Source organism: Phaseolus vulgaris, chromosome 10 (assembly GCF_051622355.1).
Source record: "Phaseolus vulgaris cultivar YP4 chromosome 10, ASM5162235v1, whole genome shotgun sequence".
Lineage (NCBI taxonomy): Eukaryota > Viridiplantae > Streptophyta > Magnoliopsida > Fabales > Fabaceae > Phaseolus > Phaseolus vulgaris.
Window position 1 is genome coordinate 11,629,037 of NC_143507.1, and position 65,953 is coordinate 11,694,989.

General features: G+C 34.8%; 4 protein-coding genes and 1 pseudogene across 4 annotated transcripts; 1 reads left to right on the plus strand and 4 right to left on the minus strand.

Annotated features, from left to right (window-relative positions):
* The first annotated feature begins 23,379 nt into the window (after positions 1-23,379).
* On the plus strand, positions 23,380-27,459 carry LOC137819479 (putative zinc transporter At3g08650). Its single transcript, XM_068623342.2, has 5 exons — positions 23,380-24,188; positions 24,667-24,951; positions 25,575-25,703; positions 25,792-25,889; positions 26,292-27,459. The coding sequence occupies exons 1-5, from the start codon at positions 23,745-23,747 to the stop codon at positions 27,103-27,105; spliced, it is 1,770 nt and encodes a 589-aa protein (XP_068479443.1). The 5' UTR covers positions 23,380-23,744; the 3' UTR covers positions 27,106-27,459.
* An 807-nt stretch (positions 27,460-28,266) lies between these two features.
* LOC137819481 (protein RETICULATA-RELATED 3, chloroplastic) lies at positions 28,267-29,725 on the minus strand. The gene has a single exon (XM_068623345.2). It carries the CDS (start codon positions 29,300-29,302, stop codon positions 28,382-28,384), a length of 921 nt encoding a protein of 306 aa, XP_068479446.1. The 5' UTR covers positions 29,303-29,725; the 3' UTR covers positions 28,267-28,381.
* Positions 29,726-29,731: 6 nt separating this feature from the next.
* LOC137819482 (KH domain-containing protein At2g38610) lies at positions 29,732-36,527 on the minus strand. Its single transcript, XM_068623346.1, has 7 exons — positions 35,919-36,527; positions 35,736-35,824; positions 34,135-34,286; positions 31,833-31,949; positions 31,624-31,740; positions 31,349-31,492; positions 29,732-30,487 (listed from the first exon to the last, which is right to left on the minus strand). The coding sequence occupies exons 1-7, from the start codon at positions 35,996-35,998 to the stop codon at positions 30,341-30,343; spliced, it is 846 nt and encodes a 281-aa protein (XP_068479447.1). The 5' UTR covers positions 35,999-36,527; the 3' UTR covers positions 29,732-30,340.
* A 2,671-nt stretch (positions 36,528-39,198) lies between these two features.
* Positions 39,199-41,331, minus strand: LOC137819480 (uncharacterized). Its single transcript, XM_068623343.2, has one exon. The coding sequence runs from the start codon at positions 40,501-40,503 to the stop codon at positions 39,517-39,519; it is 987 nt and encodes a 328-aa protein (XP_068479444.1). The 5' UTR covers positions 40,504-41,331; the 3' UTR covers positions 39,199-39,516.
* Positions 41,332-54,477: 13,146 nt separating this feature from the next.
* On the minus strand, positions 54,478-60,600 carry LOC137814083 (uncharacterized; annotated as a pseudogene).
* Between the last annotated feature and the right edge of the window lie 5,353 nt (positions 60,601-65,953).

Sequence of the window (65,953 nt, forward strand, 5' to 3'; positions counted from 1 at the left end):
TGGCAAGAAGACAAAATTTGAAGGTAACTCCAAGAAGCTTTCAAAAAAGAGACTTGACTTGGCGAATGCGTAGCGACGCCCGAAAAAAGGAAGGCAAATTCTCAAGCAATTAGGAATGACCTTTTCGCATTTCAGACACAGCGGTCGGCGGAGCCTATTATCTAGAATTTCTATCTGGAAAATTTGTACTAAGAACATGGAATGCCACGCATCTCAAATTCTATTATAGTTGACAAATTTGTTTTATCCCTAAGGAAGGTTTCTGATTGAGAAGGTTTTAACGAGGCACTTTAAAATTATATATTCTTGCATATTTTACACATTGTTGAACAGGTATTACTCAGTAACGACAGTTGCTCATATACTAGCGACCCCTACCGATCGCAAGGTTACCACCACCCGACCAACTACCACTCGATAACAGCAGTTGTTTAACTACTAGCAACCCTTATCGATCAATTGCTCGGTCGAGGCAACTGCTTAACTACTAGCGACCCTTATCGATCAACCGCTCCATCAAGGAAACCGCTTAACTACTATCGACCCTCACCGACCAAACTACTATCTCGATAACGGTAGTCGCTTAACTATTAGAGACCGTTATCAATCAACCGCTCAGTTGAGGCAGTCGCTTAACTACTAGCGACTCTCACCGATCGAACAACTATCTCGATAATGACAACTGCTTAACTATTAATGGACATTACCGACCGAACGCTTACTAACCGATGATGGCAGTTGCTTAATTACTAGCAATCCATATCGGACGATGTGTACTTGATTAATCTGCAACGATGTAGTTCGAACCAACATATTAATCGCAAGTACGCCTTTTTTCAAGGTATCATTTTTTACCACATAAATAAAGTTTTGCATGTAGCCCTGTGAGGCACATAAAGCCTACTTAATTCGCCATACAAGCAGTAAGTCATTCATGACTCATCAGGCCGATTTTTTACTTCGATTGATTTATTACAACTCATCGGTCGGATGGAATTCTTACATGAATTATGGCCTCGTTCGAGTTATCAAGACCAACACATCAAATTCTCCTACTTTTATTAATGCTCGGCCATTTATTCTATTTTTTACGATAACAAGTTATTGATATCCCTAAGTCAATATCAAAGGAAATTATTCCATTATACTTGGTAAAGATCATACCATTTATTTCGATTATTAACAAGCATCGTTAAAGCCCTATCTACAAACTATTAAAGACACGATCAATATTGCAAAAGGCTCAGTCAACCGAGTTCAAGATATTATGGCAAAGAAATCAAAGAAAGATTCAAACATCGAAGTTATATCGTTCGGTAAAGATTAAATATTACGGATATTTAAAATTGTTCAAGCATAAAGTAAAAAAATGGAATTAAAACTGTTCAATGCTCATATCCCGGGTTCGGGATTTTAATCATGATGGGGTTATTTTTTTTGCTTTTTACCAAAATGGGGTCCATTTAAAAAAAAATTACAAATTTAGGCAAGTCGTGTCAATTCGGCACGACTTCATATGCACAAATTGATGGCATTCCTTTGAGCTCTTCTTTGATTTTGATGATGATGGGTGCGGAAGCTTAGTGGAGGAGAGTGGAACAAGGCCTTCCTAGGAAGTGTGGGTGCCCTGAAGGTGCATGAGGAGTAGTGAGGGTTGGAGTGGTTCGGCCATCTCCATTTGAGGGTGAAGATTGAAGACTAACAACCTAATTCTAGAGAGAATTTGGCAAGGGAGTAATTTGAATGGCACTTGGGCAGCATTTCATTACTCAAAATAGTCTTGCAAATACATGAGTCAAGCCCTCTTATCTATAGTGTTTAGAGGGCTGGAAATTCAAAAGAAAGTGGAGGGAAATTCAAATGAGAAGCATTTGAATTTGGAGCCAATTCCTAGTCACAAGGAAAGTGTGACTTGGTTTCTTTTTTTTGGCACCTCCTAAATCTACACCTACACCTTCTTTTTATGTCTCATGGAAGGTGTGGCTTAGCTTTATACATTTGCACCTCTTATATTTATATCTACGCCTCCCTTTATGTTCTACTAAAAATACTCAAAAGTAATTACAAAAGAAAGACATTCAATGATGTTTAGTTGGCCCATATCTTCTATTTGTTGGGCTTAAGCTGAAGCTTGAACTTGTATTTGGGCTTGGGCTTGGGCTTTTTCTATCATGGGCTTGGGCCTCTTCCATCATCCCCTCCTTCTTGAGAGGATCTGTCCTCAGATCTACAAGTTTGATCTCGAACAACAGCCTTATTCTTATTTTGAAAACTAGGTTCGTCCTCCAGGATCAAATGTCCATCTCTGTGAGTCATCAAACAAATCAAATGAGTTAGTTGGAGCAATTGTATAAAAATCATCTTTAGGAAGTTGCCATTCCTTTCGTTTTTCTTTTGTTTTTGGCAACTTCTCATAATATTTCTCTATTTGTTGTTGTACTTGTTCTTGAATCCTCTCATGCATTTTTTTATCAAATTCTGCTTTTGTAACTCCTTCCTTATGCACAAAGGTATGTGTATTAGGAATGGGCAATAAATCTAAAGGAATAAGAGGATCAAACTCATATACAACTTCAAATGAAGAAATGTTAGTAGTCTTGTGAACTACTTTATAATTATCCCTAGAGTTGTGATTGTCTCTCATGATTACTCTAAGCATAGTAGAAAGAATGATAATTTCAACTTCATTTTGGCCATTTGTTTGAGGATGATAAGAAATTGAAAAGTTCAACTTAGTTCCAAGTTTTTCCAAAAGAATCCTCAAAAAATGGTTTTCACATTTTGGTTCTTTATCTAACACTATGCTTGGAGATAAACCATAAAGTCTTATCACTTCTCTAAAGAAGAGCTTACCCATAACCATAAAATTAGATTCAAACCCTTTTGTTGTCCTATGAAGCTCTAATATAAAATCTAGGCTTATATCTTCCCATGGAACATTTGCAAAAGGTGAAGGATTATAGAGTTCATGAGACATTGCCTTAATTTTAGTTTTAAAACAAGAAATGCATCTAGGGTAATGTCTTTGAACATCGTTTCTCATGGGTGACCAAAAGAATTTTCTTTTCAAAAGCTCTAGAATGTTATCAACTCTAAATTGGCCCATGAGTTCTCCTTCATGAAAAATTTCTCTTTTATTTGTGAAGGTAGTCTCGTTGGTACAACCATTGATCATGGAAATTTTAACACTTTGCAATGGTTGTCTCAATAAGACATAACAAGTTTCTTTAGGCACTACCTCACATAAAAATTTATCTTTGTAGATGCCTATAGATAACTTGACCTTCAGTTGTTGGTGATATCTTAGTACATATTCAAAATAATTTACTACCTTTTTGTCTAGGCAAGGGCAGCAACAAACACATACTAAATACATCACACACATTGGAAGGCCCAACAAAGAAGAGACAACAAAGGAAGTGCAAATAGAAAATCAACAAAGGGAGTTCCATCTAATTTCTTTGCAACTTAGCTCTTGTTAATTACTTGTTAATTACGCAATTAGACGGTGAGTGTATCTTCAAGGGCTCCAAGTGTCCAAGAAGCCTCACCTAGGGCCAACTAGTTTAAAACTATCTTGCTTAGCTTTTGTTAATTGTTTTAATTACATCAATTGCCTTAGTTAGCTACGCTTGTTTTGCTTTGCTTTTGTATTGTTTAAGCTTTGCTAATTTTGCTTGGGTTGTAGATAACTTGCATTGTTTCTTGCATTAAAAATTTGATTTCTCCAACTTCATTGTGTTTTAAGTGGTTTACCAAGAGAAAGATTTGTGTGAAGATCTTGAGGGATAGTTTTTGGCTAAGGCAAGACTTCGTATTTAAGTAATCCATTGTGACTCACCTCTCTTACCTGGAAAACTACCTTCTTTAACTTCCCTCATTTTTCTCAAAGTAAAACATTTCTAGACACAAAGTTCTAGTCATGTCTTCTCATTCTTCAAAGTCTATGGAAAGTGATGTGAAATCCATCAAATCCCTTTTGAAACAACTTGCCAAGGATGTTCAATTAATTTGCTATAGACAATTGGAGAACGAGTCTAAAATCAATGAACTAACTAGAGCAAAGGAAGAGAAATCACAAAATTCCAAAAAAACTCATACTCATGCATCACATTCCAAAGATAATGAGTCTCTAGGGGAGGAAAGCCTTAGAATCAATGATTACTACCAACCACCCCCTAGAAAATATAGGCAAAAGGAGCAAGAGGGCCCAAGGGAGGTTAGGGTAGACCTACCTCATTTCCATGGTAAGGAAAACGTAGAAATTTACCTAGATTGGGAAATGAAAGTAGAGCAACTCTTTGCTTGCCATAGGGTGAGTGAAGAACGCAAGGTACCCTTAGCCACCCTTAGCTTCCAAAGGAATGCCATGTATTGGTGGACCTCTTTCGAAAGAGAAAGATGTCTTCATAGGGAACCTCCCATTGAGTATTGGAATGACCTTAGGGGGGCCCTAAGACGTTGACACATACCCTCATACTACCATAGGGAGTTAATGGACAAGCTCCAAAGACTCCAACAAAAGAATATGAGTGTAGAGGAGTATAGGCAGAAAATGGAGCTTTATATGATGAGAGCATCTATTAGAGAATAGGAGGACACCACCATAGCAAGATTCCTTAGTGGCCTCTCTCTTGAGATAAGAGATAGGGTAGAACTCTTTCCCTACCAAGACTTGAATGACTTGGTTCAACTTTGCATTGAAGTTGAACAACAAAATTTGCGCAAAACTTCAAGTCAAAGGGTGGGTTCATACTCTAGCTTTTATCCCAAGAAAGACTATAAGAGGGAGGGTAGCACATCTAGAGAAAAACCAAAGGAAACTACCAAGCCCTTAGCAAAAGATGCCTCCACCCCACCCATCCGAACTAGGGACGTTAAGTGCTTTAAGTGCTATGGAAGAGGGCATGTGCAAGCACAATGCCCAAACCAAAGGACTTTGTTTTTAAAAGGTGTAGACGAATACACTAGTGGTGAGGATGAGCCAAATGAGAGAGAGGAAGGGGGAGAGGATGAGAAGGTAGCTCCATTAGAGGGAGAATTGTTAATGATTAGGAGAACCCTCAACAATCAACCTAGCACATCCATGGAAACACAAAGGGAGAACATCTTTCATACAAGATGTAATGTTTTAGAAAATATATGTTCCCTCCTTGTGGATAGTGGATCTAGTTGCAATTGTTGTAGTGCTAGAATGGTTGATAAGCTTAATCTACAAGTAGTTCCTCACCCAAAACCTTACAAATTACAATGGATTAATGAAAATGGGGAACTAAGTGTAGATAAGCAAGTGGAAATCAAGTTTTCCATAGGGAACTACAAAGACAAGGTTTTATGTGATGTAGTACCTATGGAAGCTTGCCACATCTTATTAGGGAGACCATGGCAATTTGACAAGAAAACCTTGCATGATGGTCTCACTAACGAGATTTCCTTCACCCATAAGCATAGGAAGTTTGTACTTAGTCCTTTACCACACTCTCAAGTGGTAAAAGACCAAATACAAATGAAACATAAGAGTGATGAGGAAAACAAAAAAAAAAGAGTGCTAGAAAAAGAGAAAATCCTTAGGGATAGGAAGGCGTGGGAGAAGAGTGTTCCTTCCCACAAGGTTGCTCAACAAGAAAAGCCTTTTGAAAACATCTTGGAAAATTTGCTTCTTGTTGAACAACCTAGCCTAATCTTTTGTAAGGGAACACTTGCATGCACTGCCACAAGTAATGAACCCATGAGTCTACCTCCTAAAGTGGAAAATCTTTTAAGTGAATTTGAAGATATATTCTCTAATGAGGGACCCATTGGACTCCCTCCCATTAGAGGTATAGAACATCAAATTGACTTCATTCTGGGGGCAAGCCTACCAAATAGGCCCGCTTATAGAACTAACCCCGAGGAAACCAAGGAGATAGAGTCACAAGTTCAAGACTTGTTGGAGAAGGGTTGGGTTCAAAATAGCCTAAGCCCTTGTGTTGTACCTGTCTTGTTGGTGCCAAAAAAAGATGGAAAATGGCGTATGTGTTGTGATTGTAGAGCAATCAACAACATCACCATCAAGTATAGACATCCAATCCCAAGGCTTGATGACATGCTTGATGAGTTACATGGGTCAACCATATTTTCTAAAATTGACCTTAAAAGTGGATATCACCAAATTCGAATCAAAGAGGGTGATGAATGGAAAACCGTTTTTAAGACCAAGTTTGGATTATATGAGTGGTTGATAATGCCCTTTGGACTCACTAATGCCCCTAGTACATTCATGAGGCTCATGAATCATACCTTGAGGGATTGTATAGGTAAATACGTAGTAGTTTACTTTTATGATATCTTAGTGTATAGCAAAACCCTAGAAGACCATCTAAGTCACCTTAGGGAAGTTCTTCTAGTGCTTAGGAAAAATAGTTTATTTGCCAATAGTGATAAGTGCACCTTTTGTGTAGATAGTGTAGTTTTTCTAGGTTTCATAGTTAACAAAAGGGGGGTGCATGTTGACCCCGAGAAGATCAAAGCCTTCCAAGAGTGGCCAACTCCGCAAAATGTAAGTGATGTAAGAAGTTTCCATGGGTTTGCTAGCTTTTATAGAAGGTTTGTACCTAATTTTTCAAGCTTAGTTTCCCCTTTAAATGAACTTGTCAAAAAATATGTTGCATTTTGTTGGAGTGATAAGCATGAGCAAGCCTTCCAAAGGCTAAAGGCTCAACTCACCAATGCACCAATTCAAGATCTCCCAAATTTTTCTAAAACCTTTGAGATAGAGTGTGATGCATCGGGAGTGGGCATAGGTGCGGTATTGTTGCAAGGTGGACACCCCATTGCATATTTTAGCGAAAAACTCCATGGTGCCACCCTCAACTACCCCACCTATGACAAAGAGCTTTATGCTCTTGTGCGAGCCCTAAAGACTTGGGAACACTACCTTGTGTCCAAAGAATTTGCAATCCATAGTGATCACGAGTCTTTAAAGTATTTAAAGGGTCAGCACAAGCTCAACAAGAGACATGCTAAATGGATGGAGTTTCTTGAACAATTTCCTTATGTAATCAAATACAAGAAAGGAAGCACCAACATAGTGGCCGATGCTCTCTCAAGGCGACATGTACTCTTTTCAAAATTAGGTGCCCATATTCTTGGATTTGATCACATAAGAGAGCTTTATCAAGAGGATCAAGAATTTTCATCCATCTATGCCCAATGTCAACATAGGGCACAAGGAGGTTACTATGTGGCCGAGGGATATCTTTTAAAAGAAGGAAAACTTTGCATTCTCCAAGGCACACATAGGAAGCTCCTTGTCAAGGAATCACATGAAGGGGGACTCATGGGCCATTTTGGAGTTGATAAGACTCTAGATCTTTTGAAAGAAAAATTTTATTGGCCACACATGAGAAAGGATGTCCAAAGACATTTCTCTAGATGCATATCATGTTTAAAAGCAAAGTCTAGAACAATGCCTCATGGACTCTACACCCCTTTGCCAATTGCAAATGCTCCTTGGGAAGACATTAGCATGGACTTCATTTTAGGACTCCCTAGGACTACAAGAGGCCATGACTCTATCTTTGTGGTAGTGGACCGTTTTAGCAAAATGACCCATTTTATTCCTTGCCACAAGGTAGATGATGCTCAAAATATTTCTAGACTCTTCTTTAGAGAAGTGGTGAGACTCCATGGTAAACCTAGAAGTATAGTATCCGATAGAAATCCCAAGTTCATAAGCCACTTTTGGAAAACTCTTTGGGGCAAACTTGGAACAAGACTACAATTTTCAACTTCTTGTCATCCTCAAACGGATGGCCAAACCGAAGTAGTCAATAGATCTCTTGGAACTATGCTTAGGGCTATCATGAAGGGAAACCACAAATCTTGGGATGAGTACCTTCCCCACATTGAGTTTGATTACAATAGAGTAGTCCACAAGACTACTAATGCTTCTCCTTTTGAAGTTGTATATGGATTTAATCCTCTCACACCTATGGATTTGTTACCTCTTCCTAATCCACAAGAATTTGTGCATAAGGAAGGAGTAATCAAAGCCGATTTTGTGAAGAAAATGCATGAGAAGATTAAAATCCAAATACAACAACAAAACGAAAAGTATGCAAAATACAACAATAAACGGAAGAAAGAAATAATTTTTGTGGAAGGAGACTTAGTTTGGCTTCACCTTCGAAAAGACCGATTTCCAACTCAAAGGAAGTCCAAACTAAGTCCCCGAGGTGATGGACCCTTCCAAGTCCTCAAGAGAGTCAACAACAATGCATACAAATTGGATCTACCTCTTGAATATGGAGTACATGATACTTTTAAAGTAATTGATCTATCTCCATTTGTAGGTACCAATGAAGACGAGGACGACATGGATTTGAGGACAAATCCTTTCCAAGGGAGAGGGGATGATGGAATAGGGCCAAGCTCAACACCCCATGAAAGACAAGAGCCAAATCTAGACTGTCTAGAGCCAAGAGAAGAGCTTCTAGCACAAGGTGGAGAGTGTCTAGCACAAGGTGGAGAGCGTCTAGAAGGAAGGGGAGAGCGTCTAGGACCTATTACTAGGTCCATGACCAAGCTACGGATAGGAGACATGGGCCAAGCTACGGATGGGAGAGAAAGCAACTTGTATATGCTACATGAAGGCCCATTAAGGGTAGCTTAGTATTAAGTGTAGTGTAAATAGCATAAACTTGATTCCATGAGCCTTGACCTAGATTTGGCAAAGATATGGTCACGTTCAAGGATTCTCCACTAGGTCGGCCATGTCCTCCATGTGATGTAATTTGCATTTCATTTTGATTAGCATTAGGGTTGCATTATGATCCTCCTTAGCCTATAAAAGGAAGAGCCAACACCTTGTATTGGCAAGACTATTTTGAGTAATGAAATGCTGCCCAAGTGCCATTCAAATTACTCCCTTGCCAAATTCTCTCTAGAATTAGGTTTTTAGTCTTCAATCTTCACCCTCAAATGGAGATGGCCGAACCACTCCAACCCTCACTACTCCTCATGCACCTTCAAGGCACCCACATTTCCTAGGGAGGCCTTGTTCCACTGTCCTCCACTAAGCTTCCGCATCCATCATCATCAAAATCAAAGAAGAGCTCATAGGAATGACATCACAAATCGTCCCAATTAGACACGACTCTGTCATGTCATAATGAAGTCGTGCCAACTTCGCACGACTTCTACCACGTCATTTTTTTTTAATTTTATTGTTTATATATTGGGCAGTAAGTTATGTAATGTTAAAAATTAATTTGATACATAACTTTCTAAGAGTGTTAGTTTTAAGGAACAAAAAATTTGATAATCGTGTATGGATCATGTCCGACGCCATTAAATATCAAGATATCAAAAAAATTGCATACATGAGACATTAAATATCAAAATATACTTTTTGGCTAGTGGGAAACCATGTCCAGCGGCAATGTCCTCAGGAGTTAATGGCTCAAAGTTTGAATAAGCTGATTATCCAAACATGATGCATACACGATTATCCAATTTTTTGTTCCTTAAAACTAACACTCTTAAAAAATTATGTATCAAATTAATTTTTAACATTAGATAACTTACTACCCAATATATAAACAATAAAATTTAAAAAAAAAATATGTGGCAGAAGTCGTGCCAATTTAGTATGACAGGGCAGAAGTCGTGCCAAGTTGGCACGACTTCAGTATAACATGACAGAGTCGTGTCTAATTGGAACAATTTGTGCATATGAAGTCGTGCCGAATTGGCACGACTTGCCTAAATTTGTAATTTTTTTTAAACGGACCCCATTTTGATAAAAAGCAAAAAAAATAACCCCATCATGGTGAAAAACCCCCCGGGTTCAGGACGGTATTAATAAAATATGCAAATCTTGCAATTACAAGGGCTCAAACACCTCCTCTAGGGAGGGTTCGACTTCAATATTGTCCCCCTGGCCTTCTACATTATTTGCATTGTCCTCTTCGTCTTCATCGACCGATATGAATTTTCCATCTATGATATCTTTATTCATATCATATCGGTCGTCTTCTAGAGGAACATGATAGAACAGTGGGAATAACAGTTAACTATTCTATCATTAACTATGAATTAACTAAGAGCTACAGAATACTAAACTAGATTTAACTATCAACTTTTCTTCCTTCTTTCTATTTCCAAAATATCTCACTTATATAGGTGAGAATTAGGTTAATATATTTATTGGGCTTACATGCTATTGGGCCTCCTAACATTACTATCTGCTCCAAAAAAACACTTTGTCCTCAAAGTGTGACCTTAGTATTAGTTGGACTGGTGTACGTGAGGTGTATTGGAGCTGGCACGGGGTGCAGAAATAGTTTGGGGGTGCAGGAATAGTTTGGGCCGCGAAGGGTGAATTGGGCTTGGTATTGGGTGTTGGGTTATTAGGGTTGGTAGGAGGAATTGCTGGTGCGTTAGGGTTTTGGGAGAGGGGGTGCAGCTTCAGGAGTAGGGTTTGGAGTGGGTGGATGGCGCCGTTTGGGATTTAGGAGGGCAGGGCGCCGCTGCTGAACTTTTTTTTTTTTTTTAAAAAAAAAAAAAAATAAACCATCTTTGGTGCTCTAATGGATACGAAGGAGGAAGGTGTTGGAGGTGGCATTGAGCGGTGTGGCGGCGGCGATTTGGGCAGTGTAATTTCAGGTGGGCGGCACGGCTAGAGTGCTTGTCGTTGAACGAAGTGGAGCTCGGTGAGCGACATTTGGGCTGCAGACGCTGTTGCGGCGTGTGTCTTCGTGCGCGTGGATGTTGGCGGCATTGGGTGGCGCGGCGGTTTGAGCGTGAGCGGTGTTGTGGCGTCTGACCTGGTATGTAACGTGGTGTACGCGGAGGCTTGCGATGCTGGGCGGCACGACGGTTGAGGCGCGGGCGCTGTTGCGGCGTGTGTCCTGGCGTGGAGGCTGGCGGCACTGAGCGGTGCAGAGGGGGAACTGTTGCGGCGCTGGTGGAGTTGTGCTAGTGTTGGAGTCGCTGGTGGGGATTTTTAGGGTTTCTTCCATAGCAGATATGCACTTTAGAATGGAGTTTAGTATTTGATTTAGGTCTTTTGTTTGTGTTTGAGGAGGCATGGAGAACGTGAATGAAAGCACCATTCATAGAACAGTGGGAATAACAGTTAACTATTCTATCATTAACTATGAATTAACTAAGAGCTACATAATACTAAACTAGATTTAACTATCAACTTTTCTTCCTTCTTTCTATTTCCAAAATATCTCACTTATATAGGTGAGAATTAGGTTAATATATTTATTAGGCTTACATGCTATTGGGCCTCCTAACAGAACACGATGGAAAAAGGCGTCTGACAGAGACTTTGGTAGAAACAATTCTTGCTTATACGTAGAATAAAATATTGACACTTCTCCAACTCAACGGATAGTGTCTTCTCTTTCTCTACGACCTCACTCTCTATCTTGGCAAGGTTGGCCTTCCCCGCCTCAACCTCAGCCTTCAAGACGACCACCTCCTTCTTTGCCTCGTCAGCCTCACTTGTGACTAGGTGCAGTTTCTCATCCAGCGGCCCCATGGTTTCTAGTGTAGCCTTCAACGAATTAGAAGATTCGTTCAGCTCAGCTTTCAGTTTAGCCACCACAGGTCGAGTTTCTCTCCAGCTCTTCTTTCAGTGTTCGGCCGATTACTAACAAATGGTTGTGCAACTTGGCCAATTCCGCACCAAATCACTTGTGGGACAACCACTATGCTTTCTTCCTCGGGAGTCATCGCCACTTGAATGCCTTGGACCAACTAACGATGTTGGCCGAGCATGGAAGGTTGACGAGAGGAGGGTCCAGCCTCAGCACGTTGTTGGGCGGATTTGGTCGGACGACCTCTCTTCTTCGAGTTTATTGGGGCACAGTCGTTTTAGGAGGCACCACGTCGACAGGAGGGACTGAGTTTCGCGTCCCAACCAGTTTGAAACTACTTTGTTTTCTCATGGCTGCTTGTCGTCTTCATTGTTTAGATAATTAGCAGATTCTGGATCTACCAGAGACATGATTGTTGCAAAACACAAACGAATTAAACATCTTGTTAACATAATAAAAAAAGGCTAACATACTTATATACTAACATATTTTCCTATAAATCAGGATCACGATGCATATAAGTGAATAACTGATGTTCAGCCCATCACAACAAGAGCCCATAATTAACACTATAAATAAACCCTCTGCGAGGGTGTAAAGGACACTTTTATTAATTACAAACATACACTATTTACACATAATACTTACTTGATCATCATAGTACCTTTTTCAGGTCACCCAATCGAACATCAGCATTTGAGGTAGGAGACTCGAACAAAGAAACAAGAAAATCATCGATACGTCAGCAATTGTACAACAATCCCAAGTACTATATAGGTCCTCTTTGCCTATACAGCTATATATACATTAAAAGAGAAAATGATATAATTTTTATTTATCTTACAAAATTTGATATTTTAGTAATGTTTAAAAGATTCAAAATTTGACAAAAATTTTGTATGCCACATAGAAGTAATTATCTGGTTAATGATTTGAGAAACTTTTTTTATTTAAGTTTATTTACTTTACCAATGGATTAATTAAATTTTTTTAGAAATTGAAGTGAAATTGTGTAATATTTGTGGAAGAAGATAACGTTGACTGAGTCACGTGAGCAACGTGTGATTTGGTTCCATACGAAATCACTCAATCTACCAAATAAATCATGTACTTCCCTCCACCTCTCCTTTTAAAAAATTTGACGGTTTTTTAAATGGTTTTTCTTAAGACTCGATAATCCAGCCTCGTGTAGATCCATAACAATGTTAGTATATACCTGACTGGTCCAGCTACCGTCAATTCTGCATCCTCGACGTACCTCTTGAATCATTGAATTTAGAAGAATTGGGTCCATCTCTATCGTCTACTTAGTGAACTCTCGATTACCACCTGATAAATTTGGAGCAACATTCTTTCCGCGATCCATCTAATTTACTTAAATAAAGTTAGGATGACAAACATTGGAAGAAAACATAAAATATATTATTTCATCAAATTAATTGTTTACATAATCTTCCCACATTTTGTTTGCTATAGTGTCCCTAATATGACACCCTACCCTATAATCATGCTCACGAGCATGGGTAGGGGTTGATTGTACATCTTCTTATAACAATTCATGATCTACTTCTTCAATCAGAGACTCATCATTGTCGACCCCGCAAAGAAAGTTATGTAGAATACAACAAGCTAAAACAATTTTTGGCACAGTATTGGCATCATAATGTGGCTCAGTCCCACTTGCTATAATTGGAAATCGTTTTTTCAACACCCCAAATGTTCTCTCAATTACATTTCTAAGTGATGAATGTCGAAGATTCAACAACTCTTTAGCATTTTGTGACCGTCTTCGCAAATATTCTTTCAAATGATATCTAACCCCGCGATAAGGTGTTATTATATTTGGTTTTAACATAAAACCTGCATCACCAAGATAGTATTTTCCTTCAAAGATTGTGGAAAGTTGTGTTAGTATATACTACTATAACCTATTCATTGTTGTGCACACCCAATCTCCTAAAACTAACCTCCTGGAATAACCAAAGAATCGTCTCGTACCAAAGCGTCTTTCAATATCCTTGAATCTGAGGTAGTTCCTTCCCAACCGGTTAGGACATATGTGAACTTCATGTCAAAGTCACAAGCTGCAAATATGTTTTGGGTTGGCCAATCTTTTCTCCCTCGAAAATGAGGTGCAGCACGTGCAACCTTAACATGTACATGAGTCTCATCTATGGCCCCTAAACAATCTTAATGTAAACCAAATTTCATTACTTTAATTAAACATAAAATAAATAAAACATTATACATGATTTAAAATAATATTATCATAAACAAACCTTAAAGTAAGGGTAAAATCGATTGTTGTTAAGGATGTGCGATTCTACAAGCGTTCCATTTGGTTGAATTAAAAATTCCCCCTTCAACCTTAAAATTGCATTCAAAAAATTATGAAAGTGACGGGAAACTATTTCTTCAAACCGATGGAAAAAGAATGACACACTTCAATTCTTTACATTATGCCCAATAATGTGCAGAAATTTCGCAATTTGTTCTTCCACAGTTGATCGATATGCATCTTTAACAAGTCCAGTTCCCCGTATTCGTTGACATAATTGAAGGAAAGCTTTCGGTCCCATGCGAATAATATCACGGCATTTTTCAGTGTGAACCAAGTACTCCATCAATTCTTGTCTACGACACTCTTTTTGTGGTTGGAACTCAATCATAGAGTTGCTTCTAGTACGCACCGTGCATAACAAATTCAATCTGAAACCAATCATACAAAGGATCATCACTGATGCACCTTCACTATTTTTCTTAATTTTTTCTTGGATTTGTGAAAATAAATTCATGTTCGCCGCAACAAGATCGTCATAAATTGCAACCGTTTTTTCAAAATGTACCATCTCTGCCTTGCCAAATTCATAATGTTATCCATGTAATCTTGAACTTTCATCCACAACCATGATACGGTTACCGTTTCGGTGGGTGCAAAACTACACCAGCTCAGTAACCCTAAAACCTAATTTGCATTCATTTTAATAAAAAAAATTATTGTAAATAATTTTATCATTCATTTCTGTAATATAACAAAAATAATATAAATATATACACAAATTAAATTTGTCAATATTATAATTTAATCAAACTACAAATAAATATAAACAAACAAAATTAACAATTACATCAAATTAAATAACAATAATAAGTACGTCATTATCAAATTAATTAACTATAATAACAATAAAAGAGAAAAAAACCGTAAACATTAAAAATTTCTATTTCCATTCTGTAAAAAGTATATTTTTAAAATAAATAAATCTATTTTAATAAACAATTAAATGTTAAAAAAATAAGAACTATCTACATATATTATTAAAAATTCTAATTTCTACTCCAAACTTTTTTTTTTTAATTACTACAACATTTTGTATAATTTTTTAATGATCACATTAATACTTTATGTAAAATCTAAAAAATAAACCTAAACATTATAAATTTTTATTTCCATTATGTGAAAATATTAATTTTAATAAAAATTTCTAATTTTTATAAAGAATTAACGTACACAAGATAATAACTATCTACATTTGTTATTAAAAAATCAAATTTCTTCTTTCCTGCTTTTTTTAATTACTACAACAATTTGTATAATTTTTTTAATTATAACATTAATAATTTATGTCAAATATAAAAAAAAACCTACAAATTACAAATTTTTATTTTCATTCTGTAAAGATATTCCTTCTAAATAAATAAATATATTTTTTATAAAGAATTAAATGTTTAAAAAATAATAAATATCTACATTTATTAAAAATTCAAATTTATTCTCTAAACTTTTTCTATTTTTTTAATTACTATAACATTTTTTATAATCTTTTTAATTATAAGATTATTAATTTATGTAAAATCTAAAAGAAAAAAACCCTAAACATTAAATATTTCTATTTCAATTCTGTAAAAATATATTTTTAAAATAAATAAATCTATTTTTTATAAACAATTAAATGTTAAAAAATAAAAACTATATACATATATTATTAAAAATTAAAATTTCTTCTTTAAACTTTTTTATGTTTTTTTAATTACTAGAACATTTTTTATAATCTTTTTAATTATAAGATTAATAATTTATGTTAAATTTAAAAGAAAAAAACCCTACACATTAAAAATTTATATTTCCATTCTGTAAAAATATATTTTTAAAACAAATAAATCTATTTTTAATAAATAATTAAATGTTAAAAAAACAAGAACTGTCTACGTATATTATTAAAAATTCAAATTTCTTCTCTAAACTTTTTCTGTTTTTTTAATTACTAGAACATTTTTTATAATCTTTTTAATTATAAGATTAATAATTTATATCAAATCTAAAAGAAAAAAATCCTAAACATTAAAAACTTTATTTCCATTCAGTACAAATATATTTTTAAAATAAATAAATCAATTTTTAATAAACAATTAAATGTTAAAAGAATAAGAACTATCTACATAGATTATTAAAAATTCTAATTTCTTCTCTAAACTTTTTTTTTTAATTACTACAACATTTTGTATAATGCTTTTAATGATAATATTAATACGTTATGTAAAAAAAAAACTAAACATTATAAATTTTTATTTCCATTCTGTGAAAATATTAATTTTAAATAAAAAATTCTAATTTTTATAAAGAATTAACACGTACACAAAATAATAACTATCTACATTTATTATTAAAAAATCAAATTTCTTCTCTGCTGCATTTTTTTATTTACTATAATGTTTTTAATTATAACATTAATAATTTATGTTAAATATAAAAAGAACCCTAAAAATTACAAATTTTTATTTCCATTATGTAAAGATATCCATTTTAAATAAATAAATATATTTTTATAAAGAATTAAATATTTAAAAAATAATAACTATCTACATTATTAAAAATTCAAATTTCTTATCTAAACTTTTTCTGCTTTCTTTAGTTACTACATCATTTATTTTAATTTTTTAATTTATAAGATTAATAATTTATGTAAAATGTAAAAATAAAAACCCTACACGTTACAAATTTCAATTTCCATTTTGTAAAAATATTCATTTAAATAAATAAATATTTTTCTTATAAACATTTAAATGTTAAAAAAATAATAACTATCTACACATATTATTTAAAATTAAAAAAAATTTCATTAAATACAATAATAAATGACATAAATAACTTAGCAGGGAAAATTAATTTACTAACTTATTAACATAAATAACTACTCTAAACCCTAAATAAATTAAATTACAAAACCATAATACTAAAAAACTAATATAAATCTAAACCAAAAATTTAAAACACAAACCAAAAATACATATAAAAATAAAATAAAAAAAACCTAAACAAAAGTAGAAGAAGATCAATTCAACTAGGATGAACAAGAGCACCGCAAGAACACACTACAAAGTTGTGCCTAAAAAAAACAAAAATAAGCAACACGAAAATTAAAAAAATCTAGAAAAAAATTTAACATGACCGACTATCCCCTGCCTTATAAAAACAACATAATCGATTATCCAAAGAATTCAGAGACATAATTGATTATTTCTACAAATAAAAAACCCACATAATTGATTAATCAAACACATAATCGATTACCCTCACTTTTACACAGATAACATAATCGATTATGCTCGACAAAAAGATATTTTAAACCATAATCGATTATGCACTCAGTTCTTTTTCAATCATAATCGATTATCTGCAATACAAAACCAAGTCAATGCGAACCTCAGCTCAAACAACCACTGCAAAACTCACCCCATTCTACTATGATGCCTCACAAACCTCTCCAAGGCTAGTCTACCAATTCACAAGTCTGTGAACATACTTTGAGTTTCTTTCACTGAATTCTGAAGTTTCAAAGCACTGTGTTAACATATTTAGTTTTCTGTTTTAAGTTATTGGGCTTTGTTTGTTTGGCCCCACTTTCCTTTTTAGTTTCAGCTAGGTCTTAGTCTTTTTCTTATATATACATCGTGTATTTTACTCTCTAATACACAAGTAAATAAGAATTTCTTTTGTATTTTCTTTTCTCTGTTCTTCTCTCTTTTACGCTTGAGTCATTATCTCTTTTTTCATTTGCAATTAAGGTTCATCAGAACCTTCCTTTCTCCATTGTGATTACGTGAGCTCCATTTGATGCACCACATCAGACAAGGAATGTTCATCTTCATTGGTTGTAATATGGTATCAAAGCTCTTCAAATGAAGAGATATGTTGCGCTTCTCTCTTATCTTTATTTCCCCTTTTGCTGTTTTTGGTTATCTTTTTTGTTCTCTTTCAAAATCTTCATTGGTTTCAAAATCTCTTAGGCAATGTCTAATAAAAACCCTAGTCTTCATAGTCTTAACAGACTATTACATGCAATTTATGTGGTAAATACGATCATACTGAGATTTCCTTCTCGTAATGTTAAAACCTCAAAGTTTTCTTCTACTAAAAAAGTCTGCACTTTTTGTAATCGCCTTGGCCACACTGTCGACACCTGTTATAAAATGCATGGGTTCCCTCCTAGCTACAAATTCACCAATTGGACATCCCAAGCCAATAATATGATTACTACTAACATTTTTTCTGAGTTTTTTCCTAAATAACAGGATGTAAAGAGGATCCTGCCCCTCACACTCAAATTAATCAAGTCGGCACCTTCTCTGGGGATTAAATCCCTAATACTGAGCAATCTTCAACAGGTAAGTTTCTCTCTTCACTATATGCTATAAAAGAATCTTGGATATTGATTCTGGTACCACAGATCATGTTTGCCACAATTTAAGCGTTTTTACTACTTGCACTAAAATTAAACCTGTCTTAAAACTCACACACCAACTTAAAGGCATTTTAACTTTCACTTCAACTTACTCCATTTTACAGGACACTCTCACCCAAGAGAGGATTGGTAGTTAAAGCCATTGTTGGCTTGTACCTTGTCACTACCTTGCCTACTTCTAGTCGTTCTAAACCGCATTGTTTTGCTCCTTTTATTAATTATAATATCACGGACAAAACACTGTGCCACTATAGACTGGAACACCCTTCACTTGAAAGATTACATGTCTTAAGCAAACAATACTCTTTTATCATTGTTGATACTCATCATGTATGTGCACTTGTAGTCGTGCAAAACAGAGAAAACTTCCTTTCACTTTAAGTAATATTGTTACCTTTGCTATTTTTTATTTTGTACACTTTGATATTTGGGGACCCTGTTCCATAATTTCTATACAAGGTTTTCATTATTTCTTTACTATTGTTGATGATTACTCGCATTATACTTGGGTTATTCTGTTGCATAACAAATCTGAAATGCGTCAGCACATCATTAACTTCACTGTTTTCGTTCAAAATCATTTCAAAATTAATATCAAAACGATTCGTACTGACAATGGTGTTGAGTTTGCTATGTCAAATTTTTATGCTTCAAAGGGAATTATGCATAAAAAAATCTTGTGTTGAAACACCACAACAAAATGGCGTTGTAGAACGTAAACATCAACGCATACTAAATGTAACTCGGACTTTACTTTTTCAAGCAAATTTTCCTTCTATTTTGTGGGAATTTGATATAAATCATGTTGTTTTCTTAATAAATGTTATTCCTACTCCGTTACTTAATAACATCACTCCTCAGGAAAAGTTGTTTGGAAAACCGTATGATATTTCATTTTTAAAAGCGTTTGGTTGTCTCTATTATGCTAGTACCATTACTGCACATAGGAAAAAATTATATGATAGATCTATCAAAGGTATTTTTCTTGGCTTCCTGCAAAATACAAAAGGTTATATTATCTTAAATTTAAAGTTTAATAGCATAGAGATATCAAGAGATGTAATCTTTCATGAAAACCACTTTCCATATAAATTGGACAGTTGTTTGCCTAAGGACCCCAACACTTTATCTCTCCCTATTTCTAACGCATATAATTCTGCTTTTGATTTATTTTCTGATACTGCACCTCCTGCCGAGCCATGTGCCTCTACTCCTGCACCCAATAATGTCCCTACACCAGCCTCATTATCCTCTGATCTTCCAGCAAATAGTGCCTCTACTCCTGCATCCAACACTGCACCTCCACCAGCATTATCACTGCTTGCACCTCCAGGAAGCACCTCACCCCAATTTCAAGAGATCAGCTCGTCCTCACCGACAACCTGCCTATCTTGTCGATTTCCACACTGCAACCAACACTGTAAGTCGTATATCCTATTCATAATTACTTGTCTTACAATTCCCTATCTTCCAATTTTAGAAATATTATTTTCTCTATCAACTCTCATCCTGAAACTCGGACCTATAACGAAGCCTCAAAACATGCTTCTTGGCAATCTGCCATGCAAGATGAGCTTCAAGCTCTTGCTACTAATAATACTTAGCAACTTACCCCTCTCCCTCCAGGAAAGAAAACCATTGGTTGTAAATGGGTATATAAAATCAAATACCATTCTGATGGCACTGTTGAGCACCACAAAGCTAGAGTTGTTGCCAAAGGGTTCACCCAACTTGAAGGACTTGATTTCTTAGACACTTTTGCACCCGTTGTTAAACTCACTACCCTCCGCCTTCTCCTTGTTGTTGCCACTACCAAAAATTGGATTGAAAACAACTTGATGTCAATAATTCCTTTCTTCATGGTGATATTCATGAAGAGGTATACATGACCCCCCACCTGGCTTCTTTCTTCCTTCTCCCCAGCATGTCTGCAAGCTTCAACGGTCTTTGTATGGACTTTGTCAAGCTGGTACGTCAATGGTACGCCAAGCTTTCTACTTTTCTTTTATCAAATAATTACTCTATTTCTATTATTGATCACTCTCTTTTTCTTAAATATAATAAAGATAAACTCACTGTTATTCTTGTTTATGTTGATGATTTGTGTTGAAGATGGGAGCTTTGATGTATCAAATCCACATGAAGTTTGAAGTTGTGTTGCTATCTAGGTTTGGGTTTAGATTAGGGTGTTTAGAATCTTTGTAAGATCATTCCTTGAAAGCCTACACAAAGCTTGATTAAATCTATTTTAAACAACTAAGTGTTTTTCCCATGCAAAGGGAAAAAAACCAGTTGAATTGTCGAGACAATCAGTTGTTTGTCATTTAGCTAGCAATGAGGTTTTGGAACTGTTTTTTGAATTGGTTATGAAACTACCTGACTCATTCAACCGATTAAATCGTGGTTTCAACCGGTTAAATGTGTGTTGTCATAATAGTTTTTTGAAAACCTATTTGAACTGTTTTAAATGAGAACAAAACTGATTTGACTCTGTTATATTGCCTAAACGGCTAGATTTCAAATGCTATAAATATAACCTTCTTTCAAATGTTTTAGACAGAAGTTTTACACTCTTACTTGAGATTAAAAAGAGAGATTACAATCTGTTTTTGAAAGAAGTTTTCCAATATTAGCAAGATTGCTTTTAAGCTTTGTTGTGGTGCAAAGAACTAGTCATAGAGCTTCTGGTTTTCTGTAACTTCAGGTGTTTTCTACCCTTACTTAGTTTTTTGTAATTGTATTCTGATATTGCAAACGTGTATGTAAAATCCTGTAAAGTCAGTGTGATTCTGGCTTGAGGTGTGTGTTGGTGCAAAGAGGGTGAGTAGGCTTTATGGGATTCAAAGTCACCTATGTGTGGTGTGTTATTGTAATTTGTGATTGATTACATAGTGAAATACTCAAAGGTTGTTCTGAGGACTAGATGTAGCTCAAGGTTGAGTTAATTAGTATACTCTGATTGTGTGAATCTCTATATCTCTCTCTTTATCATAATTTGTTTGATATTTTCGCTGTTATAAACAACCTAATAAATCGTCACTTTAACCGGTTGAAATTCTTATAACTGTTTGTTGGATTGTTTGATTGCCTTCCTTAAGCGTTTATCTGAATTGTTTGTTAAGGATTCATTCTGAAGCAAGTATTTGCGAAAATCATTGATAAAACAATTCACCCTCATCTTGTTTAAGCCATCAATTCTAACAATTTGGTCTTAACTGGTGATGACACGGAGGAAACCAATACAATTACTGCATCCCTTCACCTTCACTTCAAGATAAAAAATTTAGGCCATCTCACTTACTTTTTGGGACTGGAAATTGCTCTCAACAATTTTGGTCTTCATTTAAGTCAACGCAAGTATACTCTTGATCTTCTTCACGAAATTGGCATGCTTGAGTCTACACATGTGGCCACTCCTATGACTCACACCTCCCGTCTCTCTCCCGACCAAGGCTCCCTCTTGATGCTAATGCCACTTCCTAATACAGAAGACTCCCTGAACGTCTAATCTACTTAACCAACACGCGACCAAACATCACCTTCGTTGTCCACAATTTAAGCCAATTCATATTTGCACCCACAACTCATCATTAACAAGTTGTCTCACGTCTTTTGCGTTACCCTCAAGGGCACCCCTGGTGAAGGACTATATTTTTCTCATACTAGCTCACTTCACCTCTATGGTTTTAGTGACTCTGACTGGGCAACATGTCCTACCACACGCAAATCTGTCACTAGATATTCCATCTACTTAGGAGACTCCCTAATATCATGGAAATCAAAGAAGCAGTCACTATCTCCCGCAGCTCCTCCGAAGCCGAGTATAGAGCCCTTGCCACCACCACAAGTGAGCTACAATGGTTGTCTTACCTCCTTCAGGATTTACATCTTCCTCTCTCCCAGCTGCAACCCTGTACTGTGACAACAAATTTGCCTTTCAAATAGCGTTCAATCAAGTCTTTCATGAACACACCAAGCACATCAAAATTGATTGTCGCCTAGTTCGTGAAAAACTTAACTTTTGTCTCTTCAAATTGTTGCCCATTACTTTTGCCATGCAAGTTGCTGACGTATTCACCAAGACCCTTTCTTCCGCAGAGTTCTCTACTCTCAAATCCAAGTTAGACCTGACGAATACCTACTCCCTAGCTTGAGGAGGGTGTTAACATATTTAGTTTTTCTGTTTTAAGTTATTGGGTTTTGTTTGTTTGGCCCTACTTTCCTTTTTTGTTTCAGCTAGGTCTTAGTCTTTTTCTTATATATACAAAATGTATTTTACTCTCTAATACATAAGTAAATAAGAATTTCTTTTGTATTTTCTTTTCTCTGCTTTTCTCTCTTTTACGATTGAGTCGTTGTCTCTTTTTCATTTGCAATTAGGGTTCATCAGAACTTCCCTTTCTCCATTGCGATTACGTGCGCTCCATTTGATGCACCACATCAGACAAGGAATATTCATCTTGATTGACTGTAATACACTTCTTTTATATACAACAGAAACAACAATTAATAGGCACCATCTACTTCACCCGCTGCATTCATGTCATTGAAATGGACTCTGTGGCCAAATGATTCCTAACCCAAAGTCAGGAATCTCATGTCATGCCCAAACAATGCAAAACTGCATGGCAGTGGTTCTTTGTTGTTGCATGAAGGCACGGTCGTTAAGAATGAATGAAGAAAATGAAGGATACATAGGTAAGTTCTCATGTGTGACGTGACTTTCCCTTCAATACTATCTTATTTCTCTTCATTCCTCACATGAACCACAACACCCTTTACTTTCTCTCCATCTCATCCCTCACCCGCATGCAACCATGAAACCAAACGGGGTAACACTCAACATCCGTCGTCGACAACAGTACCACCCGAGATCCAAACAGAGTTACTAATGTGTATTATAAATACCACGAAAATACACTTCAATAACAAAAAATATTTAAATTTTTCATCTAGACACGTGTTCAGGATATGTCTAATTAAAAACAGTTAATTATATTATAATAACTACTATTATTATTATAGTGAGAAAAGAGAGATATTTGTGGGCACTAGGGTTTTGAATTGAGTCTTGTCGTTTTCTTTTGGTTTTTGTTGTCATTCTCCGTTCTCCACCCAGCAATAACCAATTACACATTATTTATATATTTCAATTTTGATTTCGCAGATCACTTTTGTGTTTTTTGTTTTTTATGATTATTTGATATGATCATATGATGTCAAGTTTGGGAAAGTTTTTGTCAACGAATTGCCCATTCCCATGGTTTCTAAATTTTATCCAATAAATGTGAATATCTGCACCATTCTCTCTGCATTTTTTATTTCACCTCAATTATTTGTTATGGACTAGTAATTTGTGCAAAATTCGATTTGGGGCTCTGGGTGGTTGGCAGGCATTTTCCAACACAACATGGTTCCTAATCCGAGGCCCAAGTTGTTTGTTCCATTCTTCATGTTACTGCTAATGCTTCTTTCCTTTGGTTTTTCCAATGCTGAATTGGAACAGAAGCTTAGAGCTGCTCCACATAAGAAGGTGATTGGTGGCACTGGTGTGGAGAATTCCCTCAAGATAGAGGAAATCAATGGCAAAAAAGGTGGAGGCAGTAGTAGAGTTTCGGTTTCCACGGTTGCATTGTTCACGTTAGCAATGGCAGCTGCCACTGGTTTAGGTGCTCTGCCCTTCTTCTTTGTGGAGCTTGATCCACAATGGGCAGGGTTGTGCAATGGAATGGCAGCTGGTGTCATGTTGACTGCAAGCTTTGATCTCATACAGGAAGGTCAATATTATGGTGCTGGAAATTGGGTTGTCATTGGGATTCTAGCTGGTGCCATCTTTATTTGGTTGTGTAAGAAGGTAGTTACCGTACCACTATCTTTCTTAACTGCTGCTTCTATAGGCAAACATTTCTTTCTCTTAATCCTTGTTACGGTAATTTGTAAAGAATTTTGATTTCCTATTTGACCCACTTGTTTATGCTTCATAAATAAGAAATGCCTTAAGGCTGCAGAACGTTTTGGTAGTAAATGTAGCACTACTAAAAAACAATATAAATGGTTAAACTCTTGGGCAGTATGAATTATATCTACTCTGGCTCGTCCTTTACTGTTTTCTTGGGGGAGGAATAACCCAGCTGTGAAATTCTCGTGTTTCTTGGAATTTCTAATCTGAAAAATGGTTTGCGTGCCTTGTTAGAAGGCATGAATAACAATTTTAAGTGATCCTTGCACTTTGAAGGATTTGATAAGATGGTTATTTTGTTGTTACATAGTTTTCATTTTAAGTAGGTTTATCACGGTCTCGTTTGTGCCTCACATAACCGATTGTATTTCAGTTACTTGAGCAATATGGGGAAGTAAGCATGTTGGACATAAAGGGTGCTGATGCAACCAAAGTTGTTCTTGTAATTGGAATAATGACTCTCCATTCTTTTGGGGAAGGATCTGGGGTTGGGGTCTCCTTTGCTGGCTCAAAGGGTTTCTCTCAAGGCTTATTGATAACTTTGGCTATTGCTGTACATAACATTCCAGAGGGATTGGCTGTGAGCATGGTGCTGGCATCAAGGGGTGTCTCTCCACAGAAGGCTATGTTGTGGAGCGTTATTACATCTTTACCTCAGGTACATATTAATCTGAAAGTTAAATCATTATTACATTGTGAAGGGGAAAATATTATGAACTTAGTCATGACATCAGCTTGAATTTTGAAGAGTTTCTGTTTTGAAATTGATAGTAAATAGTTTGTCCCATCAGCCTGTTGCGAGAAGTCTTTTTGTTTTCTGTAATTGAGATATAGTATGTTAATATTATGCATAGGAGTATGTTTGGGTGGCTCTTCTCTGTTGCATGTACAGTATTTAGGTATGCTTTAGTTTGATTCAAACCAGGGTTTAATATGTTTAGATAAGCAATAATTGGTTTGTATAAAATGGCTGTGTTGTAATAACATTTAATAATAGTTTGCTTGTACAGCTTATTTCTTATGTAGCTAAAATAGTCTCAGACTAATTAGGGTTATCCACCGTTCCATGGTGGCAACCTAGCATGAGTGGATATTATGCCGCTGAAACTAGCCTAGAATATAACTTTATAAAACTTTATCAGTATGCTTTATTTGTTGAGTTCAGCAGAAGAAACTTTATTCTGTTGGAAATAATTCTTTACGATTCTGCTATAGATTTTGAAAACTTGTATCTGATGTTTCGTCTTTGCCTTTTACCATCTCATGCTTGTGTTAATGCAGCCAATTGTAGCCGTTCCTTCATTTATTTGTGCCGATGCATTTAGTAAGTTCCTGCCATTTTGTACGGGGTTCGCTGCTGGATGCATGATCTGGATGGTTGTTGCAGAAGTTCTTCCTGATGCATTCAAGGTATGCATGTCTATTAAGGGTTTGTTCGATTGAGAAAATGTTTTCTGTTTTCAGATATATAATATCGTTCCCATACTTTGGTATACAGGAAGCCTCTGCTTCACAAGTTGCATCGGCTGCAACACTTTCGGTAGCATTTATGGAAGCTCTAAGCACCCTTTTTCAGAATTTCAACCGTGACAACAAGTGAGTGTATATTATTTTTAATCAGCTATGCAGTATTCGGTTAGGAAAATGCTAGTTGCTGCTTGCTAGATGGCCAAAATTTTAATGTCACGAGTTGGCATTACTGTTGATTCTTGGATGGATGAGTACTATCTATTCTAATCCAAATAACTAGCTTTTAATCTAGTTGAATTTAGTCATATTTGGCGGTCTTTTCAAGTGTGTAGGCATTACTCACTCAGTTTTATTACTTGAATGATATGATACTATTAAATCTCATTTCTCAAGTTGGTTGATTTTGTTGCACAAATTGAAAGATCAGAAATGTTTCAGCTTTTTGAGTATTGGCTTGAAAACATTTTGCATTCCCCACCAACTCTACCACGCAACTCACTTTTGTTATCTTAATATTTTTTGTTACAGCTCTGAGGATGCTTCTGGCTTCTTTGTTTCATTGCTTTTTGGCCTTGGCCCATTACTTGGTGGAATTATTTTGGTTGTATTTGCTCTTGCTCTTCGTCTTCGGCATGCTATCCTGATGGGCATAGCATGTGGTATTGCCTTTGTTCTTGGTGCCTGGCGACCTGTGCAGCTTATTTTGTCTTCAAAATTAGGATTTGTTCCTGTTGTGTTACTCCTTGCAATGGGCGCTGCTTTAGTCCATGTTTCCAGCTCTGGGGTATTGAAGGTGGCAGCTCGCAAGAAAAACTCAGTCAATGACTTGCCTACATTAACAAACTTCCCTGTGAGTGTTCAAACCTTTCAATCATTTGTATCATGTGGAGCAGTTGCTCTACATGCTTTGGCTGAAGGACTTGCGCTTGGAGTAGCTGCACCAAAAGCTTATGGATTTGGTCGTCACATGGTCCTTCCAGTCTCTCTACATGGTCTCCCTCGAGGTGCTGCTGTTGCTAGCTGCATCTATGGTGCTACTGATAGTTGGCACGGTTCTCTTGCAACAGCTGCCATAATTGGATTTATGGGTCCAATATCAGCAATTGGATCTATTCTTGCTGGGATTGGCTACAGTGGCCTTGATCACATAATGGTCCTGGCTTGTGGTGGAATAATTCTAAGTTTTGGAAACGTAGTTAAGAGAGCACTTAGCTTGGACAAGAAAAAGAGCACATGTGGCCTCGTTATGGGAATTGGGTTTGCTACCTTATGCCTATCGTTCACTAAATTAGTTTGCTTGAACACACCTTACTGCAATTCTGCACCGGAGGCCGTCAGGTAAAAAGATTGAGCTGCATTTCCTGCATCCTCAATTATTATCTGCTTACATAAGTAGTACATATGTTTCTATAGTTTGTTCTCCCAACACATGTTGCATAATTTTGAAGAATTCGGAGAAATTGTAAAAAGTGATTGATTCTTTTGTACCTTAAAAAACATCACAGATTCTTGCACCTTAAAAAAATCAAGTTACAAGCGAGACTTGATATTTTTTGAAGTGTAGGAAGAAATGTCCAAAGGAAAACCTGGACACAAGATATACAGTGACACTTCATACACAACATTTAATATAGAATGTATCATGCACCATATAAATTGCTTGGCCATGTAGAACTGATCAGATTCTTTTTCCTCATTTGAGCCAAATAGAGCCGACATTTCACTTCTGCTGGTAGCCCTTTAATCTTTGTCTTAAACTAGCATGTTGCGAGTTGCTTAGAGTTTCCTTTGCATGTTTCCCTTCTGTTAAGGAAATTCTATAAAGTAAAACTTTCTTATTGGCAAAAATTACCCTATTAAAGTAGCAAACAATTATAGAAATTAGTTGATCTGTTGATATATGAATTCAATTTCGTTGACTTGTACTTGTCAAATCTCGTTCTATAGTCTGATTGGGTCACCACGGATCCTATAGGATTTAAAAAGAAGGTTTAGTTGCTGATTGGTGGTGGTAGTCCCTGGCTACTAGCTTGCTTTAAATGTAATGTACGTCCACATCAGTACAAGTCCCACCAGCATGTTATGTGAGTTTGAAAAAGGATGGCGATCTCACGTAAAACAAAATGATTCGATTTATAATGATCATGTAACGTAACAGTATCTTATCACAGTTCTTAAATTTTCCATTTCACATTTTTCTACCTCTCAACAACAATTGCAAGACCAAATGTCAATGGCTGCACCTTGTCAAAGGTACAAATCTCAAGGCCATATTTTGTGCTGGCTGCAGCAATGTTAAGATAAGTAGAGAAAGCAGATAATATTGTTGGCATTGTATCATTAGTTAAAATATATTAAAAATTATAAAACCATTGAATAAGATGTAAAAACTATATATAAATGTTCAAGAAAGACTTTTCACTGATAGAGAATGGTTTTAAAGCATTTATGGTGATGCAACAGTAGTATTTAATTTGAAGGTCAGAAATGAAAGTAGCTGATATAATAATAAACAGAGCATGTTATATTGTTCTCTAGGCAAACATAATTTATAAGCACTCCAAAGTTAAAAGAAAAAGAAAAGATGAAACTCGTGATAATGAGTTGTGGTGAAGATCCTATTTGGGTTGAGGAACAGAAAGAGCCTGAGAGCCGGTTAACCTTGCCAACATGACAAAGGTCATCCCTCCGACAACATTGTTGGACAGTCTGAGAGCCAAAACAGAGGACTTGAACACCAAAGGAGAAACGCACTTCTCCAACAGAAACTCCAAGCCATTAAGACTCTGGTACCTCAAATTGCTGCTCACACCCATGTGCGCCGCCCAAGTAAGCGCGTTGAGAAGCGTAGGAGGAGCCTTGTTCGGGGACTGGAACGTGGGGTCCACCCTCTTCCTCACCGCGATCAGCCCGTTCGAAACGGCAGTCCCGGCAAGGCCAGCGGCCAGCCCCACCAGCGCAAACAATCCTCCCTTGTACACCAGAGTCCCACACCGCTCCACTATTCCGTAGGGACCAGGTTCGAACATGTGGCTGCTGGGACACGTGGCGAACAACCAAGGAAGGGTGGAAGACGAGGACAAGGTGGGCGCCAAGAGATACATCAGGATGAAATTCAGAATGGACCCCACCACCAGAGTGGAGAACACGAAGTCCAGTTCGTTCAGTCCGAAGTTGGGGCGTGTCGCCATGTCGCCGATAACCGCCGCACTCACACCCACCAACTCCTCCATCAAAACCTTGAAAGGGAATTGTGGGTCCGCCGCCACCCTCAATCTCCATCCGTTTAAAAACATCCCCAGAACCCCAAATCCCACGCTTTCGCCGTCCGAGTCTCCGCCTCCTCCCCCGCCGCTGCCTCCTCTGGCTCCACCGCCGATGTCGCCGCCGGAGAACGAAAGGTGCAGCCTTTGGCTGCGGGGGTGGCGCGGAGACGGGAAGGAAAAGGTGGACTGGTAGTTGTAATGGTAATGGTAGCGGTGATGAGAGTAGAGAGGTGAGAAACGGAATTGGGCCATGGCTTGCGCTGCCATTGCCATTTTTTTATTTGAAGTTGCTACTCTGTGTGAAAGAAGGGAGACTGAGAGTGAAAAATGGAAAGAAGTATTGGGAGTGAAGAAGATAATATGTAGGTGGGCAAAACAAGTGGTGGAGGGATATGCGAAAAAAATGAGTTTTGGAAGAATCTCAAACGTTGGAAAGAAACAAAAGAAGAGCTAATTTTTTGAAAGAGAAAGAAGTGTGTTTGATTGTGTTGTGAGCTGACACGTGGACTGCCAATATCGGACTGAGCTCCACCTCACCATTTCATATCCAGCCAAGAGAATACATTTAGCTGCATTTCTAATGACATACTTTGAAGCCTTTTTTTTTTTACTCAAAGTTACTTATTCCTTAGTTCATCGTCACAGTCTGAAGGACTTCAGTTCTTAATCTATTTCCATTGAAGATGGCACAAAGCTAAAACATTCGCTCAACAAATATAATATAATATTATATAATATAATACTGTATTCTATATAAACAAATAGCAGAGTTTTTCCTTCGCCGATACATGGTATGATATCTGAGACATGACAATAACATGTATCGTCAATCTGTGACACAGAATAGAATACAAATGCTTGAGACAAACAACTATAAAGAATTCAGCCTATGCAAACTAATTTGAATACCATTGAGACTTGACATATCATGTCATGTCACATGCCCACAAAACTTGATCCACTTAGAGACCTAAAACTTCACCCCATCACATGTATATCCCATGCTTCTCACAAGTTACGGACTCAAGAATAAATCCAATAATAAATGTATGAAGTGTGCACCAAAAAAGACTCATTTGAACACGCCTACTCTCAATACCCAATTATATTATCTTCTTTTTTAATCATCTTTTTTCTTCTAAAGACCCTTCTTTCTAGCTTTGACTCCTGTTGTTTAACAAGAAAAATGTAGGATAAAGGGGATGTAAAACCACCAGCAATAATTGTTAGCCTATTCTTTCATAGCTGCTTTGTTTGAGATGTACTGGAAAACCATAACACCCATCTACAAGTAACGAGGAAACCTTTCTTTCATCGACCAGTTTTGGCTCGTTTCATTCCACTGGAGTTGAATGGAGATACACTTCCACTTGGTCCAGGACTCTCTTCTCTGAAATTTGAATTCAGCATCGCCAATTCACGCAACTGCTGCCTCTTGATATAGTCCTCAGACTCTTCCTGCATATCAGAAGTTGGCAACCAAGAGAAGTAAGCATAAAAATTTTCACAAGCAATGTTAATCAACAAAGAGGTTACCGTGTGGAGGTTTCCATATTTCTGATTTCCAACAATAAGATGGTTGTGTCAGGGAAGGTATTGAATGGTTTAAATCACATGATGTTCTAAGATAAATTTCACTAACTTGCATCCTGTTTGGCACCACATCTACCCTCACGTCTTTTACATGAATTTTGCAAGTAACAAGGAGTAGCCCTTGTGTTGAATGTGAGTTGATACAACTATAACATATTCCTAAATCTTAACCAAACATGCACTTAAATCTGCTAGCTTGAAGTGATTCCAACAAAATATTTCGTGAAAAAGGCAAAGAAGGTAAACCACCCAACCGAATTCTAATAAGTCAACTTAGACACCTTTGAAGGTCAAGGCAAACTTTACAGAGAAAAATGAAATGGGGAAGGAAAACTTGGATGACAAACAAAGAGAGTGGTTTAAAATCTAGTCTAGAAACTGTCGTTAATCACTTTCAAAGGTATTAACTATTCAACTTACAAAATTAAAAAAAGTATAAGTTGGTTGTTCCTATTCTTACTTGGGAATTTTAAAGCTTTTAAATGAGTGAACACCTTTTGGCATCAGTATGTTAACACACCGAACAGAAGATGACAACTTTATTTTAATAATAATAGTAATATATATATATATATATATACACACACACATTCATAATCCAATTTAAAATATGGAAAAAAATATCATTAAAATGTCAATATAATTAGTTGTCGAATGGTTGTTTCCTTGTTATGAGTTGTCAAGTATCAATGCTCCAGAAGATTAAGACAGTGTGAAGGAACTTACCACAGGTTTGAGCAATTCTTCTATAATTTCCTGAGCCTGTCGGAGCCTAATGTCAACAATATTAGCAGGTAAATCAGCTTCAATCAAGATATGGAGTGGCTCATTGAGATGCTCATAGCCTGGTCTTCCTCTTAATTTTTCTTCCTTCAAGATTGAAAAGATAATAATCTCAGTCATTACACAAGAATGATATATAGATCAATAAAAAGAAGCATCATATTTATTTCACATTTTGCAATATTAGACATGGAAAATCATATCAAGGCCTTCATTACCTTGTCCGGATCTTTTATTGAACCCTTTCCTCTAATATACACCCGGCAACCTGTAGAAGCTTCAACCCTTTTTAGAGAATTGCCCCTGGGTCCCAGAAGCCTTCCAACAAAATTGAACTAACACAAAAGAAGAGAAAAGATAAATTACAACAGTCTGATAGAGTCATTAATTAGCCTTACTAAATTGGAATGGATATATGAGAGCTTACATTGGGGTATGTATCAACTGGAATTTCCAAGCGCAAAATCCTCTTAACTGTAAAAGAACTAGGACTTGCAGGTGCAACTTGCCAGTCCATTGTCATTCCAGGAGTTCCTCGTAACCTCTGTTTAGCAGGGGAAAAGGAATAACAATGTCATTTATGCACAAAAGCTCAAATAGAGCAGGAAAAGAACATGGTGAAGAACAAGAACAAGGGATAAAGCCTTTTTGTCATTTAAAATAAGAAAACCAGAAAAGAATTAGCATTCTCAATCTAGATAACCACCAAGCAAGGAAAGTTTAGAAGCTAGACAAGAAAAATGAGACGAATCAATTAGATGACAACTTGTAACAAGGAAAAACAAGCAGTTATAAGTGTGACAGTCGTGTAACTACTGTAAAGCATAGTTATCAGTCTCAGATAGAAAGGTGTAGCAGCTAGCTTTGAAACACTTTAGTGGAACAACAGGATGAGTGCACTGTTTTAACTATTATAATACATACAAACTAAACAATTTATACTACACGAATAAATACTCAAAAATGAAAAATAAATAAATAATCCATGATAAATAAGTCACAGGTTACATATATAATCATAAAAATCAGCAGAATGTAAACTGGGAAGTTTAATTGAAGAAGAATGAATGGAACACAGTCGCACAGGTACATAAGGTAAGAAGGAAAAAGGTGCGGAATGTTCAAGAAGAAAGGTTTCAAACCCTATTATGTTAATGAACCAAAACAGGCGCTAGAAAATGAGGAGAAAACACAACTTTTACAAATGGATTTTTGAAGTCTCTATTATGGTAGTACACTATCTGACTTCTATACTAAAGTATTATCACATCGGAAAGTTGAATGGCAAGGCCAATGTCACCACACCTCGCTGTTCTGAAATGGATCACAGTGAAGATTGGATCTGTTCTTTCTTCAAAAAAATCATTTTTCCTCGAGTTGGAAGCACTTATTTGATTTTTGCTCCACTCATCCATCTTAAAATAAAATTCCTTCTAATTAATGTACGCATTTTGTTGCATGATAAGCCTTAATTATGCTCATTCCTAGTCCACCTTACTTGTGGTTGCGGTCTCTTTCTGTAGCCTCAACAGTGGTGATTTAGACCCATATAGACTAAAAATATGGATTATGGGCAGTCCTCACCATACAATATGGTTTAATTGGACTTAAAGGGTTGAGTTAAGCCCTAAGCCCACTCTCAAAGACATTTAAACTTCAGCCATGCCCTTTCATTCAATAATTAATATATGGAGAAAGAATAATAGTATTTTAATTTTGAAAACTAAATTCTTGATGCTCCAATCTTCATAGGTGAGAGAAAGAGACAAATCATAGTGCTTATTATTTATGAACTAAAGTAGTTAAGGGTATTTTAATAAAAAAAATAATGCAAGTAAGGATTAAAAAAGATAAAGAAATTTCAAAACAATTTCTTATAATTAGGAACAAAAAGGAGTAATACCACATCATTTAGGGTCTGTTAGGAGGAATCTTCTCTATAAGCACTTTTGGGAGAGAAAGAGAAAAATAAGGAGAAATGAGATCAGTTTCTTCCTGGTTTAAAATTAGCTTATGTATGAATTAAAAATCAGATTTTACAAAAGCTAACAAGAAATAACTTTTACAGATTAATCTGTACATAAGTTAATTTTAAATTGTGAAGAAACCAATTTTATTGATCCTTCTTGATTTTCCTTCCTACAGAAGCTTTTGAAGAAATTTCTCCGAAGAGAGAAACTCTTGATGTAATCACTATGTATCACATGTTCACTTTTCACATCCATCCTTAATAAACATTTTAGGTACTGTCAATTCATTTTTATGAGGAACCCCGTAAAATCACTTTTCTCTCTTTTCCACTGCAGTTAGCTCACATATAGCTCACATTTTTCGCTTTTACAAAATCAGGCTTTACTTTATTTGACAAAACTACTGCTAAAGGAATAAGCACAATATGTCATGAGTCGAATTAATCTTACCTCGTAATCCAGGCCATTGGGCAAACAGTACATAACAAAATCTTAGCATTTTCACATATAGAAATTAAACAAGTATATGTGAACATATAGAAGTTTTTTACTAGTCATGTACTATCTAAAGTGCAAAAGAAAAACTCACATCTACATGAACAGATAATAGTCAAACTATGACAAGCATAAATTGAGGATTAATAAGATATGATTAATTAGGAGCATTTTATCTCTTGTCTCAATATTCTGTCCATGAATTTAAACAAGGATCAAAGTATGGTGGGTGTAAAGATGGAGGAACAATTCCAAAACAGTCACCTCTTGCTGAAGACTATTCCATCCACCTAACCCCGATCCAGTGACACTTGACATGAGGTTTGAAGAAGCCATTGGACTAGGGCTTCTGTGCCGCAGTCTATCAAAGTCACCAAAACCTTGATTTGACAGCATTCCAGAAACTCTCAATATTTCTGCGCATAGAGAATCATTCTAATCAGGAAGAGCCATGATAAATCAATCAATAAAAAAATATTTGTATTCATAAAGAAATAGGATGAAAGAACAGATATTGTAAATGAACAAGATAAGTCAAGCAATAATAAAAATATTTGTATTCATAAAGAAATAGGATGAAAGAACAGATATTGTAAATGAACAAGATAAGTCAAGCAATAATAAAAATATTTGTATTCATAAAGAAATAGGATGAAAGAACAGATATTGTAAATGAACAAGATAAGTCAAGCAATAATAAAAATATTTGTATTTAAAAAAAAATAGGATGAAAGAACAGACATTATGAAATAAACGATGATATCATATATCATAATTTTTACTCATCATTCACCAGTAATAAACTGGACAAAGACCTTATCTCCTAAAAGCTTTACACTATAGGGCAAAGGCACATAAAGTCCAATATTGAGAGAAAGTGTATGGGATGTGTAACCAATGTCAAAGTTTCTCTAAACAAGATCTACATCAGTCAAATTTTTCCATGTTTTAAAGGTACCAAGGTCATAGAGTTGTGGGTAATAATATTTAAAATCCAATTCATCTGCTTCAGGCTTTGTGAGGAAAAATTGTGGTTAAGAAGGGCATAGTTACTTTCCCCCAGTCTGGATGTTTAAGTAAGGAAGTAATGAAGACTACTAGTACACTACCCTTTGGGAGTTGAGACTGAAGTGGAGGGCCCTAGAGCCTCATCTTGAATTGCACTAAGTCCCTCCTCAGGGAACTGCTTGATCACAGGATTGAACCCCACTAAGGGCTACTGTGATCTAACCCTGCACCAAATCTTAGATCTCTTTAGTAGCCAAAGAAGAAAGAAAAAACTAAAGTACATGAAATGAAAAATGCTTCCCCTTGTCAGTTAAAAACTTTAAATAAATTGTTCCCCTGCTTGCCCCCCAGTTTGAGACTGACAGGGGTTAGCAGGGAACACCTCCTCTTCCCTCCTTATCTTCCAAATAGGGTTTTCAAATTTGGTCAGCTTCCCCATCCTTACCTCTCATTCAATCCAAGCATATGAAGATATATTTCCAACTTGTCAAATCAGATACCACGCCAAATACTTCAAACACAAAAAAAATCAGTTTCTTATGCAGAACACTATAAACAGGGTTCTATTGGAAGGATCTTCTCATAAACCCAACAACACACACGATTCAGATCCCTAACCTCATAATCGGAGAGTAAGCTTATTGGCATCACAGTATGAATCAAACACTTTACTTTACATTGACAGAGCAGAAGCTCTAGAAAGTGAAAAGCATGAAGAAGACACATTGGGCGAAAGACACAATCTTGAGGGGCAATTGGGGGTTTTAAATTTGCAATAGAGTTACAGAGAGAGATGCAAAGTTGGAAGTGAAGTGAGAAGAAAAGGGCGATCTATAGATCTCGAGAAGAAAGGAAACCTTGATTCAAGAGACGAGTGCAAATGGGAAGGGCTTGCATGAAAGGACCAAGCTTCTGATGCTCTGCCAGCAACTCCGTAAGGTACTGACTGAAAAAGTGAAAGCAAAAGCAAAAGCAGAAGGAAGTGAGTTGAGGGGTAGTTGAAGCAATCCAGTTGAAGTGGTGAAGTTGAAGAAGAGTACCTGTCAACTTCTGGGTTGGTTCTAATCTGAGGAGAAGCAGCTCTGACCGGAGAGAAGTTGGAATTGTAGAGACCAGACATGGCTAAACCTAAACCTAAACCTTGGATTGTGGCAGAGAGAGCAGCCGCAGGTTTAGTTTAGTTTAGTGTCGTGAAACAACGTTTGCTGTTGCTGGATGGACAACTATCTCAATTTCACACCCAACAAATCATTTTTCTTATTTTCTATTTTTTTTTTATATTACTTGTTGCTTCTTTGTTTGCTCTTTTCTCACAAGCTGGCTTCAGCCAAAAAGAATAGCATAAACAGTAAGGAATGGTAAAATAAATAAGAGAGAGAAAGAAAAAGAAAAGATTATGACAGTTGGAGAGTTAAGGTAACTGAAGAAGCAGATTTTGACTGAAGGGTTGAGAGAAGAAAGAAAAAGACAGGATTTTTAATTTTAGTTTGCATTTGTGTAGTGAAGGAGGTGGAGACACGTGTTGGGCATGCATGGAGTGAGGCAGAGAATGAAGGAAAGGGTTGGGTTGGTTTTGTTTTGTGGTAACAAATGATGAAGAAGGCTTGTGTTCAGCTTCAGAATGAACAAGAGTTAAAGAAGAGTTGAGTAACAAAAAATAAAGAATGAAAGAGAGAGAAATTATTATGTTTGCCACCACCCTCTTAGCTGGACCCACAATACCTCTTTTTTCTACTAATTAAAATTCTTTTTTTTTCACTTTTAACTTATTTTAAGATAAATAAATTCAAAACCAGTATATATTATTAAGCTTTAAATATTTTTTAGTTTCCATATTGTTTTTATATATTTCTGTTCTTTTCAAATTAGCAAAATGTTAACATGTGATATGAATTTGGAAAAAAGATATTATTATATAGAAAAAGATAACATGGAAACCGTTTATTATAGCTTCTTCTTCTTTATTCATATTTATAGATTTAAACAGCAGTAACGTTTCTATCGGTAAAATATTAATAGGATGATAAATACTGCTATAATTAAGTAAAAAAGATATCATATTTTTTCAAATAAAGCAAATAATAATAATATTGTAACAAAAATTAAAAATAATTATCTTACACAAAAATAGTATTATTTAATTGTTTTATTGCAATATTTGTATTTACTGTATATTTCTATGTATTTAAGTCACGTGAATTAATTTATATGAAAGTAATCTGTTTTTAAATATATATATTAAACTATTAATTTTATAGAATGCTTATTTTATATACAAACAGAAATTGGATTGAATTTGATAGAAAAAATTGATTTACCAATATAATTTTTTAATGAGTATTTTCATTTAATAGATTGTATTTTGAAAGAAATTGTCTTCAAAGAAAATACTGAGAAACAAAAATGAAATACTCATTACAAAAGTTTAAAAAATTAAAGCCGACTAAATGTTTGAGAAATTATATATTAAAAAAGTTGCAATATGGTATAATTAAGAAAAATATATTATTTAATTTGTTAAAATGTGTGAAACTGGAATAGTATCAAATTAATAAATATTTTAATTAAAAACATAAGTGCATTATCCTATAGAGGAGGCAAATCTCTTTTAGAAAGGGGTGTATGAGAAGATAACTTTTTCTTCTCATATGTTCTTCTCTCATCTCTATAAATTTTTATATTTCTAAATTTTTTTTTTTAGTCTTTTGGATTATGTAATTCATAAATATTTTTTTAAATTTATAATTAGTTTTTGGATTATATAATTTAAAAATCTTTTTTCACATACATAATTAGTTTCCGTATTACATAATCTGCGTAAGTCTTTTTTAGTTTCCAGATTAGGTAATCCAGAAGTCTTTTTTCAAACGCGTGTCAAGATTACATAATCTGGAAGCTATTTTATGGAAGTGACACAAGAAAGATAAAAATGTATTTTCATATTTTGTATGGAATGACAGAAGAACATATGGAGGTGCAGGAAGAAACAGTCAGAGAACTGTTGAGGCAGGCCCACTAGAGGAGAAGTGCTGAGGAAGGCCCATTAGAACAGAAGAGTGTTGGGCTGAGTTGGAGGCCTTTTGTGTGAATAAAATGTGAAGAAAGATTGAAGTAAAAATGCAAACCGTCTCTTTCAAATTGTCTGCAACATCAATTCTGCAGATGAACGAAGACAAAAATGAAGTTAAAATAAGAAGTTATTTTTAAATTAAAAGTGAAAACAAAACAAAAATTCCAGAGAATGATCATTACGAAGCTTCAGATTCGAAAAAGGTATAAAATTGTATGAAGATGCATTCCATAGGTTAGGTTTGGAAGAAGACAGAAATTAATAATTGAGCTTAAAACTGATATTTTAGCGTCGGTGATCATCAGCTGTGGACTTCATTCCTTCTTCACCCATCTTATCCCTTTCGTTGCTTTCATCAAAATAATAGCAATTATTATAAAAAAAATGAGTTGGGACTTGTTCAAAAATCAAAAGCAGTGACTTTTTCAGAATATGAAATTCCTTTTCAAAGCTTAAAGAAAGGAGGGCAATGTATGTTCAAAGCTTAAAGTAATGGCAAATTAAATGGATTCGTTGGCCATGCGTTGTCCCGAATTTTACGACAAGACAATGTCAAACTCAAAATCATCTCACATCCTCGTACCTTTGCTTTGGTTTCAATTTTTGACATTATTTTTACATTTCACATATCATCACCCCAACATTCCACATCCTACCAATTTCAACAAGGGAAATCATTCTTCTCCATCAGTTATGTGCACGTATTTTCACTGTCATCGTCATCATTCATAGCATAAATCAATGGTGTTCTTTCTTTCTTTGGGCTTCTCTTGAAGAATACAGAGGAGATAAAATCATTGCAAGCAAAAGTACCCTTATCAGCTCATTACTCACTTGTTAGGAATGAATTGATGCAGTGCCTGTTACTACTCCAATATTTCTATAACTAATGTGTTTGTTTCAACTTTCACTACCTATATTTGCCACAAATTCGTGTCAAATTTGCAAGATAACACCAGCTACTTGCACCCAAGGCAAGGTGAAGACAATCTCCAAACATGTAGCTAATCTAATTCTAAGCAATTTACTTTCTCTTGAACAAGTGACTCAAGTTTTACGCTTCCATTCCCTTTCCTGCATTCCTGCCTGAGTCCTGTTAGCAATGCAAAGCCAATGGAAACAGAAAGGAAAGGAGGCAAAAGAAGCTGGCATTGAATTTCCAAGAATGTTTTTTCCGGAGCATTAATAGGCATTTGTTTGATTCCAAATTTATCGAGTTTCAAACAGGCGCAAAGAGGATTGGTAAAAAATTATCCCAAAGTAGGAGCTACATTTTTATTCCTTGTCGATGGAACAACTGAATTCTTCACATATAGAATCACTCTGTGCTGCTACTACATACACATTCACACCACAATGAATCACAAAGGAGATAAACAGATTTACTTTACACAAAAATTCTATATTACCATTTACCACCCGTATAAACTAGCCAAGGGGAAGAGAGGAGAGGAGCCTAAGCAAACAACCACCAAAAAGAGGTGTTTGGAAGAATTTCTGAATACAAAAGCAACGGAGCTTGCACATATGAGTGGAACAGCAAGTGAAGATGGTGCAAGAACAATGTGTCAGGGTGCATATTCATGCTCAAGGGTAGGCTGCGTTCGAGTAACCGTGGCAGCAGGCGCTTTTGTGTCCCCAACATTGGCCACATGAAGGGCCTCTCCTGCATCTGCAGCCCTTTCCATCTGTTGTATTCTCTTCTTTCGTTTGTACTTTAGCGCCCACAAAACCAGCAAACACAGCAACACCAAAAACACAATTCCACCCAACACAGACCCCACAATGGCCCCAACCTTCTTGCCACTTTTGCTCTCCTTTGGCACAACTGGCGGTGGTGGTGGTTGAGGTGGAGAAGGAGCAGGAGACACTGGTGGTGGCAGTGATGGTGGCGGGGGTGGAAGAACAGAAGTCTCGGCCACGATAGATAAATGGCCTTGTGTGGAGGTAGAGCAAGTGTCGCCTCCTGTTACATTGCTGAAATTGGAGGAACCCTGCAAATCAAACCAAACACATCTTGCCACAGCACCCAGAGGAGGATCTCTGACATCCATAAACTTGACCCTGATAGGGTCAGCAGAGGCACTAACATTGAGGGTTGGTAAATTAGTAGCTGACAAATTGGAGCCATTGTAGGCCAAGAGTCCGAGAACAGGAGCCAGGTAAGTGTAATTGGGCAAAGGGTAGTACCTTTTGGACCAATTCCCCAAATTTTGGTACACCAAAACCAGCCTCTTCACATACGGTTTCTCAATGATCCCTATGGGAATCTCAAACTCGTTGTAACTGGGAACAACCCCTCTTCTCCTCAAACTACCACTCCTTAATCTCAATGCGGCAATCTTAACCCCACTGAAATTGGAAGGAAGGTGAGATGTTGCATTGTAAATGGTACCTGTTTTGGGTTTGACCAAAGCCCTGTAGGCATATTCTTGCAGAATCGCGTCTAGTGACCTGGCTTCGCTAGATTGAGCCTTGACACGGGGAAGAGGAGAGCATAGCAGAAGAAGCAGAAGCAGAAACAGCAGAAGAAGATGATGATGATGAAGCCCCATCGAGAACCAAAACAACAACAACCACAACAATAATAATAATAATAAAGATAAAGTTTTGAGCTGTTGGGGGTCTTATTGAGAGGCAGGGTATAACATAAAGAACAATATTCTAAAGCGACTTTGAAGGTTTGGTCTTTGTTGTGCTGAATTGAACCGTTATAGGGAAAAGGCAAAGAGAAGGGTGGGGAATCTTGCTCTGGGCTTTTGCATTTCATCCATTCCTCAAAAATCAGCTGAGTTCCAAAAGGGGAACAAGATTGAATTGAAGAAAATGAAAACGAAAACGAAATTAAAGGTGAACAGAAAGAAAGCCCTAAATATGAGATGTTGAGGGAAACCAGAATCGAAACATGGGAAACAATGTTGACGAGAGTCCTCCATTACAGCATTTGGACTCAGATCATACTCTGCTCCAGAAAGAGCACAGAAGGAGGAAGAGAAAGAGATAAGTAGTATGTGTTGCGTTGCAGAGAGTGGTTGAGGTGCAGTGGAGCACCACAACAAAAGCAGAAAGCAGGGTGAGTGTGAATGTGTGTTTGTTTTTGTGGCCCTTCCAAAAACAAAAACACCAACAACAACATCAACATCAACAAACACCAACCTCTTCCATGTCAAATTATTCACTCCTTCTTCCCTCCTCCTAACCCTTATTCAATCATACAATTTAATATTAATTTACTTTTTTCTCTAAATTCCTTAATTTTACCTAAAAAACAAACCTATAATTCAAAATCATAGTTCTTTTCTAAGCACTCCATGCAATTATGGCTTCATAATTCAAAAAAAAAACTTACATGTTTGGTTAGAACAACTATTTACCAACTCATGCACATGTTTGACGGCGCTTAACTTTACTCTATAATTTATTTCATGTTCCAACATTATTTAATGAATGAAAGCATACTTCTACTGGTAACAGATTAAAAATAAACTCTTGTTTTTTTTTTATATATATATATAAAGATAAATTAATATTTTAGATAAAGTCTTTGTCTTATCGTGTAATCTGGAGTGAGGGGTTCCATTATTAGTTAAGCTTACGTAGAGATGACAGAATGATAAGTTAGCTCCATTGAGTTCTTCTGTTCATTTTTTTATTTTTTATTTTGGTGAAAGAAAAACTCAAAGTCCTGTTTCAATTTGGGTTTGACATAAACTCAAATAAAGAAAAGCCTTGAAAAGGGCTGCACTCAAATTTAATGCTCTTGTGTTCAGTTGGGTAGATATTTTGAAAAACAAGTGATTTTTTTTTTTGAGGAAATTGAAATACAGATAGATTTGGAAGTAAAGAAAAAAGAAGAAAAGGAAAGTAGTTAAAGCACACATGAGTGATCCGAAAAAGAATATAAAGAAATAAAGGTGCAGAGATGAGTGAGTTTACAGTGATGACCCTAGTTGTGTTGCATTTATACGAAAATGTGGTGTTCGAAAAGAAGGTGTTGAAGGATAGAGAGGGTTGGTTGGTTGGAGTGCAACGCAAAAATACTTGTGAATCAATTCAATTGGAAATGAACAAGATGCATACATCATCGCTATAAATACATTCAACTGCATCATCTTTCCTCAATTTTCATTCATGCAACATTAATCAACATAAAATCCTTTTAAATGTGGTGGGAAAAAGGGCAAATTCTTCCTCCACTTCTTACATTTATACCCACTCCATATTAAAACTGGAAAATTGGTTTTAATATTTTTAATTTTTTAAATAATACTAGATGAAGTATAATCTATTTTTTTAAATAATCTCGTGACATCCTATATCTCCATATCTTTTCATTTTTTTGTCACAACACTTTCATTATTCTACATTTGAAAGAACAACTTCATTACTTGTTATGGAAAAAAATATATATGGAAACAACTCACATGTTCACGAATTAACTGCAAAAAAATTAAACAACATAGGATTTAACGTGATTCGATTGTCAACGGCATCCTACATCTACATGGACAACTATTAGGTTTTTTTTTTTTTTTTCTGTTGCGTACTAAATTACAAGTACAATGCTCTCTTTAAATAGAAATTATAAAGGGAACACAATAATTAAACTCATCCACTAAAACATGGTGTCTAGTCAACTCAACCTAATTGGGTTGTCTTCATACTCAACAAATTGAGTGTGTGTAAAACAGTTAACGAGTTCATTGTATTCGAGGTTTTCCAATGCAAATATAATTTTTTTTTAAAATTTTATACTCTATTTTTACATCTTTGTAGTATTTTTTTTTAATTTTATGATCACAAAACTTATCTCAATCAGCAATATATATTATATGAGTTATTATAAATAACTATCACCACCACTAATTAAAGATGGGAAAAGGTTATTAGACTTTTCACTATGGTCACTCTAATTAGAAGAATATTGTTATAATTAAAGAAAAAAAAAGTATGAAGATGTTGTTAGATAGAATTTGGCAGGAACAAAACTTATGAATTACTTCAAAATCTTAACTCGCTGTTGCAAATATTTGATTTGGATGAATTGGAGTAACAATTATACTTTTCTCACAGCTTTGGTGAAATGATTGAGTTTGCTAAAACTATATGAAGAAAAAACAAAGTTTTTAATCAAAAGCTTTACAAAGTATAAGTTAATTAAAATTGGCTTTACCAAAAGTTGTATGTGAGTTTGACTTAAAAATAAACTCAATAACATTTTTAAACCTTATAAGCAAGCTTTTGGGTTTCGACTTTCACGGAAAAACAAAACCACTTTCTCCCAAGTAGGTATGATGGACTTCTTTGGGCAAATTTTCATTATCAATTACCTCATCATTAATAGATTCATTTTTATTTAATAAATTAATTATTATTTCATAAGTTTAGACTTGATAATTTAGTAAATTGGTTTAAAAAGTAAAACTATCTGATAAACTAATTAGTGAATATAAAAGACTTGAAAAGACAAAATTAAGTAAGCTTTCTTGTATAAATAATTTATTTTGTTTATGTAATTATAGTTTTAATTTCTTTTAAATAATTAAAATATCATAACAAAATTCATTCTTTTATTTCCCTTTTAAAAAGTTTTATAGATTTTTTTTTAATTTATATAATACAAAGAGTTGATCTAATGAGTATTAAGTAAATTTAATTTTCTATCTCTTAAATTAAACAACTATTTTATTCCCCCGTTTTTTACAATTTTGTGTAATTTTCATTTAGCATTATGCAAATGAAACACTAGTTACCTGAATTTACAATGTTAATTATTTTTTTTAATTTAAATCACGTGAAATATTAAAAGTAACCCAACAAATATTATAATAAAAATAGTAGAGTAATTAACTGTTTATTACAACATTGAAATAAATTTGTTGCAGAGTGTGTTTATGAATATACTCTTACCTCTAATGTTGATATCTATGACGTCTTTAATGTATGAATGAATTTATTTGAATTTAACGAATAATGTAAAATTATTTTTGAGGGTGAATGAAGGATTTGAATAAAGCAGAAGCAAAATACATAAATTAAAGAAACAAAATTAGTGCATGGCAATTAATAATTTATATTCTTTAAAGTAATTTAATATACATAACCAATTAAAAGCAGTGGCAAGAAAGTAAAATAATTTGGGGGTTTTATGGTTGTATGATTGCATGATATGATTGGCATATAGTCCAAAGAGAGTAAGCACAAATTGAAGTAGAAGCTCCTTTTCATGATTAGTGACGTCACACCCACATTCACATGCTTCTCCAATCAACTTCTTTCTTACTCCACAATTCCAGCTTCTCCCTAACCCTAATCACACACTTTGATTCATTTTATGCAAGTAATAATAATATGTAACCATCAAACAAGCATTGAAGTTTCTTTTTAAAATTTAATTCACATATGTATATATTTTTCAATTATATCTTTGTTTATTCATTTACCTTCTTTATCATCTTTGATTTGTATGAAATACGACATAAAAGCAAGCAAAATAATATAATTCTAGCTTAACAATTATATTACTAATTATGTGTTCCTAAACTATCCAGAATTTGGGAAGGCTCGTCACTATGTGAGAATATGAAAAAAATATATAAACATAAATTTTGGATTTCAAACGTTCATTAAGTTAAATAATAATTGAGATTAATATCATGTGACAATATGTAGTAATTGAGGCTTTAAACACACACAAAAAAAAATTGATTTCTCGAGACATGAGCGATCACTGTTTATAAGGATTTTATCCGTGATGTATTGCGCAAGTCTTTCAGGATACAACAAGAACTTTCTGAAATTTTCTGAGGATCAGAACTAGCAAGTTACTCTTAAAACCCAATAAACCCAGAAAAATATTATAATAAAATAAAATAGTAAATGAAGAGAGAGAAAGAGAAAAATGTGAAAAGGTGAGAGGAAGAAAAGGTGCACAGTGGTGGTTTGAAGAAGATGGAAAACTATGAGTGAGAGTTGTGTATTTTGGAAGAGGGAAACCCTTGTATAGAGGGAAAAATGTAACAATCCCAAAACTGTCACAACCCACGTTCCAGCCATTAGCGGCATTATTCCAAGTTCCAATTGCACAACCTCCCGAGACGAACGGAGTCTTCGAAGGTCTGAGTCATCCGCTTTGCCCTTGCACAGATCGTGAGTCTAGAAGACGATCCCACACACGAGAAGAGTTTCAAGATAATCAAGATGCTTGCACGATGGTTGCCGCAAAACGCACAACAATAGAACTGAACCCTAAGTGTTCGTGAAGCAAAATGGTATTCTCTATCTTTTGCGATATTCCAAATGTAGTTTTACAACAATCCCCCACATATAGCAAAAGATAAAACATAGAGATAAAGAAAGAAAAAGAAGATTTTGGGTTCTTCTAAGATGTAATGCATCAGATCTGGAATAGCAAGCTATATGAACCAGTCTTAGATTAATGAACTTAACACATAGTGTAGTTGGTGTAGCAAGCTATTTGAACCAAGATACTTAGTATGTGTTAGAGGTTTGTCAATCACAATACACTCTGCACATTACTTGTTGTTATCGTTGTGTTGCGCTTACTAGGCCATGCGCGTGTCCAGTATTCATGAGTGCTATAGAGATCTTGCCAAGATCTCATGCAAGCGACTCCACTTGACACTCATATAGGTGATTTCATCAAGTGTATGCTGCAAATCATACACCACCCATAAGGGATATGAAAATCATTAAAACTCTGTAAATCGTTAAAAAAAATTTACTTCAGAATTTTAACCACAAAGTTTATCCTCTCAATAATGCAGTATCTAGCACTTTCACACACACCATAGGAATGGACAAAATTGATTTTAAATCAATAGTAGTGCTAGCATAACTAACAAATGACTTGTGTTTTACCTATATGAACCTTATTCATGGGATCTCCAATCACAAAGGTTGGGTTTCCATCACTTGTTTGTTTGCAAGTGACTTAAGTCTCATTTCCCTCGATGTTTCTAAAATCAGTTTTCTCCTAAGAGGTTTAGTCAAAGGATCTGCCAAATTCCATTATGACTTGACATAGTCAATAGAAATCGTTCCACTTTTTAAAAGTTGTTTCACTAAATTATGTTTCAATTGTATATGTCTGTTCTTTCCATTCAAAAATTTTATTTTTAGCTATAGCTATTGCGGATTGGCAATCACAATGCATTGATACAAATGGGGTTGGTTTCATTCCTAACAAAATGTTTGCTAAGAATTTTTTCAACCACTCAGCTTCACTACCAGCCATTTTAAGAGCACAAACTCATATACCATTGTTGATCTTGCAATAATAGTTTGCATGGATGATCTCCATGTAACTGCACCACCCCCAAGTGTAAATACATAACCACTAGTGGATTTTGTCTCATTTGAATCAGAGATCCAGTTAGCATCATTGCACCCTTCTAGCACAGTGGGAAATCCACTATATTCAATGGCATAATCCATTGTACCTCTCAAGTATTTCATGAGTCTCGCAAGTGATCCCAATGATCCTGACTAGGACATTGAGTGTACCTACTCAGTCTACCTACTACATAAGCAATATCTGATATAGAAAAGCCCATTAAATGCAATAAACTCCCAGTTATCTGGGCATACTGAGTTTGAGAAATAGATTCTCCTTTGTTCTTCTTTAATTTAGAGTGTTGCTGCCACTTGAGAGTCCAAGAATTCCCTTAAGATAAGACTATAATAGAAGAAGACATAAGTGTCTCTCACTCACTCACCAATTTGGTAGAGGTTCTTTACTCTTAAAAAATCAATCTTATTATTTCAAAGACCTAAGCCTCCCTTTTATAATGGGGAAAACCAGTCACAAAGTACAAGAGAAGGAAGCTTGAAAGGTGACCTTTTATTGCCTTCTAAGATACTCTAGCGCCTAAAGAGAGAAGGAATGTGAAAAGGCTTTCTTCTAGTCCCTTCCTACCAAAACTAGCGTCTAAGGTGCTATACAATGGAGGTGTCTTTTAGGTTTCCCTCTTTAGCACCTTCCTAAACACTACTCCTAAATGTTTTACAATTTTATACAAAAGTAATCATAAAAAGGGAAAACATTTGAAGCATATTACCCAAATCCTTAGCTTTGCTCCTTGTAATCCTTTGAGGTATAAAGGATGATGAGCTAATTTGTCTTTGAGAATCTTGAACTTGAACCTCATTATTTTCTTCTACTTGATCTTCATCAAACATCCATTTGGTGAATTACTAACTTATGGATAGGTGTTAGGGCTAGCAACACACAAATAGAGGAAATCCTAGTAACAAGGGCAAAAGTATCAAAATAATCTATGTTATGTTTTTTAGTGAAACTTTTAACAACTAATTATATTTCTCTATGGATCAATCATGATGGTATTTCTTCTTAAAGATCCACTTACAACCAATGAGTTTTGCTCCTTTAACAGATCTACTAAGGTCTACGTATTATTTTTATTAATTGAATCAAGCTTAGTTTTAATGGCCTTATCCCAATGTTTAGCATCAGGAGCACTAGTATCTTCTAAAAAACTTATTGGATCATTTTCAATTAGATAAGTGTAAAAGTCATCTCCAAATGAGGTTTTCTTTCTCTGTCTTTTACTTCTCCTAACACCCTCACTCATGGCATCATTAGCACCATCGATAAATTGTTAAGATGTACCACTACTCTTTAGAGGAAAGAAATGTTCGAAGAACTCAACATTTTTCATCTCTACTATAGTGTTACATTCAATTATATCACTATTAAGAACTAAAAACCTATAGGCAACACTATGTTTCGCATATCCTAAGAGCATGCAATCAGATGTTTTAGAGCCTATTTTTCTTTTCTTAGGATTAGGTAACATCATTTTAGTTAAACACCCACACACTCTTAGGTATTTCAGATTAGGTTGATAACCTTTCCACAACTCATAGGGTGTTGTTTTACCAGTTTTCTTATGTGGTATCCTATTTTGCAAAACACGCGGTAAACAGAGATTACCAGTTTTCTTTAAGAGTTTTATTTTTCCTTTCAACTACTGCATTAGATTCAGGTGAACACGGTGGGGTTACTTCATGAATAATACATTCTTTAACACAGTAATCATTAAATAAAACATATTCACCACCTCTATCTGCTATGATTCTTTTAATTTTCTTATTTAATTGATTTTCTACTTCCGCCTTATAAGTTAAAAACATGTCAAAAGCTTCATCCTTTTGTTTAATTAAATACACTCTGATGTATCTAGAAAAATCATCTATAAATGTTACAAAATAATTTTTACCACCTCTAGACATGGTTTGTTTGAAATCTGCAAGATTAGTATGAATTAAACCAAGAAGTTCAATTTGACGTTCTACAGAGTGACATGTTTTCTTCGTTATTTTAGATTACTAGTGTTACTAACCCGTGCATCGCACGGGAAAGAAATACAGATATAATTATTAGGTACAATTATTGATGAAGTATTATTATTATTATATTAATAATATTTTATACTATATTTTTGACTTTTTTATGGTATTTTTTGGGGTTTTTTTTATTAAAGTTTCTTACTTTTATCATTTATGTCGATTCTTTTCATCTCTTTATCGGTTTGTTTCTTCTATTATTTTTCATATTGTTGTTTCTGTGTTTGTTGCAACATAAAAATGATTTCTTTTTTTATTTTCTTATAAAAAATTGATGGCTTTTGATATTTCTATTGATATAAAAAATAACTTAAGATTTAAACTATATTATAAAAGTAAAATAAAAAAATAATGTTGTAAGTGAAATCTGAAAAATAAATAAAAGTGAAATCATAAAACAGTTATTTTATGTATATGACATTTTATGGTCAGAACAAATACCACAAAGAAAACCATAAATAAAGAGTGTAATAAATATAAACATAATAAATTAAAAATAAAAATAAAAATAAAAATAAAAAACATTCATCTAAACATTAATATGAAAGCAGTTATCACCAACGTATCAGAAATATACGCGATGTTCTCCTTTAAGATCATAAAAATGACGTAAGTTCCCCCATGCATAGGTTATTTCAGGATTCAGCAAATCCATGTTGTACATCACAACATGGGTGTTCCCGTTATTATCTGCCAGCAGCCAGTGGTCATCAAGTTCATTTTGAAATTCAATAGCAAAAGCGCGATCCACAATACCATACTGTTATTTAAAAATCAAAATAAAAACTGTAAGCAAATCATTGAAGTTTGGAAAATCAAATATAATAACATAACCAAGAAAACACATACATCACCCTTAACACTCATTGTCCAGAACATGCCTTTGGTATCCAGTCCGACAATCTCCTTAGCAGTTGCTGTTATCATCTTCATCGTAAATGAAAGGAAGAAATCAAGAGAAGAATATGAAATATGAAAGGACTTATAGCACAAACAATGAAAGAGGATTATGTGTATACAATAATCTCAGAAACCACACCTATAAATAACATATTAATATCCAATATGTGAGACTTTTGGGTTTTCCAATTTGCCACCATCCATTCTGACGTTTCATTCTAAACATTTCGAAATTAATTAATATTAATATAATATAATATTTCATTTCATTTCATATTTTTAGATTTGTAAATATTAATATATTAAAATATTAATTAATATTATAATTGTCAGTAGTTGCCATCAATGTCTTCCTAGTAAATGAAAGGAAGAAATGAACAGAAGAATATGAAAAGACTTACAGCACAAATAATGAAATAGGATTATGGATATATAATAAATAACATATTAATATGTAAAATGTAAAATGTGAGACGTTGAGCTCCCTCAAAGCATTTAAAAATTAATTAATATTATAATTATATTTCATATATTTGGCATTTTTAAATTTTAATATAATAATATATATAAGTATAAGTTATATATAAAATAAACTCATATATAATATATTGATTATTATTAATTAATTTATAATATATAATATATTAATATATATAAAGATTTATATGTAGATAATTATTGAATTATTGAATAAATATTTATATATACATAAATATAAATATATAAAAAAACATATATATATATATATTAACAAATACATGTATAATTATTTATAAAGTATTATTACTATATTAATAATTTTTTATACTTTTTTACTATTATTACTATATCATTGGAAGAAAAATGTTATAATAATAATGTGCACATATATGTTCACATATGCACCATACTCTTTAATTAGATTTTGTTTATTTTATTTAGATAGTGCATAAAGGTGAATGGATATTTAACTACTAAAAAAGTTATTTATTCATGAGGGTGCATATTACAAATCATTAGAAGTAAAAATACCATAAAGAAAACAGTAAAAGAAAAGTATAAAATGAAAAGAACAGTATCAAAATGTGGACTGGTGTAAGGCACTGTATTGATTCCTTCACATTAATAATGAAATGTCTAATGCATTATACATGTTGAAATCTAATGCATTCACATTATACATCAAATACATGAGGCACTGTGTCAAATTATTAAATTTCAACACTCTTCAGTCCAAAACCTTAGTCTTCCAACATTCTAGTTCACCTCTACAACTTTCATGTGGCAGAACCTCTATATAATTTTTTTCCATCTTGATCATACAATTCCTTGTCCAAAAAATGAGCGTGAAGAAATATTTCATATTACAGACATGGTAGAGGAAAACATAACTTACAAATGAACTGTTATTACCAATGTCCTTGTTACATTTCTCACAATCTACAACTTTCCTATGACAGAAGTTTTTGCATCCTCTCACAATCTTCAACCATCGAATATCAAAATATGCTAATGTACAAAATAGCAATAGTAATACACAACTATACAATACAAGACCTGAGATGTCATATATAACAGTATGAAATTGTGGGACATATCCATGTTGTCATTTTGTAATATAAATTGAATGAGACAATATGATTTAACAAATTACAATTCAAGGTGTAACATATAACAACATTGCTTTTCAAATATTGTCAAAAACTTATGTATAAACAACATTTTTTGTCTTGTTTGTTACTGTTGATTTTGGCTTAATCCCAAGTCCCACATCGGTGGGTTCATTGTTTGGGAAGGAGGTTTGAGGGTTATAAATTAAACTCTTCTCCTTCACTGTTACATATCCCAATTTGTAATATCTTCTCTCATAATAATAAAAGTGAGTTGGTTTTGCTGTGCTCGGAGATTAGGCTAAACAGGCCGAACTCCGTTAACAATTTTCGGGTGTGTTTTTTTCTCTTTATCTCTTTTATTATTCCGCTTTATTTATTCAATATTATTTGTCGGGTAGCTCTGTTAGGGTTTTGTTTTAGTGGGAAATTACCCGTTTTTCCCAACAAGTGGTATCAAGAGCCGAAGGTTCGCCTTGGGTTGTTTGAAATTATTTGTGATATTGAATATATATTTTGAGTTTGTAATGGCAAATCAAGAAGAAGAAGCGAAGGATGTATCCAGAGTGTCGGGCTCCTCGTCATCATGGTCGAGGTTCCCGGTGTCCACTTTGAAATTGGCGGTGGAAATATTTGATGGCACTGGACATTTTGGCATGTGGCAAGGAGAGGTCTTGGACTCTCTTTTTCAGCAGGGTCTTGATATTGCTATTGAAGGAGAGAAACCAAAAGAGGTAGAGGAGAAAGACTGGAGTATCATCAACCGGTTAGCATGCGGAACTATTCGATCCTGCCTATCCAGAGAGCAGAAGTACGCTGTAAAAAATGAGACTTCTGCACACAAACTGTGGAAGGCATTGGAGGACAAGTTTATGAAGAAGAGTGGTCAGAACAAGCTCCTGATGAAGAAAAGGTTGTTCCGATTTGACTACCAACAAGGTACTACTATGAATGCACACATCACTATGTTTAATCAATTAGTAGCAGACCTGTTGAATTTAGATGTGAAGTTTGAGGATGAGGATTTGGCTTTGATGTTGTTATCATCTCTTCCTGATGAATTTGAACATTTGGAGACTACGCTCCTTCACGGGAAGGAGAATGTGTCATTAGATGCTGTTTGTTCTGCTTTATATAGTCATGAATTAAGAAAGCAGGATAAGATGAAAACCAAATCAACGACATCAGAAGAAGCATTGGTGGCAAGAGGTCGTCAACAAAGCCAAACAAAGGAGAGAAGAGGGATGTCTAAGTCTAAAGGTCGAGCCGTTGCTAAAGATGAGTGTGCTTTCTGTTATGAGAAAGGACACTGGAAGAAAGACTGTCCAAAACTGCAGAAGAAAGAGAAGGCTCCACAAGATGCAAATGTTGCAGAATGCAAAAGTGATGTGGAATCAGATATCTCTTTAATTGTCTCGCTTTCAACATCATCGTATCCAGATGAGTGAATATTGGTTTCAGGTTGTACCTATCATATGTGTCCCATTCGGGATTGGTTCTTTGAATTTCAAGAACTTGATGGCGGGGTTGTTTACATGGGTAATGATAATCCATGTAAGACAGTTGGGATAGGTTCAATCAAGTTGCGGAATCATGATGGATCCACTAGAATTTTGCGGGATGTACGGTATGTGCCAAAGTTGAAGAAGAATCTCATCTCATTGGGGGCTTTAGAATCTAAAGGCCTAGTCGTGACGATGCGAGATGGAATTCTTAAAGCAACTTCAGGAGCACTGGTGATGTTGAAAGGCGTGATGAAGAATAATTTGTATTACTATCAAGGTAGTACAGTGGTGGGGACAGTAGCGGCAACAACTTCTAGCTCTAAGAAGGATGCTGAGGCAACGAAGTTGTGGCATATGAGGTTGGGACATGCTAGAGAGAAATCCTTGCAAATTCTTACCAAGCAGGGATTGTTGAAAGGTACGAAGGCTTGCAAACTTGAATTTTGTGAGCATTGTGTTTTGGGAAAACAACGAAGAGTGAAGTTTGGCACTGCAATTCACAATACCAAGGGTATTTTGGATTATGTGCATTCAGATGTGTGGGGACCTGCCAAGACTCCGTCAATCGGAGGTAGGCATTATTTTGTCACTTTTGTGGATGATTTTGCCAGGAGAGTTTGGGTGTTTACTATGAAGAACAAAAATGATGTGCTTGAAATTTTCCTTAAGTGGAAAGCTGAAGTTGAAAACCAGACAGGAAGGAAGATTAAGGTTCTCCGAACAGACAATGGAGGAGAATACAAGAGTGATCCGTTCCTGAAGGTATGCCAAGATTGTGGCATAGTTCGGCACTTCACTGTTAGAAAAACACCACAGCAGAATGGGGTGTCAGAGCGTATGAACAAGACACTTGTGGAGAAAGTTCGTTGTATGTTGTCTAATGTTGAGTTAGGCAGAGAGTTTTGGGCTGAGGCTGTGACATACGCTCAACATCTCGTCAATCGTTTGCCATCATCTGCTATAGATGGCAAAACCCCGTTAGAGGTATGGTCTGGAAAACCTACAACTGATTATGATTCTTTGCATGTTTTTAGTTCTATTGCATATTATCATGTGATTGAATCAAAGTTGGATCCACGGGCAAAGAAGGCTCTTTTCATGGGCTTTAGTCCTGGAGTGAAGGGATACCGTTTGTGGTGTCTAGAGGCAAAGAAGACGATTATCAGCAGGGATGCTACCTTTGATGAATCTGCCATGTTAAAGAAGGTAAATACAGAAGGAGCTGATAGTACTCCGCAACAGGTGGAGTATGCCCGGAAGCAGGTGGAGTTTGAGCCAACAGTGGTGATCCCAGCACGAAATACCACAAGTGACTCTCCTATGGCAGAAGAAGAGTCAGATGAGGAAGAGGTTCCTACCCAAGAATCTCAACAACAATCAGCGCCAATTGCAGTTAGAAGACAGAGACGAGATATTCATAAGCCTGCTCGTTTCATGGATATGGTTGCCTATGCACTTCCAGTTGTTGATGACATTCCATCCACTTACCCAAAAGCCATTCTGAGTTCAGAGAGTGGTAATTGGGCAGGTGCGATGGAAGAGGAGATGCAGTCTTTGAAGAAGAACAAGACGTGGAAGATGGCACATTTACCAAAAGGTAAGAAGGCAATTGGATGCAAATGGGTATTTGCAAAGAAAGAAGAATTTTCTAATAAAGAAGATGTTCGCTATAAGGCAAGGTGGTTACAAGGGCCAAGTTTGAACATTGTTTAGACTTGGTTAATATTTTGCACATTTGAAGTTGGCGCCCGGAGGCGCAAATTTGAAGCACTGTAAAGTTTGTTTTTGTTATGTTTTGAGAAGATTTGTTTTAGGTGGGACTTGAAATTAAGCCAAGGTGGAGATTTGTTGATTTTGGCTTAATCCCAAGTCCCACATCGGTGGGTTCATTGTTTGGGAAGGAGGTTTGAGGGTTATAAATTAAACTCTTCTCCTTCACTGTTACATATCCCAATTTGTAATATCTTCTCTCATAATAATAAAAGTGAGTTGGTTTTGCTGTGCTCGGAGATTAGGCTAAACAGGCCGAACTCCGTTAACAATTTTCGGGTGTGTTTTTTTCTCTTTATCTCTTTTATTATTCCGCTTTATTTATTCAATATTATTTGTCGGGTAGCTCTGTTAGGGTTTTGTTTTAGTGGGAAAATTACCCGTTTTTCCCAACAGTTACATTCCCATCTTCATCGAGAATAAGAATTCTCAATCCTTTTTTCGTTCTGACTCTAGAGACAGCTACATACAACTGTCCATGTGTGAAAATTGGACGTGGAAGATATATACCAACTTTTGCCAATGATTGACCTTGGCTCTTATTAATTGTCATTGCAAAACATAAAGCTACTGGGAATTGTCTTCTTTGGAATTTAAAGGGCATACCTGCATCCGAAGGGATCAAATTCATTCTTGAAATCAATATTTTCTCACCAATATTTGTTCCTGTTAGAACTGTTGCACGAATTACATTTTTACTCAAAGCAATAACTTGCAACCTTGTTCCATTACAAAGACCATTGGCTTGATCAATATTTCTCAAAAGCATAATAGGCACGCCAATTTTCAACTTAAGGTGATGATTTGGTATCCCTGGACATTTTATCTCATTTAAGAATTCAGACGTGAACCATTCCCCTTGAATGTCCTGGTCTTCATATGATTCGCAAGGTGTATCTGAGCTAAGATAAGTTATTTCTTGAGCACTTAATAGAGATAAAATAAAATCATTCACTTGCTCTACTGATTCAGTTGTGGGACAAAGTATTGCTCCATCCTCAAAGTACCCAGGAGACATCATGTTAGTCAAAAAATTAGGATAAACAAAATTAACCAATGACAACAAAGGGGTTTCAGTGGCCTCAATCAATAGATCATGTGGGATTTCCACTGAACACTCACCATTCTCATTAAAACCAATTTTACCATCTCCAATTTTCAGGATCCAATTAGCAAATTCTTTGATATTCTCTCCACTTTCATTAGATTTTGCATGGTTTAGTCTCATGTTCTGAGAAAGTTTTAAGACTTGACAACTTAGCCAAAGATGAGAAGAGTTGATTGTTGACTTCACAACATCATATCTTGATGCTTTTTTTACAACTGGCAATATTTGCCTGAAATCACCTCCTAGGACCACAACCTTCCCACCAAATGGTTTCTTACTATTTTCTTCATGCACCGTTCTCATAAGATCTCTCAAAGTTCTGTCAAAGGCTTCAAAGCACATTCGATTCATCATTGGTGCTTCATCCCATATAATCAATTTTGTTTCAATTAAAAGCCTGGCCCTATGACTTCCTTGAGCTATGTTGCAAGTCGAGTCTTCATTTATTAAAATAGGAATACAAAATCTAGAATGTGCTGTCTTCCCTCCAGGAAGCAATAAAGAAGCAATTTCGCTCGATGCTACATTCAACACAATCTTTCCTGTAGATCTAATTGCAGCAGATAATGTTCTCCAAATGAAAGTTTTGCCTGTTCCACCATAACCATATAGAAAGAAGAAACCACCCTTTTCAGAGACAACTGATGAAATGATGTTTTCATAAACATTTAGTTGCTCAGCAGTGAGACATTTCAACAATGATGTATGCTCTTTTACCATTTCATCTTTGTTGTAGTTAAGTTCATCAATAATAAAGCTATTTTGAAAGAAAGATGAATGAGAAGGATCAAGTTGTGGCAAACAAACAAACTCTTGTAATGACCTACCATTTGCCATTAATAACTCTTGTATTTCTAATAAGCAAAGATGATGTAGTTCTTTATCCTCAATCTGAAGACCTAACATTTTTCAAATATACAAAACACGTTCATAATTTATAGTTGAAACTATGTAATTAAAATTTGCATTTTAAAGAATCAGTACCTGGCAACTGTAACTCCTTTCTTTTGTGGTATAAAATTTCGTCTGACAGTAATTTCCAAGAAGCATTCCAAACCACATCCGGTTTGGACATTGTATTCATGAACAATAATGAAACAAATAAGTGCCTGAGTTCATGACCAGAAGCTAATTCACTTGCTTCTTTTATTGCATCAATGAATTCTTTGTCATCTTTCAATAGCCCTAGTGCATAGCAAGCTTCTTTATATGTATTGAATATTTGCCCATTTACTGTCCTGATGCTAGCATAGTCAACACAACCTTTTTGAATAGTTAACAATATCCTCATGTAATAAAATTCTCCAGATCCAGGTGGTACATAGGTGAGTCTACCAATATTCTGACCTTGCTTCCTTGGTTTCCATTGTCTTTGTGTAGCAATCCAGATAAATTGGTTGGAAATTCAGCATATGTCAAATTCCTTCCATCGGCATATTTTTTGTTGGCATCAAACCAACCGAGAAACATTGTCTTCATAGATTCATTATTTTGAAATACCTGATCAAGATTATCATCATCTTTAAACAGAATGGATTGTTGATTTTGTAAATGAAATGATAACTTTTGTACAGGTGGCCATCTATGATGTATGTCTAAGCCAAAAGTTCTCCAAACAGCTTCACACGAAGATAAATATCTACAATCATAATAATTCTTGATTTCATCAACATATTGTGTACTACCATTGATAATTTTCATTGTAGCCCTGTCAGGCCCTTTGTTGACATATTTGAAAAGATATTTGATAGAATTTGACTTGTTGCAATATTCTGTATTCACATGTGCTTGATACCTCATAAGAAGATGGGGACTATATGGAACAACATTGCTATTATGCATTTGGATACCATTTTTTTCCACAAAAATTCCATTATTCCGACGTTTATAGATTGGATATCCGTCTTCATCAATAGTAGTTACACATGTAAACTTTTTGGGAAAGAATTTTGAACATTTACCTTGTTTCATGCATGGTGAATTTAATTTAGCCACTCCACATGGTCCATGTATCATGTAGCTTTTGACAACTTTGAACAATTTCGGATACAAATTTGGGTGAGGTAATTCAACAAATATGACTTTATCAATATCTGTTGAATTTTGCAGCTTGTTTGATCCATCCAACCATAATAGTATATGAGCATGTGGTAAACCTCTTTTTTGAAATTCAATGGTGTACATTCCTGAAACAAAAGAAAAATATATGCAAAATTAATTATGGGAATATGCAGAAAACATACTACTGTAAATAATAACATGCACTTGTTTGACCAAAAAAGTTATTCTTCTTGAAATCTGTCATCATTTGATCAAGTTTGATTTTGAAGACTCTACAAACAATATCAGGTCTATCTGATGGACTTAATCCTTTTGGCTCAAGAGCATCACGAATTTCTGGCCAATTGACATTGCATGTTATTGTTATGAACAAATCAGGATAACTAAATCTTTTACAGATGACCATAGCATCTTGCCAATTATTGAACATGTAACGCATACCACCCGCAAAAGATGAAGGCAAAACCACACGTCTACCAACGCAGGAAGAATCAGTCTCTCCTCTGTTAATTGCTTCTTGTAAGCCATTCAAAATTTCAGACCGAATTAATTTTTGATTTGCCCTAATGAAAGACAAACGTTGTGCTTCAATCATGGTATAACAATCCACCAAAAATTGTTGAAACAACCTACGTGCATGTACTATGTTACCAAACTCACAATTTCTTTCTTGAATTCTGAATGCAATAAATTCCCTTAAGGAAACACGGATTCTTTTCTAGTTTCACTGCCATGGTACCGGTCCCTTATTGGAATATTTTCTTGATAACCATCTTCTCCATAGGGGAACATCAAAGGATATTGTAGTGGAATGAAAGCGGTATGTGTTTCATGAAGCCTTGTTAAATTACCACAATTCTTCTTAACAATTATATCTCTGTCTACGTCCATGTTAGCAAAATTTCCCACAATTAGAGTAGCTATTTCATCTGATGACGACGTGTTGTACACTCTTGGATCTTTGAATCTATTTCTAAATAATCGAAGTGTAAAATCTGATGGTCTATCCTGAACAGAGACATCCCTTACTCTTCGAAAGGATTTAGCAAGAACATTGTACTCATCAATCATCTTTATGAAATCACCAACCAGTGATTTATCAAGTATGGATTTATCATTATTTGACCTGAAACCATATCCAACAGAATTAACCATAAACAATGCGACAAATACAATGTTCAAGTATGAGTAAATACAGAAATACTTACTGAAAATGGCTCATTCTATTAATTAATTCATTCTCTGTATCATATATATACAATTGTGCAAACTTGGGATTTGAACCTGGCTCTGGTAACAAACTTCCAATACGGTGATAATTTTGGCCACTAAGTATGAACTGAGGAGGTGCACTACCATTATTCATAGAAGAATCAATCTTTCCACCAATTGAAGTAAAGGAGAACATATTGTTGTAAGTTCTAATGTTATCTAAGAAATGCTTGCTTCTAGGATCTTCACCATTTAATAATTTGTGTAGCACTTCTGGAGGTCTTTGTAGGAAAGGTAGTTGTACTTTTCCCTTTTGGCAACATATAGAAAATTGAACTTCTTGTGGACGTTTTGATTTATCAGATCGTTCCTCATACCCTAAAACAGCTCCACGGTGAACACATTCAATCGAAGGTTGACCAACATGAAGAACATCTGAAAATTAAAAAGAACTCATATAATTTTGGTTTCTATACAGGAATCATGAGTTCTAATATGATGTATTATGAATCAATTAATAATGTATTAGAAATGCTTTACTTTCTCACACAATTGCTAATATGCTCACAGAAGTTATACAATATCAACAATTACATAATGTGCTAACCTTGTAATTCAGATTTTGAATATAGTTCACTTCTAAAATTGTTGTATACATCATCTGAGATAAATAAAATAATCATAGTTAGATATGGGAATAGTTCTATACACAATATTGAGGAAGCACGTTAAAGATAATTTACCATTATTTTCATAACTTGGAGAAGATTCAGGATAATGCAAATTTTTGCTAAATGAATTCATTATATTCAAAGGATATCTAATAGCTTTCTTTTGAGAGACAGAGTAAGAATGGTGTCCACCTCCAGAACACTGAATAAATTCAATTTCCCCTGTATAGACAAATTATTGATATCAACAATGGATACATATAAACAGTAATTAATAAATTACAATTACAACCTAGTTGTTCTTCATCAATTTTTTGATGTGTTCCATAATGAGTACTTACTATTCAAAGGTAACTGATATAATTTCTTATTTTGCACATGGTCAGATGACTTTTGGAGTTCAGAGCATAAAGAAGATATTTGAGCCGACATTGGAGTATCTGTCATCAAAGTTTAAAATAAGATATGACATCTCACAAATCTAGTATTAATTGAATAACTTAATGAATTTCATGGTTTAAGACGTCCACTTACTATAGTTCAATTCCGATAATGGTTTCCTTTGTGCAATTGAGTGTAGTGTGTTTTGAATTCCAGAACGACTAACTACAAATAAAGAATAGTATAAACAATCATTAATTTAGTTAATGATATACAATATTCCTTTATAACTAAGGCTTAAAGACTTACCTATACTTAAAGGACATGAGAGTTGTCTATTCTCTAAGTCTGATCCTGCATTCTGTGACAACATAGGCTTTGTACCCCTTAAGTTTTTGTTTTTGGTTGTACATTGTGGGGTAACAACCATGGAATGTTCCTTTGTTGCATTTTCGGATGAACTGTAAAGTACATCTGCATTAAATTTTGATATTGAATGCATTAGCATTTGCTTCAGAAAACTTACATTCTAAACTCTAAATAATTACCTGCATATAAGGTTTAACCTGAATATAAGTTTCTTGCAGACTTAGCATTACTTGACAGAAAAAAATCTTCTGTATTGTCTCTGTCAAAAAATGCATTTTGTGTGTAGTTTAATCCATATGCAGTAGTTGTTACCTTATTCCTTTGGCTTATGGTTTCTTTGTTAAAAACCAACTTCATTTTCTTTGTTGGATTGTGGTATGATTTTTCATGGACATCTGTAGTGCATTTTCATTGTAATACATTAGTAGTAAATAATAAACAACAATCATAAACTCATATACCTGTTCTTAAAACAGAATCTGCTTCTCCAAATGAAATTGTGCTTGTCTGAGAACTTTGTTCACTGCAATTTTTATTTGAAGTGCCTGAAGAAATATAGTCATAAATGATAAACTTAAATTCAATATTACAAAAAAATAAAAAGCACATGAGTTTCTAACTGTGACTTTGCTAGTTTTTCTGTTGAACTTGATATGAAGGATGATCTTCCTTCGATTTCTTGCATACTTGGACTCATATGGATCCATATGAATATAGAGTTATTAGTGAAGTTCAATTAATTCCTCAATTCAAGTCACAAAACAATTGGTCAAATACTTACTCACCATTGAAAGTTTAGAGCGGGAATATCCAAATTTTTCATTTTGGGTTGCACTTTGACATTCTGCAGTTTGGGTTAAGGTATTTGTACATAATATGCTTATTCTGCTAAAGTAAAAGCAAATTAGGCTAGACGACAAACTTACACACAATAGAACCAAGTTGTATTAATAAAGGTGCCTGCACATTCCAAAATTGGATTAATAAAGGTTACTACACATTCTAAAATTGGATGTTATACTTACAAATATTACTGACAAAGATTCAGAAAGCACATTTTATGAAAACTTATTGACATTGGTAGGTTCCCAAGGTACATATTGAGCATCCCATAATATGTCTCAGATTGAATACTGTGCTTGAACAATTATTTTATGGACAATAAAATTTTATATGTTCTGATATAAGCACAACTAAACTACTGTTTTCGTGCAGGATGCTCCATTCAAAATTATTCAGATTTGAGATAATCTTTTTTTCATAATTAATGGAAGATTGAGCAGAATGAATCTTCTGGATATGCTTATTCTGCTATTGAGCTTAGAAATATTATTGAATAAGATTTAAAAAGCACATTTAATGTGGAAGTGGCGTTCTGCAGTGTACATAGTCGCCGTTTGTGGAAGTGGCGTTCTGCAGTGTACATAGTCGCTGTTTGTGGAAGTGGCGTTCTGCAGTGTACATAGTCGTCGTTTGTGGAAGTGGCGTTCTACAGTGTACATAGTCGTCATTTGTGGAAGTGGCGTTATGCAGTATACATAATCGGTTGACGTCAGGTTGATGTCATCGCCGTGTTAGATAACGGAAGATCAGGTGGTCTGGCATCGCCGCAAGAAGCACATCGTCGGATTTCCCAGTAAACTCAGTTGAAGCTGTTGGGGGTTCAGGCGAGGAAGTTCAAGCGTGTGAGTTCAGTAAAGATGATTGTTACGTCAGCATGAGGCGCAAAGGTTAAATGAGTTGGAGTAAACAGCTTGCTCCTTGACGACGGGATTCCCAGAGTGTACATTCGTCAATGGCGAGTTCTTCTCAGTTAGGACATGCATGGCGTGGCAAAGAGGAAGGTGGCACCTGCGACAAGCGATATCACAGAGATGGTGTATTTTGTTGCATCCGATACTCGCCTTGTCAGGTGGCGTGGAAGGAAATAAAAACTTGAAACTATGAAGTGGAAGGAAAACACATTAGAAAAACCACAAATAAAAGAAGCTACATTTTCTATTGACATTGGTAACTACTCAAGCTACATATTGAAGATCCATAAAAAAATTTTGATACTTCAACAGTGTATTTATGATACTGTCATGAAACGTCCAATATCTATATATAATCCAATGTTTTGCTTGAAATTTTATTTTATAACCTATTAATAATTCTTACAATTACAATTTATAATTCTTTCAATTACAATTTATAACCAGTAAAATCATTGGAAGAGAAGTGTTATAATAATGTGCACATATATGTTCACATATGCACCATGCTCTTTAATTATATTTGGTTTATTTTATTTAGATACTGTATAAAGGTGAATGGATATTTAACTACTAAAAAGTTTATTTATTCATAAGGGTGCATGTTACAAATCATGGGAAGATAAATGTTATAATAATAATGTGCACATATATATTCATATATGCACCATGCTCTTTAATTAGATTTTGTTTATTTTATTTAGATACTGGATAAAGGTGAATGGATATTTAATTTCTTATCAAATTATTTATTCATGAGGGTGCATATTACAAATCATTAGAAGAAAAAATACCATAAAGAAAACAGTAAAAAAATTGAGTATAAAATGCAAAGAACAGTATCAAAATGTGGACTGCTGTAAGACACTGTATTGATTCCTTCACATTAATAATGAAATGTCTAATGCATTATACATGTTGAAAATGAGAATGTCTAATGCATTCACATTATACATCAAATACACGAGGCACTGTGCCAAATTTTTAAATTTCAACACTTTTCAGTCCAAAGCCTTTGTCTTCCAGCATTTTGGTTCACCTCTACAACTTTCTTGTGACAGAACCTCTATATAATTTTTTTCCATCTTGATCATACAATTCCTTCTCCAAAAAAATGAGCATTTAAACAAATTAGTAGTGAACGAATTATATTACAAACATGGTACAGGAAAGCATAACTTACCAATGAACTGTTATAGCCACTAATGAAACGTTCTATGATGTCTTCATCCACACAAATTTTTTTAACTCTAAAGGTTTGCTCAAACCTGAAACCTGGAGCAGTTTTTGAATCAACCTTGTGTCACTTTATATTTACCATACAAATACAATATCAGGATTGAACTGCACTCAATATTGAGGAACAAAAAAATAAGAAAGATTGCAATGTGTACCTAAGCGTTACTTTCAAATGTGCTTGCTACGTTTCTCACAATCTACAACTTTCCTGTGACAGAAGTTTCTGCATCCTCTCACAATTTTCAGCCATTGAATATCAAAATATGCAAATGTACAAAATAACAATAGCAATACACAACTATACAATGCAAGACATAACATGTCATATATAATAGTATTTATCCATAAATAACACCAATAAATAAGTCCAATAATATTAAATGAAAAACATAATTCTGCAAAATATTTCAAATGTATAGCAATATTACATAATTGAAGAATGTTCGTTGATTCAGGAATGTTCCATAATATCCTCCAAACATCAAATTTGAGCATAATCCTTAAACTACATTTCACTTTTCAATTTTAATATTTCTTTTAAATGTTTTAAGCGAAAGATTTTCCTATGCAACTTCAATCAATGGTGGAGACTGTCTCTTAAGTGGAGTCACTGTAGCATTGTCATTGCTCAAATCCACAGTTTGGGATTGAGACTCGTTGCATTCACTGCCAAACTTGTTCAACAAATCCTATTTCAATACACACACATTAAGAATAAATGTTTTCAACTAATGTTACTCTCTATCAGAATTAAACAATACCTCTGTGATGTTCTCACAGGAAGCATCAGTCAAAGCTAGTTTGCCTTTGCCCTTTTTGCCATCTTGATCATACAATTCCTTCTCAAAAAAATGCATTTAAAGAAATCAGTATTGAAGAAATATTTTATATTACACACATGGTACTGGAAAGCATAACTTACCAATGAACTATTATCGCCACTAATGAAACGTTCTATGATGTCTTCATCCATACAAATTTTTTTAACTCTAAAGGTTTGCTCAAACCTAAAACCTGTATCAGTTTTTGAATCAACCTTGAATAAAACCTTTTTCTCCAGTATGTCTGCAAATTATTTTGGAAGATTTCCATTCTAAAATCAAAATGAAATTCAAATTAACCAAGATCTTTATATATATAATATATAATATAATTCACATCTAAAGGTGTGCAACGATAACCTTATCATGAGTTTCCAAAATTTCAGCACATAATTTATTCAACAGTGAGTTTGCTTCTCTGTCAAAGAGAATGAAAGTGGTAGAATCAGTCTCATCAATGACACGTAGTTGCACTTTATATCTGCCATAAAAAACAATATCAGTATTGAACTGCAGTCAATATTGAGTAATAAATAAATAAGAAACATTGCAAAATGTGTACCTAAACGTGACTTTCATAATATGCTTGTTACATTTCTCACAAAAAACATTTTCGAGTCAGGATAAACTGCCTTATTACAGATGCAGGCAGTGTACCACCAATCATCATTGTCCACAACATGTTTTGTAGTGCAAAGAACTATGAAGGTGTTCACCTGTGTAAATATAAATTGTAAATATCATGTCTAAATAAGTGAAAACCAAAGACAAATCACGAATTACAAAATATGTAATGACATTTACTTCTCTACAATCCTTCAGCCCTGCTATGGTGGTCCTGGTGGAGGTGTGAAGGAATTCATCTTCAGGAGTTTGCTTTGAAGATTCACATAGCTGGCTTAGCCCCTGGGATGGAGAATTCATACTTTCTAACATCCTTTACATTAAAACTACATTAGAATACATGCAAACCATCTTTTGAACACAACAAATAATGATATTTGTAAAGTACCTCTTTTTCAACAGTAAGGCTTCTTCAGTCAGTACATTATATTCCACTTTTGTGCAATCAATGCAGTTCTGAATATAGATATTGTCTATATAATAATATAAATTAACATGTAAGAAAAATATACTTGGAACTTAATTATTGAAAATAGAAATAAGATACTTTGATTGATCCAAAATGATACCTCTGAACAACTTTACTTTCGCAAATTGGATAGCTATAACTACATTCTCTACTTCCCCAGCAGCGAGGTAGGCATTTAACTGATCTACATAATTGCCGAAGAGCGTGCATTGAATCCGAAAACTACTCTAAAAAAACATCTCTGTTAAAACGTTAGTTTAAAAAAAGGAATCAATGGTGGACTGAAGTTACAACATACCCATCACAATCTATGGAGATGACATTCAGTTTGTTAGTTCTTCCTTCCTTTCGCAATTCGCGTTCTCTTCCCACTCCAGTCAGAACTCCAATTATATCTACATAAAAAAATTACTGAAGTTAAAAACGGTAATGTTGTATTGAAACACTAAACCCTAAAAACAACATATAATTTCACTAACCCACTAAATAGTCTGTGTCAAAGCCAGGAGCAAAAATCACAGAGAGAGGTGTGTATTGTGGTGTACTTTGTGGTACCACTTCATTAGCCATTAAAGATACCTTCGTCCCATACTGAAAGTTGATCTTATACTCATGTTTTGTTGTTCTGTAAGATCCTAAGTTGGAGGCAACAGTAAAAGATTGTATGGAATATACACGATCTTCACATATTTGATTCTGAAATTTGTATATAAGAGTCCTCCTCACAGATGCATGTATACGGACTCCCTACAAAGTTCAAAAACAAAACAATCTTTAAACACAACAAATGAAAAATATATGTTTGTTAGAACCGAGAGTTTTTTGAAAAACTTACTTCTTCATCCTGTAGAACCATCTCTAGTGAAAATGGAATTTTCTGTTTGGTGAAATCTTGCACACACCATAGTCGTAACACTCTGACAACCACATTCCATGTCTCCTTTGATAAATTAACGTCATTTAAGAAATGAGTTAACGTCATTAGTATATTCCAACAAATGGACCAAACAATTTTTGTGTATTCCAGCAAATGGACCAAACAGTTTCAGTGACACAACATAATGACAAAAGTTCATTTAAATAGTGGCATTCCAAAAAAATGATGCACCATTTTCATTAATTGATTTATTTTTTTTATATTTA

Bases quoted from the DNA above. Each gene is read 5' to 3' on its own strand.
- LOC137819479 (XM_068623342.2), top strand. From the start codon at position 23,745: ATGGTTCCTAATCCGAGGCCCAAGTTGTTTGTTCCATTCTTCATGTTA. The intron at 24,189-24,666 runs GTAGTTACCGTA...ATTGTATTTCAG, and splicing joins TTATTTGGTTGTGTAAGAAG to TTACTTGAGCAATATGGGGA. The intron at 25,890-26,291 runs GTGAGTGTATAT...TTTTTGTTACAG, and splicing joins AATTTCAACCGTGACAACAA to CTCTGAGGATGCTTCTGGCT.
- LOC137819481 (XM_068623345.2), bottom strand. From the start codon at position 29,302: ATGGCAATGGCAGCGCAAGCCATGGCCCAATTCCGTTTCTCACCTCTC.
- LOC137819482 (XM_068623346.1), bottom strand. From the start codon at position 35,998: ATGTCTGGTCTCTACAATTCCAACTTCTCTCCGGTCAGAGCTGCTTCT. The intron at 35,825-35,918 runs GTACTCTTCTTC...TCACTTTTTCAG, and splicing joins ACCAACCCAGAAGTTGACAG to TCAGTACCTTACGGAGTTGC. The intron at 34,287-35,735 runs GTTTCCTTTCTT...CTCTATGCGCAG, and splicing joins CACTCGTCTCTTGAATCAAG to AAATATTGAGAGTTTCTGGA.
- LOC137819480 (XM_068623343.2), bottom strand. From the start codon at position 40,503: ATGGGGCTTCATCATCATCATCTTCTTCTGCTGTTTCTGCTTCTGCTT.